The sequence below is a fragment of the Chrysochloris asiatica genome, unplaced genomic scaffold (assembly GCF_000296735.1).
Source record: "Chrysochloris asiatica unplaced genomic scaffold, ChrAsi1.0 scaffold00149, whole genome shotgun sequence".
NCBI classification, from domain to species: domain Eukaryota; kingdom Metazoa; phylum Chordata; class Mammalia; order Afrosoricida; family Chrysochloridae; genus Chrysochloris; species Chrysochloris asiatica.
The window spans coordinates 4,367,791-4,434,368 of record NW_006408667.1 but is presented as its reverse complement, the minus strand read 5'-3'; the positions used below and the strand labels follow the sequence as shown (position 1 = coordinate 4,434,368).

At 37.0% G+C, this 66,578-nt stretch overlaps 1 pseudogene; it reads left to right on the top strand.

Moving 5' to 3' along the window:
* Window positions 1-5,865: 5,865 nt before the first annotated feature.
* LOC102824635 lies at window positions 5,866-35,899 on the top strand (annotated as a pseudogene).
* Window positions 35,900-66,578: the final 30,679 nt, after the last annotated feature.

Genomic DNA, 66,578 nt, shown 5'->3' with positions numbered 1-66,578 from the left:
GATCAAGAGCCAATGATACTGAAGGAGGAAGTCCAAGGTGCATTGAAGGAATTGGCAAAGAGCAAGGCACCAGGAATTGATGGAATAAAATTGAAAAGAACTAGGCACGTGGATAAAACAAAGGAAGAGTATCAGAAGGAATTTAAATTCAAATTAGGGTATTTGAATTACCTCAGTTCCACAAATGAATTGCACATTGGAAGTTTCAAAAAAAAAAAAAAAATTAATGACTGGCCTATTGGAGGAATGATTTTTAAAAAGATGGTAGAATGGGCTTGGTTTTCTGGAAAATCATGAGACTAAAGCTATCACAAAGAGGCTGACACCTAGCTGAAGCTTGCCATCAAGTCCATCCATGTGCCCATTAGAGGATTAAACCTAAAGCTCAGAGAAACATAAAGAAGCTGAAACAATGAGCATCAATGAGTATCTAGTAAACAAGATAATCCAACCTACTGCCATTGTGACTCATAACAACCCTACAGAACGGAGTAGAACTGCTCCATTGGGTTCTCAACACTAAATCTTTATGAAAGTAGGCTGCCTTCTCTTTCTCCTGCCGAGTGGCTGTTGAGTTCTAACTGCATCCTATTGATCAGTAGCAGGCACTCAATCCATTACACCACTTAAGCTCCTTTGCAAATAAGATAATTAAGTAAACAAAATAAATAAAAGAGGTCAAAATTCCAATTTATAAATATGGATGCTTTTCAGGTTAGTGCAAGAATTCTTGGAGTCTTGGTGCGGTGCTGCGGAATAAGCACTGGACTGCTAACCACAAGTTCAACAGTTCAAACCCACCAGCTGCTCCTCAGAAACCCTATACAGGATTTGTATGTATAAGCTGACTTGATGGCATTTAACAATAACAAAGAAAACACAAGAATTCTTAAGGTACAAGAAAGGGATCTTTGATGGTCATTCTCTTTCACATTGTAGAATTTAAGGACCCAGTAGAGCCAACAATAATAATGGTGATGAGTAATGAGCTCAGGATTTTTTTTTTTTTTTTTTCTAGGTAAGAGAAAAAGACCTAGAGGATACACAGAGGAGACCAGGAAGCCTCTCTAAAAAGAACTAGATTTTCCTTTGAATCAGTAGAAATCTACTGAGCATGGAATCTGAGTTGATTCGTCTAGACTCTGGTTTTGGTAGGCTTCATTTTCAGACGGCAACAAAGCAAATGAGTAGAATGGGGATTCTTAGACAGACTTGACTCCATTTGCATCTTAATGCAGACCATAAAACCTATTATTAATATTACTTTCAAGAGTTTGTCTAGCTTTTTAATTCTCTCTCTTATTTTATATTTTGGCAGTATCTTGTATTTCCTTGTATATTTGTAGTTAAATCTTAACAACCCCAAATGAGACTCTTTGTTGCAAAAATTACAGCCATAGTAGTGTTGAAAAGCTAGGCTGAGTTGTAAATTGTTGTTGTCAAGTGCCGTCAAGTCGATTCCGACCCATAGCGACCCTGTATAGGGTTCCCAAGGAGCAGCTGGTGAGCTTGAACCACTGACCTTGCAGTTCAAACAGCTTTGCAGTCTCGCGCATTAACCCACAGCACCACACCAGGACTAAGTAGCGAAACCAGAAATGAGAATAAGCAATCAAGATGTAGTAAATAATCTGTAGTCCTATGGATGCATACAGAAGCTAAAAGGGCTGTTATAGGATATAGGTAGAGCCTTTATAGATCTTAAAATGATTAATTTAATCTGGTTTGCAAAAATAATTGCCTCTGGGCTTTCTGTTTCTTCATATAAAATAATTCACATCTATTTATTGCATGGTCAGATTATGTAGGTAGCAAGAGCAAGTCACACATTGTTTTAATCTCAACGCAAAATTTCAGCGGCTACCACAGACTTTCTAAGTGTATTTTCTATTCCAGTATTGAAGCCACTGATTGAACTGCTAACTAACCCAAGAAGAAACCCCTGTGGAATGCCATTTGTTGTGTCTCCCCAGGCTGACACTGAACCATTGATAATATTTGTCAGAATGTGACACTTCAAGCAGCTGTCTCTTTTCATAGTATATGCATGCACAGTTGTTGGTGAGGAATTAAGACTGTGACAGCAGGTACATTAAGGATTAGGCTCCACAGTTCAACAAGAAGAATGTGAAGTTAGCTTTGTTCATGTCAGTAGCTGCTCGTAGGAAACCCTATAAAGGGTCGCTATGGGTCGGAACCAAGTCGACAGCACTTCACAACAACAGCATGTCAGTATACCTTTCCGTTTTAGAAAGAGGATGATTTCAGTTAATAAAATTAATTTGTAAAGGACTGAGGGTATTTGGAATGATAACACAGGAAAGCGTTCAGGAAAACTGCACATTGATTTTCAATAAAAATGCACATGACTGAAATAAAATTTTAAATGATCATCATAGAATTAGATGACAGAAAATAATACTTGGAAAAATAAAAAGTCAGATTTTTGTCAGAACTTAAAAGAATATCTGACAGACAAAATAGTTTCCAATTATAGTTGTATTCCTAGAAAAGAAATAGTAAGGAAGAAAAAAACAGATACCTTTGTTCATAAATTCTGTGAAATTATGCTTAAAATAACTGTTGGGATTTTTACAACAGAATGTTTGCTTTTCCAGTTTCCTAGAAATATGTGTTTGTGATTAGAACAGATGTGCTTTTTGGCTCTTTTACTTTGACTTTTTCATAAATCTGATCAGGTAATGAACAAGTATTAAAATAAATCTGCCCTTGAATTTTTAGAGGAAGAAGAGATCTCAGACTGTTAACTTCTGGTTCTATTTTTGGCACCATGGTTTAAATCAAAAGTTATATACTCAGTAATGCAGAGAATATGATAAACACATCTCAATAATGTTAAGGTCAGTCAATCAATCTCCTTTCCTTCTATAAAGTTTAGGAGACCAAGAAGATGGAGCTGTGTTTAGAAGGTGAAAAAAGTAATTCAATCTTTAGCTTTTTGATAGTGATCTGTACAACCTTGACAAATCCTGGGTGAAGAAAGACACAGTCCCTGGTTTGGGAAGCAAAGACTCTTCTATGGAGCTAAATAAACAACTGTTGGATCCCACTGAGCCTGCTGAGAGGCCCTGTAGCTGTGCTTTGAAACGGAGCCTAGCCCAGGCTTGCAAGCATGTCAGGGCACTTCCACCTTGGAAAACATTCAAATGTAAAGAAGACGAAAAGTGCATGTCAGGACAACCACTGACCTGCTCTGTTAAACATTCTCCTTAGAAGTTGATGTGTCTCTAGACCAGAAATATATCTAACTCATAAAGTATCCTTGATAACCCCCCCCCAGATGCAGAGAGAGATAATGGCATTTATATACATATTTCATCCCGCTATTTTAACTGAGGAGTCCTGGTGTGTTGCTGTAGGATAATGCACTGGACCTCAAGGTTGGTTTGAAACACAAGGTCAGTGGTTCAAACTCATCAGCCACTCCTGGGAAATACTATACAGGGTTGCTATGAGTCAGAACTGACTCAATGGCACTTAACAACACCAACTTTAACTGATTTTATGTGTGTGCTTCATAATAGTCATAATACATAAGAACAATACATTATATAAAATAATATATGTGCATGTATACCATGGAAGAAAGATGAGGCTTTCTGTTCCTGTGAAGATTTATAGTCTCTGAAACCCTATAAAGGGCTGCTATGTATTGGAACCTACCCAATGGCACTTGACAACAACAATGTATATATGCACATGTTGTTGTTGTTGTCAGGTGCCATCGAGTCGGAACCGACTCATAGCGACCCCATGCACAGCAGAACGAAACAATGTCCGATCCTGGGCCAACCTCACTACCGCTGCCACACTTGAGTCCACCAATGATGCCACCTGGCTGATCCATCTCTTTGGGGGTCTTCCTCTTTTTCTCTGACCCTCCACCTTACCCAGCATGACATCCTTCTCCAACGATTGTTTCCTCCGGACAATATGTCCAAAGTAGGAGAGACGAAGCTTAGCCATCCTGGCCTCCAAGGAACACTCTGGCTGCACTTCTTCCAAAACAGATCTATTGGTTCTTTTGGCAGTCCATGGCACTTTCCTTCTATAAAGTTTAGGAGACCAAGAAGAGCAGAGATGTCAGCTTGAGGATAGGGAGTGCCTGACCCAGGCCATTGTGTTTTCAATAGCCTCATATGGATGCGAAAGTTGGACAGTGAATAAGGAGGATCGTAGAAGAATTGATGCCTTTGAGTTGTGGTGTTGGAGGAGAATACTGAAAGTGCCATGGACTGCCAAAAGAACCAATAGATCTGTTTTGGAAGAAGTGCAGCCAGAGTGCTCCTTGGAGGCCAGGATGGCTAAGCTTCGTCTCTCCGACTTTGGACATATTGTCTGGAGGAAACAATCGTTGGAGAAGGATGTCATGCTGGGTAGGGTGGAGGGTCAGAGAAAAAGAGGAAGACCCTCAACGAGATGGATCAGACAGGTGGCATCATTGATGGACTCAAGTGTGGCAGCGGTAGTGAGGTTGGCCCAGGATCGGACATTGTTTCGTTCTGCTGTGCATGGGGTCGCTATGAGTCGGTTCCGACTCGATGGCACCTGACAACAACAACAACAACATGGCACTTTCAGTATTCTCCTCCAACACCACAACTCAAAGGCATCAATTCTTCTATGATCTTCTTTATTCACTGTCCAGCTTTCGCATCCATATGAGGTTATTGAAAACACAATGGCCTGGGTCAGGCGCACCTTAGTCCTCAAGCTGACATCTCTGCTCTTCAATACTTTAAAAAGTTCCTGTGCAGCAGATTTGCCCAATGCAATACGTCATCTGATCTCTTGACTGCTGCTTCCACGAGTGTTGATAGTGGATCCAAGAAGAATGAAGTCCTTGACAACTTCAATCTTTTCTCCATTGATAAGAATGTTGTTTATTGGTCCAGTGGTGAGGATTTTTGCACATACACACACACATATTATATATACATATTGTTCTTGTTGTAGTTAAGTATCATCTAGTCGATTCTGACCCATAGCGACCCTGTATAGGGTTTCTAAGGAGCAGCTGGTGAGCTTGAATCACTGACCTTGCAGTTCAAATGACTTTGCGGTCTGGCACATTAGCCCACAGCATATATATATGATGAGTCCCAGTGTGGGACTTCAGGATCATGCACTAGACCACAGGGTCAGTTTGAACCACAAAGTCAGCAGTTCAAACTCACTAGTCACTCCTCCAAACCCCATACAATGGAACTCAACAGCTATATATATATATGTAAAGTGCCACTGAGTTGTTCCAACTCATAGCAACCCTGTATAGGGTTTCAGAGGAGTGACTGGTGAGTTTTGAACTGTTGACCTTGTGGTTCAAACTGAACTTGTGGTAGAGTGCTTTATCATATATATATACACATACAGAGAAAGAGAGAGGGAGAATTTTTATTTTGTTAATTGATATAGGCAAATACAATAAAAGATGTTTGAGGTCACTGTTCTAGATGATCTCCATCCCCTAATCAAATAATCCTAAGAACAAGGCAGAATGGAAAGGCATGACTCTCATAGTGAATCTGCAGTAGTCACTGAGAACAAACCTTTGACTTAGATAAGATCAGACTAGTTAAATAGACAAAGTATCTACAGGGAAGAGGGAAGAAAGAAAAAAAAGGAAGAAATGGAGATGAGAGAGGACATCTTTCTTCAATAATAAACTTTTACGCAAAAGACCAAAATGGCCTGTTTTCTTCATCCTTCACTCTGTGGCGTATAGTTGGGCTACTGTCTTGCTCATAATCTGTAAGATCCACAGCAAAGGACATCATGTCGGGAAGGGTGTGTATAGTTGTGGAGAACACAGATTTGACAATTTTCCCTAGATAATGTCAGACTATGAGCAGTCTTACCTCACAATCCAAAACCAAGAGAACAAATTCTAGATCTTTCGCTGTAAACAGGTAATTATCTAAGCTAAGTCACACCTGAAAATAAATTTTATTTGGCCATAGATGTCCATAAAATTTTGAATTTGTAGTAAATATTTAAAACTTCAGAGATTCCACATCCAAAATATTCACGTTTATGACTTCTCTTAGAAAACAAAAGCCCTGACATCTCCAGCCTATAGACAACTGTAGAAGAGTGCGTCCTTCCTTATGAAGAGAGGACTGAGCCTCTCCCTCTCATTTCACCCCCATAATGGCTGCTTCTTGCATGTATGCTCTTTTCCACTATTCTAAATTCCTAGCTAGAGCAGCAACACTGACAAATCACAAAAGCAAAAAAGAAACCCTGAATGATGAGTTCCTTGTCTAGCTCCTCCCTCATTCTCCATTGTCTACTGAGAACATATTTTGTGTCAGGTGATAGAAAAAAATCTAAAGCAAACAGAAAAAATAAAGAACATACTCCTATTGAATTTATACTCTAGTTGAGAAAAATAGACAATAAATCAATGAATAATAGTTAGCTGTGACAATAATAATATCTAGGATATTTGGAATGTTTTTAAACTATTTCACACATATTAGTCCCCATAGCAACTCCACAAAAATAACTGTACCTCATTTTCAAATAGTAAATTGAGTCATGGAGATAAGAAACTTGTGCAGTTATACAGATAATATGTGGTGAAGTGATAATGGACCCAGACAGGCTGATAGGCTTCAGAGGCAAGACTTAACCTCGGTGACATCCCCATTAAGTACTAAACAAAGTGTTGTAATAGGCTGATGGAATAGAGAGGAACTGGGCAGTTACTTTAGCATTAGAAGTCAAGATAAGTTTCTCTCAGGAAGTGATATTTAAGCTCAGATCTGAAGGATACAACCATACAGAAGCTGGAAGAAGAACATAGTAGGCAAAAATCAGCTGCCATTAAAATAATTCATACTCATAGTGACCCCATGTTGAACTGTGCTTCATGGGATTTTCAAGGCTTTGACAAGTCAAAAGAATACTGCTAGGCCTTTCTTCCAAGCTGCCTCTGAGTGCGTTTGGACCACCAAATTTTAGATTACTATGTCAACACTTAACCATTTATACCATAATAGACAAAGGGAATAGTTAATACATAGGTCTGTGGTTGGAAAGAACATGGCTTGAAAATGAAATGAGGTAACATATGTGGCTTTAGTTTGATGAGAGAATGAAAGCAAGGATAACAGAGAGATAAAAAGAGGTAAAAATCCACAGAATTGTGATGGCAAAGGAATGACGTTCTGTCTAGACTTTATAAATCAAGCTGTGAGATTTTGCCCTTATTTCCTTCGAGAGTTATTGGAGGATTTTAGATTGAAGGGTGTTGTGAATTGAATTGCATCCAACCATAATGTGTGTCAGTTTATCTAGGCCCTGATTCTCAGGGTTGTGCCGTTATGTCATGATACAACTTGGTGATTATATAATGATGCAAACATTCCTCATGTTGTACGTATCCTCCATTTGTGATGTGTTGTAAACGCTGATCTCTATGTGTTAGTCAGGAGCACTGATGGCACTTTATGATAAATACTGGACTGCTAACCACACGGTCAGCAGTTCAAACCTATCACTTTCTCTCAGGAGAAAGATGAGGCAAATCTCATAAAGATTTGCAGCTTCAACAAACCTATACACAATCACTATGAGTCTGAATGGACTAGAAAATATTTAACAACAACAACATGTGTTAATAAGGCAAGATTAGTCTGTTAATAAAGATTAGGTTGCATTTATTATGTTAATGAGGTAAGATTAGGCTAGGATACAAAATAAAATGGAAGAAATACACCAAGTCACTGTACCCAAAAGAAATGGTCAATGGTCAACCATTTCAAGAGATAGCATATGATCAAGAGCCAATGATACTGAAGGAGGATTTCCAAGGTACATTTAAAATATTGGCAAAGAACAAGCTCCAGGAACTGATGGAATACAAATTGAAATATTTCAACAATCTAATGAAGCACTAGATGAGATATTCACTCATCTATAACTGGAAAAGATCTACTTACATGTGTGCCCATTCCAAAGAAAAGTGACCCAGTGGAATACAGAAGTCATCAGATAATATCATTAATATCTCATATAAGTAAAATTTTGCTGAAGATAATACAAAAATGGCTGCAAACATACATCATCAGATAACTGCCAGATGTTCAAGACTGACTCAGATAGGGATGTGGACAGAGGATATCACTGCTGATGTCAGATAGATCTTAGCTGAGCAGAGAATAACAAAAAGATGGTTACCTGTGCTTTACTGACTATGCAAATTGTGTGGATCATGACAAGTGATAGAGAACATCGCAAAGAATGAGTATTCCAGAACACTTAATTGTGCTCATACGGAACCTGTACATAGACTAAGAGGCAGTTGTTTGAACAGAAAAAGAGAACACTGTATGGTTTTAAATAAGTGAAGCTATGTGTATGGTTGAAACCCACCAGCCTCTCTGAGGGAGAATAATCTAGGCTTTCTGCTTCTGCAATGGTTGATGGCCATAGAGACCCTATACAGGGTTGTTATGAGTTAATACCTACTTGTTGACACTTAACAGCAACAGCGATAACAGGAAGACTTTACATATTGACCTTCATTTATGTTTCTAATTTCATCTCTAACCATTTCTCATTTATATATTCTGTGTTTTAGCTCCAATATTAGAGTTAGTACCTAGTGTTTCACTGATAGACCATCTATTGGACAGAAAATGAGGAGGGAAATCCTAATGTAGTATGTCTGATTTTTTGCCAATAAGTTCCAGTGAATGGAGGTCACAGACAGGTTGGCTGGATTACTAACCAAAAGGTTGTTGGTTCAAACTCACCCAGTAGTGATATGGAAGAAAAATTTGCTTCTATAAACTTTAGAGCCAAGAAAACACTATGCAGGTCAGTTCTACACATGGGACCACCATGATTCAAAATTAATTTTACAAAAATTGTTTTGTTTTTTGGAGGTAGTTTAAATATTTCCACCATAGCTAATAATAAGCTATTATCACTTAACAATCATGCTGCAAACTTTCTGAATATTTACCAATTTTCTTTTATGAGCCAGTTTCACCCCACATACTTGACTTTCTGAAACACACCAGGTCCTTAAATAACATATCTTTCTACATGCATTCATTTGTCTGTAAAAATTACTGTAGACCTATGGTTAAGAGCAGAAATGGTTGCTTCAGATAGACTTGCATTCAAATCCCAGCTTTGTAAATCACTAGTTTTGTGATTATAGGAACAAATCTTAATTTCTCCAAATTTTGATAATCTCCTATGTAACCTGCAAGTGATAATGGTTCTTACCTTCATGTGTTGTGTAAAGGATCAAATAAGATAATATAACAAAAACATTTAGCAGAGTACCTGGAATATTTTATTATGTAATTTTGTTATATGTAATTTTATTACACATTTTCTTGTTTACCTAGTAGTGCTATAACAGAAATACCACAAGAATTTGCATTTTAAAAACATGGATTTATTTTCTCACACTTTTGTAGTCTAAGAGCCCAAGTCAGTGTCTTAGTTGTATAGATCATTTCTCTGGGCCCTCTTCTACTTTCTGCTAACTGCCAAAAATCTATGGTGTTTCTTTGCCTGGAGGTGGATCCTCATCTGACACTTGTCTTCTTCCTCAGTATAGGTCTGTGCCTACTCTGCTCTTATAAGTCAGAAATGATTAGACTTAGGACCCATCCTGCTCTAGTATTTTGTTGATGTTGTTGTCAAGTGTCGTTGAATTGTATCTGACTCAAAGCAATTTTGTATAGTGTTTCCAAGGAGTGGCTGGTGAGTTGGAACCACTGACCTTGTAGTTAATAGTCCAGTGAGTATCCAACAGCATCACTCCTCCTATACTATAAACTCACCAACAAAGTGAAAATAAAAGCCTTATTTATTATTAGGATAAAATTCACACATAAAGGCCCAGGGCTTCAGTATATATTTTGGAGGGACAAAATTCATAACATTCGTATATTCACATAGATAGTCTCTAGCTAGGAGCTGGGAAGAGCTATAAGGTTTCTAAATTTTGCTTTTAGTAACTCATTTTTTGAGTTAGAATTATTGTCTGTCCTCTGCATCTTTAAGCTGCCTTCTAGAATCCATACTAGCATCTCTTTCTCGTATGAGGTAAAGGAATTGCTCCATGATGTAAGGCAAGTAAATCCCCCACCCCTCTGTGGCAGCCTGTGTGTTGCTATGACAGTAAATGCTATGCCACTGGTATTTCAGGATCAACCATGTTGGAAACATTTCACTGTAGCTTCCAGACTAAGACAAAATATGACAAAAGGTCTGGTGATCTAATTCTGAAAATTATCCAATGGAAACCTTATGATCACAACAGAACACTGTCCAATAGAGTGTAAGAAGATGAATCTCTTAGGTTGGAAGGCATTCAGAATACGCAATGGCCACAACAATGAACTCAAGCATATCAACAATAATGAAGATGGCTCAGCATTGAGCAATAATAGCTTCTGTTGTTACCAAAGGCACTCCTCAGTTGGAGCTGATTTGACAGCAACTAACAACAATATAAGGACAAATAGTGGCTTAAAATATTAGCATGCATTTTATAGTGGAATTTCTTAATGAAAGCAAGAATTTAAAAAATGTACTACTGGATATTTTTGCCATCCTACTTTATCTTGATATTGGAGATTTTCTACATTTTTCTTTAAAGGCAATGATAGGATATCTCCAACTAAACCTTAGCCTTCTCCAGTCAATTTTTATTGAGTAGAGTCCTATGCTCAACTAATACTAATACTTAGTTGTATCAACACAGGAAAAAGCTTTATCTGTCAACTGTTAAAAACATGGGTTCTAGTCACAAGTCTGTTTTATCTGTATGATCATGTGTACATCTCAGACTTTCTAAGATCAAAGCTTACCATATCATAATGAATTCAAAGTCTATGCCTGTTCTAAAATTCAATGATTCTACATTTAAAAATACACATTTCTAAAGCACCTTCAAAAACAATGGCAGTAGTGGGGGGAGGAAGACATTTGGCAAAATTCTTGTGAGATTAACAAATAAATTTAGGCCTCTATAGAAAATATTTTGGACATATTATCAGGAGGGACCAGTCACTGGAGAATGATATCATGTTTGGTAAAGTCGAGGGTCAGAGAAAAAGAGGAAGACCCCAACAAGATGGAACGGCACAAATGTGATGGCAATGGGCTCAGTCTTAGCAATAATTGTGAGGTTGGCCCAGGACCAGGCAGTGTTTCTTTCTGTTGTGCATAAAGGTCATGATGAGTCAATACTGACTCAATGGTACCTAACAATAACAACAACAATAGCAAATTAAAGCAGAGTACTGAAGTAATTATTTGAATAATTCAGAAAGAAAATAAAACAAAACAAGAACTTGTGGTTCTAAAGTTATCAGCAGTCATTAGAACTGCCATGTGCTTTTGTATTTGCATTTAAGAAATCATCAAAATTGTAATTTTCTTTATATTCAATCTTTACTGAATCTAAAGAGTTTTATAACAAAATCTTACTTAAAGTATTTATCTAACTGTATCATATCAAATGTGTATATAAGTAATCCAGGTGTGATTGCTAGTTTCCTAGCAAAATCTAGAAAGATATTTAAGAATCACTAGAAATAAAGAAGCCCTCCATCAGAGTAGAAACTCCATTCTACCATTTCTTTGAGCGTATTTTGTACTAATCAGTGTCTATGGGTCTAAACCTTAAAACACTGGCCCTAAAGCATGCATCCAATTTATCCTCTTTTTTTTTTTTTAACTCAAATATTGACATTGCCATGTTCTAAATCTTTTTGATGTACTGCCAACACATTTAAGGGAACTATTAGTTTAGTTTCTGAAAGCTAATGTGGAGACTATAAAGTACACTGAGCCATTTAGCCAAGGAGACTGGAGTGGCTATGTGTTCCTCTTCAACAATGCAGAAATGGAGCCTCATAAGCTTTTTATATAACCTGGTTAAAAATTCACCATGACCAGGATCAAAGGAATTTTATTCCAAGTACATATTTCAGGTGGCAACAAATAATAAGTTACCAACCTCACTTATCTCCAGTTCAAAAAAAAAAAAAAAATTAGTATATTATACGGATCTGACGGTAGTAAATTTACATTTTAGAACAAGTGCAATTTAAATTATCAATCACGTTATATTGACTGGGTCTTGTAAATTATTTATCAGTTCAGAAATAAATGCTAGACAAATTGAGAAAGGAGTCCTGGTGTGGTGCCATAGGATAAGTGCTGGACTGCTAACTACAAGGTCAGTGGTTCAAACCCACCAGCTGCTCTTAGGAAACCCTGTACAGGATTGCTATGAGTCAGAAGTGACTCAATGGCACTTACAACTGACAAGTGAACACAACCACAACAAACTGAAAGAGAATGCATAATAAGTCAAGAAAGTAAAACCTGTATGCTGAAAAATATGTGCTTAAGTTTTAATAAATACTTCTTTTATTTCCTTTATCATATAAACTCCTATAAAGCAAAGGTCATCTTTTAGATCCTCTGAAATTTTAGAAATTTCAAATATTTCCCAGGAAAACATCTTTTCAGAGCCAACTGACTGATGAGATGTTTTTTTAAAAAGATCACTTCTTAAAATTAGGTACTTGTTACCTTTTAAGTATACAATGATTTGAATGACATTGACTACTTTGTAGAATGCATCTGCAACATACTTCCACATGGATTTCTGAAAAGTTATGTCTTCCTTAAAAAAAAAAAAAATATTGTGCTGCCTTGATAAATCAAGAAAGTTAAATGATTCATGTTGCTGGAAAAACCCTGCTAAATATAGCTAGTGACTTTTCAACCCAGAAAAGTCTATAAAAGCTGTTCTTATATAGCCAGGTTCTCTGCCACAGAGAGTGAGAAACCCTCAAATCCCTGTAGAGATGCTTAACTTGGCCCTGGGGTGGCACTGAACCCCAGACAGATTTAGCACTGAAGCCATAGCATCTACCACAAGCCTTTGAAACAGACCCAGTTGTGCCTGTTGCCATGGGTGAACCGGAAAGCCCACATTACTGAGGGCTTCCCGTGGTTTGACATTCTCTCCTCAGGCATTACAGGAGAGGTGGCCACAGTGTGACTCAGCTGTGAACCATGGCTGGGCCTTCCTCAGTCCTAGGGGAAGAATTGAGAGGAGAGGACTGAGTGCTTGCTAATGCAACTGCCATCTGCCACCGTTAAGTCTTATGGTGACAGAGTGCATGTTAATGCCAGAGAGACTGAGAACACTCACCATCTGTTCATTGCCCTGAAACAAAATTAACTAGGTCATCTGAATTTGGAATCCTATCTGGAATTGTTGACATCTATTTCCAACCTTGAGGACGGAAATTTTCTTCCATCTTTCATCATAGAAATTACCCAGAGAAATATTTTCAACTGTAATCTTCCTAGTGGAGAAAGTATAGTTAATAGATAATATATTAATAACAATTTATATGTTTAAAATAAAGGATTTTCTAGCCCCCTACATTACTATATTTGTAAGCAATAAATTTATAAATTACTACCTAACTGAAACCTTGTAGAGGAAAAAATGTATAATAAATTTAATTTCTAGAAGAATGAAATTGACTCTTGTCTTTGTTGACCAGCTAATCAGATGCAAATCTTTTGATTTCTAGGCACACAGACTAGAAAGGAGCAAGAACAAACTGTAAGATACTTTACTCATGCTAAACTACTTTAAAAATGTGAGCACTGTAGCATGAATCCAGGATATGACTAGAGATGTGGTGACATACATTTTTCTAAGAGATAGGTATGAATGAGATTTCATTTGATTTCCGCACAGGAAAAGATGTTCTTGATCTCCCTACTCAGTGTTTCTCACCTTCTAATCACCTCCTCTTAACATTTTGTTCTTATCTTTCTCAGTGTTATATTAGTCTCAGTTAGAATTGGTGTAGAGTGAATTTAAACTGGACAGAAGACACCAGAGAGCAGGGAAAAGAAACAATATAAATTATTATTTCCAGTTCTTTTTATCAGTCCTTTCTTGAAATATTCTTTTCTTAAAGAATGTACTTTAAAGGATTCTATTTCCAAGAATTAGTGTAAATTAGCTGAGTGTACAAACTCTTGCTAGTAACAGTTTATAGCCATCAGTAAAAGGAAATAACACAGTTCTTTTAGACAATGTGTAAGATGCTTATTTGAGGTAAATCCCTACATCTTGAGAGACTCAAGTTTAAACTGACTTTCCAAGAGTTGAGTTATTGATCAAGATCTTTTATTAGTAGGATCTCAGGCAAGAATTTCCTTAGTCTTTTATTTACACCTTAAAATTTTAAGAATTTGAACAAAATAAAATTTCAATACTAAGTATATGAGTGTCCTCTTAGTGTTCAATAATAATGTCAGAGCTTTGAAATAAAGCAAGGAGATGTGCAATTAAATTTCTTATGATTATATTTAGTTAGGTAAGTAAATAAGATATAAAACTATGCATAAATATTTGAAAAATAAATCAAAGTTTATGGAAGTTACAAAAACAAAGTATCCTTCGACTTAAAGTAAAAACCTGTTGACATTAAATTTATTCTAACTCTTAGGGGCCCTATAGGTTAGAGTGAAGTTGCACTGCGGAGTTTCTAAGGTTGTAAATCTTTAAGGAACAAAATTGTGTATCTTTCTCCCCAGCTGATGGGTTCAAACCACTGACATTTGGTTACAGTGGAGTGCTTAATTACTGTGTTACCAGGGCTCCAATCTAAAATTGATGTTAAGTGCTGGCTAGTGGTTCTGATGCATAGCGACCCTGAATAGGGATTTGTGGTGGTGGTGATGGTTATGAGTCATGGAGTCGGTTCCAACTCATAGCGACCCTATACAGGGTTTCCAAGGCTGTAAATTTTTATGTAAAAACATAAAGCTTCATGTTTTGCCCTCAGCTGGTGTGCTCTAGCCTTGTGTTTAGAAGTCCAGTGTTTTTCCTAGAGAGCCACTGCATTCCCTCCAACCTAAATGGATCCCATTAGTCTAAAAATAATATCTTATTCTTTGTAGATTTAATCACTGCACAGTATTTACTTCTAGGTTAGATTAATATCTGCATATTCACTTGACCCTACCTTAGATCTTTGAGCTCTATGAAGACAGTAACTGCATGTGGTTGTATTCATTGCTTTATCCATAGTGCCCAAGACAGTGTCTAACACAGAGTAAGTGCTCATGAATACTGGTTAACTGTTTTTTCCATTTTTCAATTAACTTTTTAACAAAAGTTTTTATTTTGAATTCAATGATAGTTTACATGGGAGAATATCGGTTTATACCATCGTTTCATTGCAATGATTATAATCGCCTCATTGCATCACCATCAAAAGTATTTGTGTCCGTTCCCTCTGTTTTTTGTTTTTTGGGGGGCTGTATGCGAAAACACTCAGAAATATATAATAATTTAAACAGAAATACTGGTTAATTTTTGAAAAACATAGTTCCTTAAGATATTCATTGTCTAGAAGGAGATAATGAAAAATAAACAATAGTTTTATACTTTTCTCTACTGATTAATTTACTCAAAATTGTTTCCTGACCACCGGGTTAATGCGCTTGACTACAAGTTCGGTTTGAACCACAAGGTTGGGGGTTCCAGCTCACCAGCCGCTCCTTGGAAACCCTATACAGGGTCCTAATAAATCGAAAGTGGCTCTGTAGGTTAATGTGCCAGACTGTAAAGCCGTTTGAACTGCAAAGTCGGCGGTTCAATCTAACCAGCTGCTCCTCAGAAACGCTATACAGGGTCGCTATGGGTGGGAACAGACTCCACAACGGCACTTCACTGCAGCATACTCACAGTCCTCACAGCTACAAACGTTGTTGTTGTTAGGTGCCATCGAGTCAGTACCGACCCATAGCGACCTTATGCACAGCATAACGAAACAGTGCTCTATCCAAGGCCAACCTCACTACTGCTGCCACGCTTGAGTCCAGCGATGCTGCCACTTGGCCAATCCATCTCATTGGGGGTCTTCCTCTTTTACTCTGACCCATCACCTTACCAAACATGATATCCTTCTCCAGCGACTGGTCCCTCCTGACAATATGTCCAAAGTATGAGAGACGTAGTTTGGCCATCTTGGCCTCCAAGGAGCACTCTGGCTGTACTTCTTTCAAAACGGATCTATTGGTTCTTTTGGCAACCCATGGCACTTTGAATATTCTCCTCCAATGCTGTAACTCAAAAGCATCAAGCTACGAACATAGTAGTGGATAAAATACACATGATTACTGATTTTATGTGGCTCACTTTCCAATGGTGAAGACTAACATTAATCAAATTAAGTTAAATATATTATTGTAAAATGCAATATCATTAAGAAGGGACATGACTTACTCTCAAGGTCAGGAGATGAAGAAAGAATGGATGAATGTACGTAATCAAGGGAATTATTATTTTTAAATAAAGAACATCACTGAGGCCAACTATGATGAAGCAAAAATGTTTCATGGAAAAATGGAGCTAGTGCTGGATATTAATTCCCCTTTATTTTTCAATGTCCAATTATGTGAACAAAAGCATCTAATGATACTTAGAGTTATGATGCAAATGATGTTTGAATGATGTACTTCTCAGGTATGTTGTTTTCAAATAGTTTGGAAATGATTTCATTTTGAAATTTTGCTAGTTTATTACTGCTTTTCAAACTAAGTCTATTTATAATATGTCATCTTTATTTTTTACAAGTATTCAGTGTATCACAAAACATTGTACTTTGGATAAAAAGCATTAAGAGTCAAAATTTCCTTTTCAAAAAATTAATTTGACATTTCTTAAGAATACAAAAAAAAAAAAAAACCCAACAAATGAATAAACAATAAAAATAGGTTGGAAAAGATAAGTACACTTAACTGAATCTAATTGTTTCCAAAATTTTAAACATTTTCAAGAAGAGAATATCACGATTTAAACAAATTATCATGTAGATAGGACTTATGGCTGAAGCAAAATTCCATGAATAATATGTTTTCAGTACAGATTCATTTAAATACATTGGGGAAAAACTTTCAGATATATTTCCACCTATAAGCTACAAATTTATAGGGTTGGTCTTATAACTTAAAAAGGCAGCATGTTGTAAATTACTAATACAGTGAAAGACTGGTATGTTTATTTGGAAGCCATACTCATACCCTATCAAAGTCAATTAAATTGGGCAATGACCATGAACTCAGTTTCAAAGCTGAAACTCTGAGCACTTGGGTTGTGGTAGTTATTATTTCCTGAATAAAGCTCTATGCTAGATCCAGCATTCAATCTCTCTGACCTTCAGCCAAGAAAGGAAGTAGCGTGGGTGACCAAGTTTAACACTTGCTCTGGGGATTTCTCCCTAGCCAAAGCTAAAAGCTGACTCTAACTGGGTAGCCAGTCCTGTCCTTAAAATATTCTGTATTTAGATGGCTTACCCAAGTTTGTTAGACTGCAATATGACTCTGCCCTAAGCCCTTGCAGACTACCGAAAGTAAAACTATTGTGCGTAGGATATTGGTAGTAGAGCCAAGATGAGGGGAATGAGGAGGGAAGGGGGAGAAAAAGGAAAAGGGGTCTGCATCTGTGGGCTAAAGAGTTAAACTGACTAGAGTTAAAATTCTACCACATCCATAAACTAGTCATTCACCTTTAACTATCTTATATCTTCAATCTGAATCTCAGAGTATAAAATTTGTGCATATTAGCAACAACCCAGAGGGTAATTTTTTAGTGACTGTCAGATATAAAACATCTAATCAATGTTAGTCTTTGGTTTTGCTGCTATTACAACTTTTGTTATGCCATGTATGAAAGAATGAAAAGATGTAACATACCATGTTTGAGAGGAGGCTTCAAAGGTTCCCTGTCTCTTTCTTACCTCTTCAGACTACCTCCCTTTACCTCAATTAACCCTCCCTAATTTGGATTCTTCCTGTAAGAAGCAAAGGAACTCTTCTACATAGAAAAGGTTGAGCAGCCTGCCCTAGGACTAATCTTCCCGACAGACATTCCCGAAGAAGAACTATTTCCAGTCAGATAGTTGCCAAGCATACCCAGAATGTTTTTAAGCAATTTGAGTAGGTCACTTGGGGGAGGCAAATTAAAATAAATCTTTTTAACTAAGTCAAACTTTGTTCTCCAATAAGTTTTAATACAATTTTGTAAAGTGTTTAGGAAAGCTACAACTGAGTAATCAAAGTAAAGAAAAGTGCAGTTGAAAAATTAAATAAATAAGAAATGGTAGAGAGAAAAACAAACTTTAACTGTGCAGCTTGAAAACTGACTGTAAAACTATATAAGACATAAAAATTGTCTGCATAGACAAAATTTGACTATTGGACACAGAGTAATATACCAGGGTGAATAAAAAATTACCTGCACTCTGATGGTATTCAAACACCATCCATGTCCATAACTGATGTCAATATTGAGCACACATGTGAATTTTTTTTAATAGACGAGTGACAGTGGATTGTGTGGCAAATCATTTAAAAATCAGTCATTGCTTTGTCTATGAAATAATACACTACAAACTTTAATTTCAAAATGGCTATGTGAGATAGATATCAAAACAACTCACAGAAGAGCATAAAAAGAAGCATTTGGACATCTGCCAACAAAATTTGGATTGATACTCAAAGAAAGGTAAAAGTTGGTTTAAAAAAAAAAATCATTGGTTTTAAAAAAATTATTACTTGTGATGAGACATGGTTTCATCACTATGAGCCGGAGAGTAAATTGCAGAGTATGGAATGGAAACATTCTCAATCACCAACCAAAAAAATTTTCAAAAGTCAACCATCACCTGGAAAATTGATGCTTACAGCTTCCTGGGATTATCAAGGGCAAGTATCAGAACACTATCAGGAAACACCTTTAACAATTAAGAGTGCTCATTACAGTAAGATGCTCACTGAAGAGATGGAGCTTAAATTTTGGATTAAATACAGAGTACTGATATTCTAGGGCATTGTGATCTTGCATAAATATGCTTGCATACGTTCTGTCAGAATGGTACAGGACTTGAAAATGTTTCTTTCTGTTGCACATAGAATTGCTATGAGTTGAAGCTAACTAAATGTCACCTAATAACAACAACAGCGACAATATGGGAGAAATACTGAATGATGCATGAGTCATTGCATGATCCATGAGGCATTAAAAGATGGAAGACAGGGTCACTATACCAAAAATTATCAATCCATTGATCAACCATCAATGTTAAATACTATGATCAAGTGTCGTGTCCGACAATGGCTATACTCCGTGACCCACATGGAGAGATTAAACCCCAGTAGGGCTGACAGGAGATTAGAAAAAAAGGAAGACACAAGACACAAAATGAAAAAAGTAAAGTTGGAACCATGTGGGACACAGCACTCTGATGGAAATACTGTGACACAGACCTAGTGCTGCGAGTTTATTCTATACAGATAACAAAAGAAAAGTGCTGGGGGCAGGGAAAAAAATGTAAAAACATCTGGTGTAATTGATGCATTAAAACACCAAATTAAAGTTGTTGTTATGTGCTGTGGAGTCAGTTCCAACTCATAGCGACCCTGTACAGGGTTTCCGAGGCTGTAAATCTTTACGGGAGTTGAAAGCCTCATCTTTCTTCCGTGGAACAGCTGGTAGTTTCGAACTGCTGACCGGGAGATTCGCAGCCCAATTCGCAACCACTACGCTAAAGGAGCTCTGGTAGCATAGTGATTGCGAATCCGGCTGCGAACCACAAGGTAAGCAATTCGAAACTGCCAGCTGTTCCACGGGAGAAAGATGTGGCATTCTGCTCCTGTAAAGATTTACAGCCTCGGATACCCTGTACAGGGTCGCTATGAGTCGGAATCGACTCCACAGCACATAACAACAACAACAATGCTAAATTAAAGTAAGCGGGACTTTAGCAGAAGAATGTAGTTGCTAGGGAAACAGAGATGCTTTTGCAGACTAAACTGAAGCCCATGGCTGCATACAAGGAAAGACTCCACAAATTCCTTCTTCCCTGAGGCAGGCTTTCCATGTTCCTGAAGGGGCAGCCTGCCCTGGGAGCAACCCAATTTTCTGGACCACATCTGTTTAGTTGCGATCTTTTGGTTAAACTGCCCCCAAGTCTGAGACCTTCAGTTTAGTTTTTCCCAACAATCAAGAATCAATGGTACTGAAGGAAGAAGTTTAAGCACAAGTGAAAACATTAGCTAAAAACAAGACTTCATGAACTGAGAGAATAGCAACTGAGATATTTCAGCAAATTAATGTAGTAGTGGAAATACTTTTCTCTGTCAAGAAATTTGGAAGACAGCTTTACCTGACCACCATTCTGGAAGATTTGTGCCATTCCAAAGATAGGTGATCAAATAAAATGAGGAAATTGTTGAACAATACCATCAATGTCACATTTACGTAAAGTTTTGCTAAAGATAATTCAAAAATGGTTGTAGCAGCACTTTAACAATACTTTTCTAGAAATTCAGTCCAAATGCAGAAGATGATATGGAGTGAGGAATATTACTGATTATGTCAAATGGATCATGGCTAAAAGCAGAGTATCATAAAAATGTTTACCTGTGTTTTATGGATTATGATAAGAAATAAGAAGTTATGGATAATGTTGCAAAGAATATCAGAAAACTTAATTGTGTATATATGGAAGCTGTAATAGACCAAGAGGCAGTCGTCAAACAGAAGAAGGGAATAGTGCCTGGCTTGAAATGACAAAAGGTAAGTTTCAGGGTGATATCCTTTCACCATATTTATTCAATCTGTATGTTGAACAAAAAAAGGGGGCACCAGTAGACTCATTAACAACCTACAATACTCAGGTAATACAACCTTGCTTGTTGAAAGTGAAGAGAATTTGAAGTACTTACTGATCAAAGACAAAAATCCTCACAAGTGGACAAAAGTCACCATCCTGATAAATGGAGAATATTAAAATTATGTAAGGGATCACTATGAATTGAAGTGGACATGGTGGCACCTACAAACCCAAGTAGCAAAATCATCTATCAGGCTAGTGTGCCTGTATGTCCAGTAGGCAGGTCAATAAATGATTAAAGAGCTTTAGAAGGACCAGAGTTACTGGGATAAATTTGGACATTATTTGTTTATAGATGGCAGCAAAGGCCATGAGATGGCTTAAGCACATCCAATATAGAATGCAGAGAAAGAATAAGGGAGAGCCCAGAACTGAACTTGGGTGCATTAAGAGAAGGGGTTATGATATCAGAAAATGTGAAGGTTAATTTTGTGTCAAGTTGGCTAATTTTTGGTGCCCAGTTGTTTGATCATATATATTTGATATTTGTGATAAATATTTACAAACAGTTGATTCTACATAAATTATCCTCTCCATAATGTGGGTGGGCTTATTCAATTAGAAGACCTAAAAGCAAAAACTGAATTTTCATAGAAAGAAGGAATTCTCCCTTAAGACTAAAATAGATATGCTGCCAGAGACTCAATACTGCTGTCTGACCTATAAAATTTGGACTTCCTAGCCTCCCAATTATATGAGACAATTTCTTCAAATTAATCCCTCTCGATTCATCTATCTACCTATTTCCTACTCATTCTGTTTCTCTAGTGAGTGCTAACTAATACAGAAGATAACCAAGAATGTGGTGTCCCAAAAATCAGTTCAACAAAGTATATCAGAATATTAACTTTGACAAATATTAATTACTATGAGTCCTGGTGTGGTGCTATAGAATAAGCACTGGACTATTAACTGAAAGGTAGGCTATTCAAACCCTCAGCTACTCCTCAGTAACACTTTACAGGGTTCCTATGAGTCAGAACCATTTCAACAGCCCTTAACAACAAAAACGAGGTGTACTAATATGAGGGCACACATTTCACCATTGGGTAGCCTTGGTTTTCACAAGAGGAAAGTTGCTAGAGATCTTAAGAAAAATGTTTTCAGTGCAGTGGTGCATACATTATAATTAGATTACTTCATTCGTATAAATTAGATTATAAATGCACAACATGTAGAGCTTAGATTTTATTCACCTCTGTTTAGCATTGTGCCTGATACATCATAGATATTCAATAAATACTTGTTCAATGTTGAACATTTATTTTGTTGTTCTTGTTAGATGCCATCAAGTCAGTTCCAATACATGGCAATTGGATGTAACAGCAGAACAAAACACTGCCAGATTCTTTGCTATTTTCACAGTTGTTGCTACGTTTGATCCCATTATTGCAGGCACTGTGTCAATCCATCTTGTTGAGGATCTTCCTCTTTTTCGCTGAACCTCTGCTTTGCCTTGCATGGTATCTTTTTCTAGGGACATGTCCAAATTACATGAGATAATTCTAGTTATCTGCACTTCTAAGAAACATCCTGGATGTACTTTCAACACAAATTTATTTGTCCTTCTGGCAGCCCATGGTATATTAAGTATCATTTTCAAACACCACAATGCAAAAATATTACATTGGCTTTGGTCTTCCTTATTCATTGTCCAGCTTCTGCATGCATATGAGGTGATTGAAAATACTATGGTGCTTGGGTCACATGCACCTTAGTCTTCAAAGAGACATCTTTGCTGTTGAACACTTTCAAGAGATCTTTTGCAGCACATTTATTCAATGAAATACATCATTTTATTTCTTGACTCATGCATTGACTGTGGATCCAAGTAAAATGAAATCTTTAACAACTTCAATCCTTTTGCCACTTACTATGTTACTTATTAGTTCAGTTGTGAAGATTTCTTTTTTTCTTTTATGTTGAGGTACAATCCGTATTGAAGGCTCTAGTCTTTGATCTTTATTAGTAAATGCTTCAAATCCTCTTTACTTTTAGCAAGCAAGGTTGTATCATATGCATGTCTCATATGGTTAAAGAGTCTTTCTCCAAATGATGCCATGCTCTTCATATAGTTAACAATCTTCTTGGATTGTTGCCCATCATACAGACTGAATAAGTATGGTGAAATGATACAACCCTAGAAAATACCTTTCCTGATTTTAAACTATGATGTATTTCCTTCTTCTTTTCAAATGATTGCCTCTTGGTTTATGTGTAGGGTTTGCATGAGCACAATTAGGTTTTCTGGAATTCCTATTCTTTGCAATTTTATACATGATTTGTTATCCACTTAGTCACATGCCTTTGTGTAGTCAATACAACACAGGTACATATCTTTCTAATATTCTGTTTTCAGCCAATATCCAGCTGATATCAACAATGCTATTTTGTGTTCTTTCTCTTCTGAATATTGCTTGAACTTCTGACAGTTCCATGACAATATACTACTGTAGGCATTCTTGAATTCTCTTCAACAAAACTTTGTATATGATATTAATAAACTATTTGATAATTTCCATGTTATGTTAGATCACTTTTCCTTGGAACACCACAAATCTTCCACTCTATTGGATAAGGAAATGTCTTCCAAATTACTTGGCACAAATGAGTGAGTTTTCTACCATTGCATCCATTTTTTGTTGAATTATTTCTGGTTGTCAATTCCTGGAAACTTGTTTTTCAGCACAGATTGAACTTCTTCCTTCAATACCATTGGTTCTTGATCATATGCTACCTCCTGAAATGGTTAAACATCAGCCAATTCTTTCTGATATAATGACCCTATATATTCCTTTCATCTTCTTTGATATTCCTTGTGTCATTCAGTGTCTTGCTCACAGAATCCTTCAATACTGCAACCCGGGTCTTGAATTTTTCCTTCACTTCTTTCAGCTTCAGAATTGTTGAGTGTGATCCTTCCTTTTGATTTTCAACTGCCAGGTTATTAATGCAAGTTTCATTATATGCTATTTTGTCCTCTTGTGACTCCCTTTGAAATTTTCTGCTCACTTCTTTTAAATCATTATTATTTTCACTTGTTTCAACTAGTTTATGTTGAAGAGTAAGTTTCAGAGCTTCTTCTGATATCCATTTTGGTCTTTTCCTTCTTTCCTGTTTGTTATTTTTATCTTTTTTATTGTGAATTGAGTGAAGGTTTACAGACAAGATCATCAGTTATACATTGAACAAATCATACATTTACTTCATCTCAATGACTACAATCCCCTCCATGGAACAACAGTTACCCTGCTTCCTCCCTTTGGCTTCTATTTTCATTTCCCATCTCACCTTTTTCCTTATGTACATGTTGCTTCTTTCATTTTCAATGATTGATTATTCTATCATCCATGTGAGCATACCATACTAGTGTTGTTACTCCCCCTATATACCTATCTACTGTTTGGCTGAAAGTTGGACCATGAAGGTGAGTTCTTTTCCAAACCTGGAAGGTGGTTAAGAGCCAAAATCGCAGGTTCTTCCAATAAGCCTGGTCATTTTAAAAATATAACTTTGAGTTTTATTCCCACATATTCTGATGTTCTATCTGGGACCTTCTAATGTGTCTTTGTGTCAGGCTCAGCTAGCTATTCATTGTCTTAAGATAATATCTAAGAAGTTTTCATGATTTTGCCTGCTGTATGCTCCATTGCATTTGTAGTTGTGATTGCAAGAAAGAAAAATACTCATGTACCCAAATCTTCTTTCTAATTCTTGTAGATCTGTGGGATATATATATATATATATATATATATATATATATATATATATATATACAGAAAGACAGCGAGTGAGTGAGTCCTATAGGGCACCGCAGAGTAAAGCACTATTCTAGGTCAGCAGTTCAAACTCACTAGCTGCTCCTCAGAAACACCATACAGCATTACTATGAGTCAGAACCTAGTCGACAGCACTTAAAAGTATATATATTCCAATTTTTGTCCCATATCCATTTAGCATGTGTCTCTGTCCAGGCTCTGCTCAGCTCTTTCACATCAATTTCCCACAAAACATTATTGTTATAAGGTTGTCTCTATATATTTAATTATTGTTTTTTAATTATAATAATGAAGACAGGTGAAGACACAAGGAGGCATACAGAAACTAAATCGGACAGAGGTGAATAGTGATATATATATCACTAACCATTCCTTCTTCCTAGTCCATCTTAGTCTGGAAGCTCCACTGAAACCTGTCCACTATGGGTAACTGTGTAGATAATTAAAATATGGATGGCAGACCTTCCAGCATCACAGCAACATACCAGCTACCACAAATTGACAGACAAGTGGCAGGTGCCACAATTATATAATCCAATTACATAAGACATAAAACACATTATAGATATTTTTAAATTAACTAATTCTAGTTTTCCTCCACATCACCCCATTGGGTTTACTAGACAGAGGCATCGGTGTGGTTATCCTGGCTACAACCTGTCACATATTTATCTAACAGTCATCATACTTCTCCTAGACAAGGCTCCAGCCCTTCTGTCAACTGAAAAGTACTTCCACCCTTTTGTAAAGGCAATTTATCACCCTTGTCCTACTGGGCCAAAAAGATTTCTATCCTCCTTACATTATCCTGTGGGCCTTTCCATCTACATAGAAGCCAAATGATTAGCTCATCAGATAACTTAGATGGCACCCCACAATCTAAGTGTTATTTTTCCATGTTTTCTGAATGTCTTCATATGTTAAATACCCTAAAGTAATGTTCTGCTTTGCCTAATTTTTTAATTATTAAATGATTGTTTTTAATTATAATCTTGGTAGTGAGGTCAAGTCTGTTGAATTTTTTCTTAAAGTGGAACAATTTTGTACCATAGTTAAATAAAACATTAATAGCTAATTATTTCTAATATAATGCTTACTTGTCCTTTCAATTTAGTTTTTAAAACCTTTATTGAGGCTTTTTGATACTGTTTTATAATTGTTTCTTCCTCTTCAAAGTTTAAATATCTCTGATTAATTTTTAGTCTTATAGCACTTGCCTTGTTTCTAAATAGTTTCTAAATATGTATATGAAATAGAACACAGTTCTGTTAAACTGTTCCTTCTTTGCCTTCTTCTATAAAATAGATGCAGAAATATAGAAATAAATAGAGTTCCACAAAGAACCAGGCAAATAAACTAATCAGCCATACCTAATGATTTAAAGGAAGGGATAAGAAAATCAGGGATAAAACAGGTTAAAACTTCCTTGCAGGCACATACACATGCTGTGTATTGGCTTTTGGGAAATGTCACCCATTAGGTTAACGAATTATATAAAAGATCCATTTTATGCTTTCCATTGCTATTAAGTCCACTGTTGTTTCTTACTCCTGGGACTTAGCCTCTGAGCACACTGGCCTTTACTAGGAGGTTACAGTAGTTTTGGACAGCGCTCTGGGCATACTTGTTTAGAAACTCAAGGCTGGTCGATTAAATTGCTTGGTGAACTGTGGCAAGAAAAGATAATTGTCTTCCACCATTTCTGTTTTCTGTAAAGAATTCTTTATAATTCCTCTGTCCTGTGTGTTGCCAAAATTCTTAAAATACTGTTCATGGAAGCCAGATGTAGGAACCATGCCAATGCAGCTGGTGCAATTTGGCTCAGTCTCACAGATAAGTCAGTCTTTGAACGGTCTTCATTTTTATGTTGTTTTTATTTTGGAAAATTTGTGGAGTCAATGTTTATGGATGTGGAGGTTGAGGAACTAGCAGCAATATAGGCTAAAAGTTTTCAATCCCTCTTTCATGTAGGGTCTTTATAAAACTCGACAACTAAAGACAAAATCATAGCTCATCTTTCCCCAAACCCTGTGTCTATTTTGCCCCTAAACCAAAGGGAGAGAGGCTTGTCAGGGGCAAGGAAAGAGAAAGAGATTTCTTTTGCTATTTTTTTTCAAGGAACTTCATATCATGAATGTAAATATATTATGCCCAATAGCAAAATCTTAAAAGCAAGAGAATCTTAGGAGTAAAAGGATACTCATGCAGAAAATCCAAAATAAAGCCCAGTGATACTTAGGACAAAAAAAGCAATTTTACACTTCACTTTACTTCTGGTAAAATTCTGGCACTGGATTTACTATTTGTACAGTAATTTCACTTTTTGCTAAATCCATATTGAACTGACATGCCTTGAATGTAATCACATTACTCTCTCTGACCTACATTCCTAGTTTCATTCTCTCATGAAAGATAATAATAATAGTAACTTCTGGTTGAGGAGTTATTGAATTGTGCTGTGTATGTCATATGAATTAACTCATTTAATTTTCTCTCAATAAATATATAAAAATGAAGTTTTAATTATTATGCCATTCAGTCAACAAGATTCTGAAACTAAAAGAGTCTACATTTGTGCCCAAGAAATCTCAACTAGCAGCTGTGGTTTGTGCCTAAAACATCAGATTTGAAGGTGTGAGAATCCAGACAGCCTTGGTTTTCTCCTTTGCTCTATCTATGTGTATCTTTGGGTCTCAGAAGATCACCTCTCACAGAGGTATAGAGTTTGTTGTTCTTGTTGTTACAATATACCATCAAGTCAGCTCTGACTCATAGCTACTCTACACACAACAGAACATAACGCTGTCTGGTCCTGTACCTTCCTCACAATTACTGTTATATGTGAGCCCATTGCTGTTGAAACTGTGCCAATTCGTCTTGTTGGGGGTCTCCCTCTTTTTACGGCCCTCCACTTTACCAAGCATAATGTCCTTCTTCAGAGACGTGTCCCTCCTGATAATCTGTGCACAGTATGAGATGAAGTTTCATCATCTTGGCTTTTAAGAAGTATTCTTATTTCTTTCAATACAGTTTTGTTTGTATTTTCTGGTAGCCCATAGTACTTTCAATATTATTCTCTAGAACCATAAATCAAAATGCTTCAATTCTTCTATGGTCTTCCTTATTCATTATCCAACTTTCACATGCATATGAGACTATTGAAAACACCATAGCTTGGGTTAGGCACACCTTACAGCTTCAAATTGATATCTTTACCTTGAACATTTTCAAGAGGTCTTGTGCAGTAGATTTGCTTAATGCAATACAGTATTTGATTTATTGATTGATGGTTCCATGTGGTTAAAAATGGTACAATTCTGCCTAACCTTTCCTCTTCCTCACAAAGTCAGGGAGGCATGATGCAGTAGGATAATGTTAGTTGGGGTAGAAAGATATAATTAGGCATGTAGGCTGTAGGTAAGAGCCTTGTTGGTACAGTGAGTTGAGTGTTGTGCTGCTAACTAACCAAACGTTCAGTTGTTTGAACCCATCAGTCAGTCATTCAATGGAAAAAGAATGATGCAGCCTGCGTCCATAAGATCTACAGTCTCAGTAACTGTACAGAACATTCTCATGTATCCTAAACTGTCGCTGTGAGTTGAAATTGATGTGATGGCAATAGATTGTTGCTGTTGTTGTTGTTGTTGTTAAGTGCCGTCGAGTCAATTCCGACCCATAGCGACCCTGTATAGCGTTTCCAAGGAGCAGCTGGTGAGCTTGAACCGCAGACCTTGCAGTTCAAACAGCTTTGCAGTCTGGTGCATGAACCCACAGCACCACACATAATATTCCACGTTGTCTGAATATCTTGAGTGTGGTATTCTGTTTTGCCTATTTTCTGTTCTTTAATGTCCTTTAAATGATAAATATATTGATGAAAAGGTCAAGGCTATTGAATTTGTTCTTGAAGTAGAGTGATATGTTGTTGTTCGGTACCATCAAGTCTTTTCCAACTCATAACAAACTTATGCACTAAAGAATGAAATACTGGTTGGTTCTGTGCCAACATCATAATCAATGTTATGACTGAGCCCATTTCTGTTCTCATTGTGCCAGCCCATCTCATTGGGGGCCATCTTTTTCTTCTCTGACTCTCCATTTACCAAGTATGATGTCTTTTCGAGGGACTGGTCTCTCCCGATAAATGTCTGATGTATGAAAGACAAGCCTTGCCAATCTGACCTCTAAGGAATATTCTGGCTGTATTTCCTCCAAAACAGACTTGTTTTTTCTTCTGGCAGTCCATAGTATTTTTAATATTCTGCTCCCACACCATAACTCAAATGCATCAATTCTAAGGTCATCCTTAACCATTGTCCAACTTTCACATGTATTTGAGGCTAAAGAAAATACCATGGCTTGTGTCGTGCTTACCATAGTCCTCAAACTGACATCTTTGCTCTTGAACACTTTAAACAGGTCTGTGCAACAGATTTGCCTAATGCATCTGTCTGATTTCTTGACTGTTGTTTCCAGGAGTGTGGACCCAAGAAAAATGAAGTCTTTGACAACGTCAATCTTTTCTCCATTTATCTCCATGTTATTTATTGTTCCAGAGATGAGGATTTCTGTTTACTTTACATTGAGGTGCAATCCATACCAAAGGGTGTCGTCTTTGATCTTCATCAATAATTATTTTAAGTCCTCTTCACTTTCAGCATGCAAGGTTTATATCATGCACCTATTGCAGGTTGTCAAGGAGTCTTCCTCTAATATTAATGTCATGTTCTTCTGCATATAATCTAGCTTCTTGGATTACTTGCTCAGCATACTGAGTAAGTATGGTGACTTGAATTTTTTTTTAGTTCTTTCAGCTTAAGAAATGCTTAGAGTGGTATGATATAGTACTGTATTGAAATTAAAACAGATAGTAGTAATTATTTTTAAATAAAAATGCTTATTTTGTTTATGAACAATATAAATGTAAATTATTAATAAGCAATGATGCTTATTTTCTTTGTTTCCTCAGCTAGGTGCTTTGGGGGCATGCATAGCATTGAACTTAACTAGGGAAACTATGGAGTCCTGGTGTGGCATTGTGGGTTAATACACCAGACTGCAAGGTTGGTTTGAACCACATGGTCGGCAGTTCAAACTCACCAGCTGCTCCTTGGAAATCCTATATAGGGTCGCTATTAATTGGAATGGACTCAATGGCACTTAACAACAACAACATGAGTTGAAAGCCACTCAACAGCAGTGGATTTTTGTAAGTATTAAATATAAAATAATATATTTCTAGAGCTATTAATGAGAGTGTGGTGACTCAACAGGATAAATATTGCACTACTAACCACAAAGTCAGTGGTTTAAGCTTACCATTTGCTCTGGGAGAGAAAGATGAGGCTTTCTGCTCCTGAAAAGATTTACAGCCTAAGAAACCCTATAAAGGGTCAGCATCAGACTGAAAGGTATTTAACAACAATAGATCTATTTAACAGTCCCTTCTCATGCAAACTCACTTCAAACAGTGTGGTACTTTCACAAATAAAATTTGTTTCTAAAATTCAAAAAGGTATGACCTCCAAATACACACAAAATCCAAAAAGTTGATAGCAGTTTGTGTTGGAGAACAAATAATTCCACATATATTCATACTAGCTATAAAGCCTAGTACCATCCCAAATATTTCAGATCATATGAAGCAAAAAGAAAAGCATACAATTTGATATTTTCATGTTAAGGAAAAACAAGTCTAAACTATCATGAGGATCTTATAGGTACTACATATCTACACAAATAACAAGCATGTCATACAGGGTTTAAAACCAGCACAATTCCCTCACAAATTAGTTTCTTACGTATACTATGTTCATTTTATATACACACATATATATTATTGTTGTGTTTGTCAGGTTTGTTAAGGCCCATAGTGACCCTGTATAGGGTTTCCAAGGAGTGGTTGGTGAGTTTGAACCAAGCACATTAACCCACAGTGCCACACCAGGACTCCAATGTATATACATACACACATATGTATGTGTGTGTTATTTACATGGGCATGTTACATGCAAAAATACATAATTAAAAGTAGCATCAGCAAGTCCACAACTTGTCTGTCAGTTTGTTGTACAGTGGTGGTTTGTATATTGCTGTGATGCTAGAATACCAGCTTAAATACCAATGTCACCCATGGTAGACATGTTTCAGTGAACATCCAGACTAAGACAGGCTAAAAGAAGGGGAGGCAACCCACTTGTGAATGGTTAGACTGAAAACTTTATGAATGGCAACAGAACATTGCCTGATGCAGTATCAGAAGATACCTGAAGGGCTCTTCAGGATGGAAGGCTCAAAATACAAAAGGAGGAAAGACACCTTCTCAAAGTGGAGGTGACCCTAATCACATGGATGGGGTAAAGTTTTCAGGATCTTCATTGGCTGCTGGGGCACAAATAAAAAATGAGAAGAAACAGCTGCAAACATCTGTTAAAAACTGAAATGTGGACTGGACAGACTATGGATCTAAGACAATTGGAAGTTGTTAAAAGAAGTGAAATGGAACATAAAGATTGGCAGCCTTGTTGTTAAGTGCTGTCTAGTCAGTTCTGACTCAGAGTGACCCTGTATAAGGTTTCTGAGGAGTGACTGGTGAATTTCAATGGCTAACCTTACAGTTCAAACTGACAGTTGTGTTTCAGTGCAGTATCCCACAGTGCCACACCAGTTTCCTAGGTTTTAGTGAGCTGAAATGGACTGATTTGGCCATGCTGAATTGGGTTAACATATGGTTTATTATGCTGGGAATGACAAACACGTTAGTCATCAAAAAGTGTATTTCAAGACCTAACTCGAAGTACAATGCTATCTGTGATAGGATAATATCGATTATTGATATGCCTATAAGAAAGACCAGTTAATACCATTATTATTTATATTTAGGTACCAAATACCAAAGACAGTGATGATAAAATTTGAAGTATTGTATTTCTGTTGGTTTCTCATTCTGTGGTGGCTTGTGAGGTGCTTGATTCTGGAAGGTATTCCACTGGCATTTTAAACACTAACAGGGTCACACAAAGTGGACAGGTTTCAGCTGAGCTTCCAGATGAAGACAGACTAGAAAGAAGGAGAGACGAGTACTTCTGAAAATTTAGTCACTGAAAATCTTATGACTAGCAGTGAAACACTGACAGCACCAGAATACTGAATATTGAAACATGATGAAGAACATTAGAATATTGTCAGATATAATTCCAGAAGATGCTCCCTCACAATGGAAGACACTCAATATATGACAGGGGAAGAGCTGGCAACACAAATTAGAGTTGACCTTAATGATGTGAATAGACTAAAGCTTTACAGATCCTTCATTTTCAATGCAAAATGAAGAGAAACAGCTATAAACATTCATTAATAATTATAATAGGGACTGTATAAAGCATGAATCTTGAAAAACTGGTAGTTGTGAAAAATGAAAGGGACACTTTAACATGGATATCTCTTGCATTAGGGAGCTGAAATGGACTTATATTGGCCATTTTGAATCTGACAATCACAAGGTTTACTATGCCAGGAATGATAAATTGAAGAGGAATGTCATTGTGTTCATCACATGAAAGAACATATCAAGATCTATCTTACTACAACACTGTTTGTGGTAGGATAATATTCATACGCCTACAAGGAAGACCAATTAATACAAGTATTGTTCAAATTTACACACTAACCACTTAGGCAAATGATGATGAAATTGAAGAAACCTACTGACTTTTTCAGTCTAAAATTGACCAACCAGGCACTCAAGATGTATCGATCATGACTGGTCCTTGGAATGCAAATGTTGGAAACAAAGAGAAAGGAAGAAGCATCAATCATTGGAAAATGTGGTCTTTGTGGTAGAAATGATGCTGGAGATCACATAATAATTTTGCAAGACCAATGTCATCACAAAAGCTTTTGTTATATAGCATAAAAGATAACTACACACAAGGACTTCAACAGATGGAATACATCAATATCAAATTGACTACAGCTGTGGGAAGAGATGGTAGAAAAGCTAAATATCATCAGCCAAAGGCCAGAGCCAGCTTATGGAATTGCTCATATGCAAATTCAGGCTGAAACTACAGAAAATTAAAACAAGTCCATGGAAGCAAAAGTATAACCTTGAATATACGACAATTGAATTCAGAGATAATCTCAAGGGCAGATTTGATTAATTAGATACTGATGACCAAAGACCAGAAGTGTTGTGAGTTGACCTTGAGATAATCATAGAGGAAGAAAACAAAAGGTTATTAAGAAGACAAGAAAGAAGGAAAAGACCAAAATGGATGTCAGAAGAGATTCTTAAAGTTGCTCTTGAGCACAGAGGTGCTAAAGCAAATGGAAGAAATGCTAAAGTCGAAGAGCTGAGTGAAAATATCAAAGGTTAGCTCGAGAAGATGAAGTCAAATACTATAAAGAAATGTGCAAACACCTTGAGTTAGAAATACAAAAGCAATTCTAACTCACATGTTCAACATTTCTCAAATCGAAAGAACTGAATTAAAATTCAAACCTTGACTCGCTGTATTGAAGGAGTCTATGAAAAAAATACTGAATGATGTAGACAGCATAAAAAGAAAATGGAAGGAAAATACAATCAATGTACCAAAAAGAAATGGCTGATGTTAACCATTAAAAGAGTTAGAATATGAGCAAGAGCCAGTAATACAGAAGAAAGAAATCCAAGGTGAACTGAAGCCATTGGCAAAGAACACAGCTGTGACAATTGATGAAATACAAATTGAAGTATTTCAACAAATGTATGCAGCACTGGCAGCACTCACTTATCCATGCCAAGACATTTAGAAGAAAGCTATCTGGCCAACTGATTGGAAGAGGTCCATATGTGTGCCCATTTGAAAGAAAGGTGACCGAACAAAATGCACAATTCATTGGACAGTATCACATGCAGTAAAGTTTTGCTAAAGAAAATCTAAAAACGTTTGCAACAGTACATTGACAGGGAATAGCAGGAGGTCAACTCAGATTCAAGCAAGGCTGTGGAATGAGAGAGATCATTGCTAACATCAGATTGATCTTGGCTTAAAGGAGAGAATACCATAAAGATATTTAGTTGGTTGGTTAAGTTGGTTACCTGCCTTGGAGTCAGTTCAAACTCATAATGATCCTGCATAAGGTTTCTGAGGCTGTAAAACTTTACAGCAACAGAAAGCCTCATCTTTCTCCCAGGGAACAGCTGGTACTTTAAAAGTGCTGACCAAACTCATAACCACTATGTTACCAGAGTGTAAGCATCTACAGAAATGTATTTGCCTATACTTTATTTATTATGCAAAGATTTTCAATTGTGTAGCTCATGACAAGCTATAGACAATATTGCTGAGAATGAGTATTCCCGAAAAATAAATTGTGCTCATGAGGAACCTGTACCTAGACCAAGAAGCAGTTGTTCAAGCAGAAGAGGGGAACACTGAAATGGTTTAAAACTACTGTAGGTGTGTGGTAGGGTGTAGTATTTCACCATCAATCTGCATGCTGAGCAAATAATTCAACCAACTGGAGTATACGAGTAAGAACATGGCATCAGGATTGTATGAGGACTCCTTTAAAACCTGTGATATGCAGATGATACAACCCTGCTTTCTGAAAGTCAAGAGGACTTACAGTACTTACTGATAAAGATCAAAGACCATAGCCTTCAGTATGGGTTGCAACTCAATGTAAAGAAAACAAAAACCCGCCCTCCCGGACTCCCACCATGTTCTAGGCCGGAAGGCGCTTGCTGCAAAGCAAAGGACAGATATCAGTGTTCGGTGTGGCAGATTGGAAGGCGGCTTCCAGGTGACCACCCCAGAGGGATTTTAACTCCAATGATGGAAGCCACATCTTCCAGGGCAGAATCTGCTTTGCAAAAATCATCCTTTGATGTTCATCCTGAAAGTAACAAGCGACAATCTAAGAGCACTTCAGATGTAGTGATGCTCAGTGATGATATGGAAAGCAGTCAGGATGGAGACAGTGATGAAGATGCCAGGCCAGGCCTGGATGACTTTTCAGGATTGTCATCCTATGAAAGGAAGAGACTAAATATCAGATCAGAAAATGTAAACTTTTTTGCTTTTCTTCAGTTGTCTGAGTCAGCTGCAAGTCTCTGTGAAATGATAAAGAGACAACCTGCTGAATCCAAGAGAAAGAAACCTAAGAAGAGAGAAAATGAGACTGGCTGTAGAAGGTCAATGTGGTTACTAAAAGCAGACCTTTTAGGAGTTCCATTACCAGCAGCCCCAATCCAGCCAGCATTAGTAGTAGATGAAAATCCTTTATTACCTCATGGGCCTTTACAAAATGACTCCTGGAAATCAAGATGATGACAATGAAGATGACAATGAACTGTTTAAAGGATTTATACAGACATGGATAGAAATGAGTAGAACAAATAGTAAGACTACTAAGAAGTAATCATCTAGCCTTGAAAACTACAAAGCCAGTTGAAGGGGCATGATCATTAATGAAGATACAGTTTGTAAAGTTACCAGAAATTCAGCATTCTCTGTGGCTCTCCACCCATCAGAAACTAGGTGGCAGCTGTATGGGGCGTATGTTTTTCAACCCCACAGTCAGTCAGTTAGCTGTCCTTCACTTTTCACTCGCCAATTCTGCCCACATACTGTCATTGAGCTATGATGGCACATTATGGTGTGGAGATTTTTCCAGAACTATTTTTGAAGAGGTGTATAGAAATTAAGGCAGTGTCTTTTCTTCTTTTGACTTGTTGGCAGAAGATGCCTCCACGTTAGTAGTAGGACACTGGGATGGGAGTATGTCAGTAGTAGATAGACGGACACCTGGAACTACTTATGAGACATTTATCAAGTGTTCCATGGAAAAATAACTGTTCATATCCACCCAGTGCATAAAAAGTTTTCCATTACTGCTGAATTGAGGAATATTCATATTTATGATTTTCCCAAGGGAAACCAACCATTGATTTCTTTGACTGAACATACAAAGAGCTTTGCCTCTACCTATTTTTCACCTGGTAACAGAATGGTGATTACTTGTGCTGATTGTAATCTCAGAATCTTTGACAGCAGCTGTATATCCTCTCAGATTCCTCTCCTCACCACGATCAGGCATAACACCAATACTGGGCACTGGCTGACCAAGCTCCAAACCGTGTGGGACCCTAAACGAGAAGACTGTGTTGTAGTTGGCAGTATGGCCCATCCACGGCGTGTACTAATCTTTCACGAGATAGGAAAATTGCTGCATTCTTTTGATGAAGAATACCTTGCCTCTGTGTGTTCCATCAGTGCCATGGCTGGAGGTAATTCCAGTGATAAAATCCATGTTTTCATGAATAAGAAAGCTGCTGAGTTTTTGGTTTAGTGTAGTGATTTGTTGTGTGTCTTCTGGAACCCAAAAAGAGAAAGTTGAACTCATGTGGCTTAGTCTGTTTACTTGGTAATATGTCAAAGTTAGAAAATATAAAATTGCTTTATTATTAAAAACATTCTCTCTTACTTTTAGTAAGAGAGAAACCTTGATGGTTGTTTTGCACTGGTGGGATTGGGGGAGGGGACTGAAGCACTTTTACTCAGAGAGTGATTCTAAGATTGCAGACTACAAAGCTCTGAATGGTCAGTATTAAGTTTTGTAATTGAATACTATTATTTTGAATTTATAGTGAGATTTAGACTTGCGGTTTATTTTACAGCTTTGAGTAAAATTTTATTCTAGAGTCACACAGTTGGAAAATCAAATTCACTATTGTTGAGACAAAGGGATCAAAAGTTCATTTTTTATTTTAAACTGATAATTCCCCTTTTTTAGTTGTTTCTAAATAAAATCTTGTGTGAAAAAAAAACAAAAATCCTCACCACTGGACCAGTAAATAACATCACAAAAATTGGAGAAAAGATTGAAATTGTTATAGACTTCTATTTGCTCAGATCGATCATCAACACTTATGGAGCATCAGTAAAGAAATTAAATGATGTATTAGATTAGACAAATCTGTTGCACAAGATGTCAGTTTGAGAACTAAGGTGTGATTGATCCAAGCTATGATATTTTCAATAGCATCACATGCATGTGAAATTTGAATAATGAATAAGCAAGACCATAGAAGGATTGGTGCTTTGGAGTGGTAATGTTGAGGAGAATATTAAAAGTACCATGTACTTTCAATAGAACAAGCAAATCTGTGTTTGAAGAAGTTCAGCCAGAATGCTCCTTGGAAACCAGGATGACCAGAATTCATCTCTCATACTTCAAACATTTATCAGGAGGGACCAGTCTCTGGAGAAGGAGATCATGCTTCGTAAAGTGGAGGGTCAACAAAATGAGGAAGAACCTCAAGTAAATGGATTAGCACCATGGCAACAGAAATTGCCTCAAGCATAACAACTTTTGTGCTGTTGGTGCAAGACCAGTTAGTGTATCTTGCTGTCATGCATAAGGTTCCTATGATACAGTACTTCCTTGATTCGATGGCACCCAACAAAAACAACAACAACAACAATTAATTTCTGCAGGGAGGTGCAGTGGCTTCATAGAATAAGCACTGGACTGTGAACCACAAGGTAGGTAGTTCAAGTTCACAGAACTTTTTGCAAGAAAGATGAAGCTTTCTGCTCTCACAAAGATATACAGTCCAGAAACGTTATAAAGGGTTGCTATGAGTCATAAGCTACTTGACAGCATTTAACAACAACCACCAAATTCTTCAGTCTGAAATTGATCAAACATGCAATCAAGATGCATTGATAAATACTGGTGATTGGAATATTAAAGTTGGAAACTAGGAGGAAGGCTCAATCATTGAAAAATATGACCTTGGTAATCGAAATGATGCTGGATAGTTCATGATAAAATTTTAAAAGATCAAGGACTTTTTCATTTCAAAGACCTTTTATCAACAACATAGATGAGAATATACACATGGACCTCACCAGATGGATTACACAGGCATCAAATGACAACATCTGTGTGGAAAGATGAAGAAGATCAACAGTATTAGTCAAAACAAGGCCAGGGGCTGTCTGCAAAATAGACCATCAATTTCTCATGTGTGACTTCAGACTTAAGGTGAAGAAAATTAAAACAAGTCTATAAGTCGGAACCGACTCAACGGCACTTAACAACAACAACAAATAAGAGCCAAAAGATGACCTTGAGTATGTTCTAGCAGAATATAGAACCCATCTCAAGAAGAGATTTGATGCATTAGACACTAATACCAGAGGAGCTGTATGATGACATCGAGAACACCGTACATGAAGAAAGCAAAAGGTCATTTAAAAGACAGGAAAGAAACAAAAGACCAAAATGGGTCCCAGAGTAGATTCTGGCAAATGATGAAGTAAAAGAACTGAACGGAAAATTTCAAAGGACAGCTTTAAGTGACAAAATAAAGAATTATAATGAAATGTGCACAGACCTGGAGTTAAAAAAGTAAAAAATGTAAACATAGGTACCACATACGTAACTTTTTCCAGCACGTCTTATTTTGCACTGGCTCTTATCATAAAATCCATTAACATTATAGTTTGCAATGGAATTTAAGTCAGATAATAAACACTCAAATGTATCAACAATTGTAAGGATGACACAGGACTGACACTGTTTTGTTCTTTTTGTGCATAAGGGAACTAATTCAATGTCACCTAATAGCAATAACAATGAAGACTCAGGTGTTAACTTGAAATAATAGTGTCGTGTCATGAAATCATGTTGGGATACTAAAACATTAGAGATCGCTCCATAAAATAGTCGTGATTCCCAAATATTTGTTTCTTTCATTTTGCAAAGGATTTGGCAAAGCTTGGCTCAGGCAGCAGCACTAATTTTCAGTGGAACTTGGGGAATCAATGTGGAGTGTCTTTGGATCATAAATAGAATTCCACTTCATCTTTTAGTTTTAGTCAATACCTTTGTGCTCATTTAATATAAAACATAAGTTGAAAATTTTCAATTATACTCATAAAAATCAAATATCTTGAAATGATTGAAGAACTCAAGCACTGCATATTAATGCAGGCATATTTCAAAAATAATCACTGAACCAATCACATTGCTGAGAGAATTGTTGTACTCTATATAATTAAGTTCTACAGATTTTCAGATTTCATATCCTCAAATTGATCTGAAGTTGAGTGAAATCCAGAGGGCCAACTTCAAAATCAATGAAAAAACCATGGATGCACTTTTCTGAGATATAAAACCCAATGTGTCATAAACACAGGACTCTGGTAAGTATAAAAATAATTAAGTGCTTAAAGAACATTTATTCAGTACATATGTGTTTGTCCTGGTGTGGCACTGTAGAATAAGCACTGAACTTCAAGGTCACTTTGAACCACAAGGTTGGTGGTTCAAATCCACCAGACCTTCACTGGAAACTCTATATGGGGTTTGAATGAGTTGGAACTGACTTGGGGGCACTAAACAAACAATAGCAACACATGCTATCATAGACTAACAAAATCTAATTAATAAATAAATAACTTTTGTTTTTTAAAGTTGCTATATTTGCTCTGATATTCACATAATAGGTATTGCTTATTTAACTGTTTCCTAGTATTTCTAGCAAACATTTGTTCAACAAACATTTGCAAAATAGTCATTTTACAAAAAGTCACAGTGTAGTTCAGGTGAACCCCAAGATCATCTATACATTCAATAACTCACTTGAAGAACTTGCAGAACTCATAACATGCTATGCTTACAGTAAGAATTTGTTATAATGAAGTAATACAGATTAAAATTAACAATAAGAAAATGCATAGAGGGCAAGTTCCAGGAATAACCAGGCATGGAACTTCCATTTATCTTCTCCCGGAAGGATTTTACAAGTAGCATTTATTTTTCCTGGCAACATGTCTGGCAATATGCCTGCAGTATTGGCAAACACTGGGAAGCTCATTTAAGCTTTGATGTCTAGAGTTTTTATTGGTAGTTGGTGATGTAGACATGACTACTACCCATATGGTTAACCTTAATCTCCAGGTTTTCCAGAGGTCATTTGGTTTTATCACTTAAAAATCCCACATTCAGTAAACCTCAGTCAAATGAAGACATTTGGTCACTCCAAGTGCCCAGAACTACCATAAATCATATTTTTAGCATATACTAACGGGCATGACCCAAGACTTTCATATAAACAAAGACACTTCTAGAAGGCAGGACATTCCAAGGATTTAGGGGTTACAATACATAAGCTGAAAGCAAAGAGCCAAAACTTTCTTTGATGGAGGTCAATTCTTTCGTGAACAAGCAGGCACTATGCAAAACACTGGGACTCTGAAAATTTAAAAGATTAAATCTTGTCTGCAAGATGGCCCTAGGCTTTTTGAGAGATCTAAATATAAGCATCTTAATAGACTATAGCCCTTTGTCATCAACTCGAGCTGCCTCATAGTAAACCTATAGGATAGAGGAGAATTGCCTCATATGGTGTCCAAGGCTGTAAATCTTTAAAGGGGAAGATGGCTGTATCTTTTTCCTGTGGAGTGGCTGGTGGTTTTAAACCATTGATCTTTTGTTTAGCAACAGAAAAACTTTAATCACTGCATCACCAGAGCTCCTTAATAGGATGTTGTTGTTGTTGTTCAATGCCATTGAGTCAATTCAACCCATAGTGACCCTGCATAGGGTTTCCAAGGAGCAGCTGGTGAGCTTGAACCACCAATCTTGTGGTCCAAACTGAATTTGCAGTCCAGCACATTAGCCCACAGTGTCACACCAGGACAACCCTTAATAGGATAGTTTCATGGATATTGTTTATAAATGTAGTTTGTTTTAAACCTGATGAATTGCTCATAATATCACTCTTAAAGGTAATGTACATGTATAATCTTGCAACAAGATTCTAATCAGTTAAATTTTAATAACCATCAATACTCATGGAAGCAGCAGTCAATAAATCAAACAATGTATTGCATTAGGCAAATCTGCTGCACAAGGCCTTTTTAAAGTGTTGAAGAGCAAAGATGTCAGCTTGAGGGCTAAGGGGAGCCTGACTCAAACTATGATATTTTCAATAACCTCATATGCAAGCAAAAATTGGACAGTGAATTAGGAAGAGCATAGAAGAATTGATGTATTTGAGTTATGGTGTTGGAGGAGAATATTGAAAGTACCATGGGCTGCCAAAAGAACAATCAGATCTGTGTTGGAACAAGTACAACCAGAGTGCTCCTAAGAAGCCAGGATGGCCAGACCTCATCTCTCATACTTCAGACATATTGTCAGGAGGGACCAGTCACTGGAGAAGGATATCATGTTTGGTAAAGCGGAGAGTTGGAGAAAAAGAGGGAAACCCCCAGGGAGATGGATTGGCAAAGTGGCAGCATCAATGGGCTCAAGTGTAGCAATGATTATGAAGTTGGCTCAGGACCGTGCAGTGTTTCATTCTGTTGTGGATAGGGTCCTTATGAGTCAAAACTGACTCGATGGCACCTGAAAACAAGAACAAGAACCTTTATGTAAGAAAAGGAATTTCTTATTTATCATCTGTTGTTATTGTTGCTACGTGCCATCAAGTCGGTTCCCACTCATATTGACCCTGTATAGGGTTTCCAAGTAATGACTGATGAGTTTGAACAGCCAACTTTACATTTAACAGTCTAGTGCTTATTTTTGAATACCATACCAGTTAATCAATAAATGCTTTCATCTTCATATATATACTTAGCTTTTAGAGGTGACTCTGTAGGATAGGCACTGGATTGTGAACCACAGGGCCAGTGGTTTGAGCCCACCCATTGCTACATGAGAGTAAGATGAAGATTTTTGCTCCTGCAAAAATTTACAGCCTCACACAGTGTCGCTATGACTCTAAACCAACTTGACAGCACTTAACAATAATGTCAGTTGCAGAATAGAAAAATTCAGAACATAGCATGCATGTCTTTTCAATAGATAGAGACGATAAGTAATAGAGGCATTGGAATGATCCATTAGAAGTAGAGAAGAGTGAGACGGGTATATCCAAGGAGGTCATAAATGAATACACATGCATTTCATCTTTTAAGCCATATGTCGCGAATCAAACAGATATTCACAACATCTAGCAATGCATGAAATGTATAATTCACAAATGAACATATATGGTATTCCAGGGTCTCTAATCATATTTCAGTTCACATTGTGATTTTTCTATTGCTACTGTTTGTTGTGTGCAATTGAGATGGTTCTGACTCGTAGAGACACTGTATAGGGTTTCTGACAGCAGCTGGTGGGTTTGACCTGCTAACTTTGCAGTTACCAGGCCAGTGCTTCTCCTACAGCACCACACCAGGGTTCAATTTCTCCATATAGCTACTTAATCAGATACTAAAATTATATTCCTTTTTATCTATGTTTTCTTTTATATTTTTGATTTCTTATTCCAACCATAACATTGCAAAGGTCATTTAACCTCATATTGAAAGTTAACAGTTCAAACACACCCACCATTCCATAGGAGAAAGATGAAAGATGAGGCTGTCTGATCCAGTAAAGAAGTCTCAGAAACCTTATAAAGGGTCTCTGTGAGTCAGAATAGATTCAGAGGTTTGGTTTTAGTTTAGATACTTTGGAGTAAATTTATTCCTTCTATTTTCATCTCTTTTTTGTTGTTGTTGTTCTATACACTTTTTAAAATCTAATTTTGACTTACAATAAAAATCATTATAATTATAACAATGGAAAATAAAGATCAGGAGAGTAAAGAATTCCCACATATTTGTCATATGTATGGCCACACAAAAGAAGTAATACACTACTGTAACTTCATAATAATAAGTTATCATTTATTTACCACTTATTTGATATGCTTCTTCCCAAATTCTATTGGTTCCTTTCTGTGAAATTAACTCAATAAATGTAATTCTGTGTCTTTCACTCTACTCTAAGATGGTAGAGTCACTTTTGAGACTCTAAACTTGGGAGGAATGCTTTATATACCCAGCTCTACACTCTTTCTCTGAGGCATGAGCTATTAGCACAGAACAAATATCTATATTAGTGAGTGTTAACTCACTAATATAGTTAACAAATAACTATATTAGTCTGAGGTTTGTTGGCGAAGTCAGTCTGCAGTTTGGTTACAAAGTTAATCTGGCTTTCACATCTGTCTCTAGCTGGCCTCAGTTATTAACATAGATGCTATTTTGACCTCTACCTTTATTCCTCTTTTTTTCCACAGAATTTTTTCATGCCAAACACTAAATGTGAGGTTGCTGAGTACATAACCTGATGATACCCTTTCCCCTAAACAGTTTTGCAACTGATTGAGACTCTCAAGCCAGACAATGAGCTAAATGTATTATGTATGATCCCATTTACTGCTTACAACAATCTTATAAGGGAGATACAATAATGACCTCCATTTTGGAAAAGAGGAAATTTAAGTTTAGAGAGGTTAAATCATTTGCCCAGGGCTAACATGAAAGAGTTAGACTTTAAACCCAGATCAGACTCTGGAGCAATAGATCTTAATCACAAGGCTACATAACTATATTGAAATTCATATTAGAATAAAATTAGCTGAAAGCTTCAGGCAGAATCCAAGGTCTTGCAAAGGCATTTGACTCTGTGGATCATAACAAATTATGGAAAACAATGAGAAGAATGGAAATTCCAGAATCCTATGTGCTCATGCAGAACCTATACATATACTAATAGGCAGTCATTTGAACAACACAAAATCAGGATAGATGCGTGTCAATGTCGTGATACATTCACCATACTAATTCAATCTGTATGCAGAGAAAATAATCCTAGTTGTTGTAAAATGCCATCAAGTCGGTTCTGACACAGTAGAGGGTTTCTGAGGCTGTAAATCTTTTATAAGAGCAGAAAGCCTCATCTTTTCCACAGAGAGATTGGTAGATGGACCTTCTGACTTTCTGGTCTGTAGCTCAGTGCATGTCGTTTAGAGTCTCTGTGCTTCCAAATAAACTGAGAAGCTGGACTATATAGAGCAGAATGTGGCATCTGGATTGGAGGAAGGCTCATTAATAGCTTGCTATATGCACATGGAATAAACTTGCCCGCTGAAAGCAAAGAGGACTTGAAGCACTTATTGATGCCGATCAAACAGGACAATCTTCAATATGGATTACAATTCAACATAAAATAGAAATCCTTCCAAATGGGCCAACAATCAACAACACAATAACTAAAGAAAAAATTGGAGTTATCCAAGATATCATTTTAGTTAGATCCACAATCAACATCCATAGAAACTGGAGTCAAGAAACCAAACCAAGTATGTTGTTGTTGGGTACCATCAAGTTTATTCCAACTCCTAGTGACCCCATGCACAACACAGTGAAAAACAGCCTGGTCCTGCATATCCTTACAATTATTATGTTGGAGTCCCATTGTTGCTGTCACTATGCCAGTTCACCTTGTTGGCAATCTTCCTCTTTGTCACTCATCAGCTATTTTACCAAACATGATATTCTTCTACAGGGACTGGTTGTACTGGGCATGACCAAAGTAAGAGAGCAATGACTGTTTATTCCTTAAAATTTCTTTTGAATTTTTTTCAAAATGTTAAGGTTTCCTATACTATTCAATATTTTATCAATAGAATACCTCAATATTACAATTCAAGGCTTGAAATCTTTAATTCCTTCAGTTTCAGTAAAATGTTGTGTTCTTTCCTTCTAGTTTTCTAATCTAAGTGTTTGCATATTTTTATTAAAATACTTTGCCTTCTAAATCTTCCCTTTGAATTTTTTTGTTGAGCTCTTTTACCTCATCACTTATTCTAGTTGATTTAGCTTCTCCAAGCTCAAGAGCAAGTTTCAGACGCTCTTCTGACATCCATTTGGGTCTTTTCCTTTTTTCTTTCCTTCCTCTTTAATTATTTTTTGTTTTCTTCATGTATGATGTTCTTGATTCACAACTCCTCTGGTCTTTAGAGATAAGTGGCTAATGCACCAAATCTGCTCTTGAGATGGTCTCTAAATTTGGCTGTGATATGTTCAAGGTATTTTGACTCTCCTGGACTTTAAAATTTTTCTTTATCTTCAGTCTGAACTTGTATATGAGGAATTGATGGTCTATTTAACATTCAGTACCTAACCTTGTAATGGCTGATGATATTTTGCTTCTGCATTGTCTCTTCCCACAGATGTAGTCAGTTTGATTCCTGTGCATTCCATCTGGTGAGGTCCATATGTATAGTCACCCTTTATGATTTTTAACAAAGGTATTTGTAGTGAATAAATAAGTCATTGGTCTTGCAAAATTCTATCATGAGAATTCTAGCACTGTTTCTATCACCAAAACCTTATTTTTCAGCTACATATCTTTTCCCTTTGTTTCCAACTTTCCCATTCCAATCACCAGTAATTATCAATGTATTTAGATTGCATTTTAGATTGAAGAAGTTGGTAGAATTTTTCAATTAAAAAAAATTAAGAACAGTTACAACATTAGGTAAATCTCCTGTAAAAATATCTCTTTAATGTTCTACAAAGCAAAGATGTCACCTTGAGGACTAAGATGTGCCTGATCCAAGCCATGGGATTTTCAGTTACTTCATATGTGTGCAAAGACTGGAAAATGAATAAGGAATGTTGAAGAAGAATTTATTCTCTTAAAATATAGTATTAGTGAAGAATATTAAATATACCATGGACTGCTAAAAGAATGAATAAATCTGTGTTAGAAGAAGTACATCCCTGTTGGAAGAATTCTCCATAGAAGCAAGAATGGTGACAATTTGTCTCACATTCTTTGCATATGTTATCAAAAGGGACCAGTCCTGAATAAGGACAGCTTCTTGGTAAAGTAGAGGGTCAGAAAAAAAGGAGACCCTCAACAGCATGGATTGAATCATTGTCTTCCCTAACGAACTCAAAGCAGTGATTGTGAGCAGGGTGTAGGAGTGGCAGTGTTTCGCTTGGGATTTCTATGAATCGGAACCAACCTGATGGCACCTATTAACAACAATAACACATACAAAGCTAGGAAATAAATATATGTACCCCTGTTCATGCAAAGCCAATCTTCACAAAATAGTAGAAGACATGGTTAAAGAAACCACAATCACATAGAAGCAGGAATTTCAAACATGATGACAGGAGATACTCTGATTACTGTAGTTAATCTGTCTTGCATTCTGGCTCAAAAGTCAGCTATCTGACTGCTTATTCTAGATATGAAATCAGAAAATTTTAAATGTCTTTTTTTGTAAGGTCTGAAGATTTCATCTCATATACTTTGGATATGTTATCAGGAGGAACCAGTTCCTCAAGAAGGACAGCATGGTTAGTAAAGTAGAGAGTCAGCAGAATACCCTTCACAAGATGGACTGACACAGTGGCTCTAACAATGGGCTCAAACATTGCAATGATTTTGAGGATCGCACAGGATTGGACCGTGTTTTGTTCTGTTATACATAGTGTCACTATGGGTCTAAACTGACCCTACTACAACGTACCAAAGCAACAAACCCAAAGTGGGAGGTAGAATTAAATAATCTGCAATGCATTTCAGTCAGGTGAGTGACAACAATTGAAATTACACCTTGTTTCTTGCATTTGTGAGTTATTTTGCCAGTTTCCTTTTTAAAATGCATTTTAAATAAATGAAAAAATCTGACTTTGAGCTAGGATGTACTAATTAATATCTTTCTTCACTGCCCTCTTCTCAGCAAGAATGGCAAAACACTAACGTAGGTGCTTAATTTTGAGCAAGCAAAAACATATTTTACAAACTAATGATGAATTTGAACTCCTTCATTTCTCAAAACAGATTAATGCAATTTTCTGTTTTTCACCTGCTCATTTAACTTTGGTATTCTAGGATGTTCCTTACAAATTAATTCTCTATTACTAGAGAGAAAGAAAGGAAAAAAAATAGACTTCCTACCCCCTTTCCCTCCCTCCGCCATCTTTTCTGGTTAATGTCACAGTAATTTTGTGGTCATCTTAAATAAGAATAGAAAGAGATGTGAAGAAAGTCCCTGTGTTTCTGATGGAGTCCGTTTACTCAAAACCATCTTAGTTCATTATTATTATTTCAGAATTGTTATAACTGATCACACTAATTTTGCATACCTTAGAAGCAAGGGAAAGCTGAACTGAAACAGATGAAAAAGGATCCATTAGTGTACATGTATTTGCTGTAGGAAATTATACATGGTTAAGGAGGATTAAAATAGTCACAAGGAAATTGGCACAGAATTAGATAACACTATTAAAATAACTGCATAGTATTATGTAGCTCTTGTTGTGAGATAAAAATATTTTTTGAAATTATTTTCTTCATTCACTAGCCTTAAAACCCAAACCTTTTATAAGCTTTAGAAATACAGTGGGAGCGCTATTCTTCCATTCCGGCAGTTATTTAAATTGAGTCACGTACATTGTCAATTATTTTGGATTCATCATATCGATTAAAGAATGTTGCTATTTGTTCAAAAGAACATATGAGAATTTTTAAAGGTCTACTCCACTGTGAATAATAATTGTAATGAAATAATTTCTCTTGAGAAAGCACCATATATTATTCTAAACATTTTTTATAAAGTGTCAATAAAATTGGGGGTAAATGAAAGAGAAAGTAGTAAGACATCAATCTCCATAGCAATAATATATATCATTTGTTGAAAAAGATTATAAAATATCAATCTACCAAAATATGAAATCTATTCAACATATTGGACAGATCAATTTTTCAGTGTTTAATCACATCTATAGTTAATTATTGTACTGACATCAGTGCTTTGGAGTGAACTGCTAACTCACAGAGGCTCTATGCACATTGGAAGGAATCCTTGCCTGGTCAATCCATAAGCTTTTCATTGACTGATTTTGGAAGTAAAACTCCAGGTCTTTCTTCCTATTCCATCTTAGTCTGGAGGTTCTGGTGAAACCTACTGAGCATCATTTTTGTTGTTAAGTGCCATGGAGTCAGTTCTGACTGATAGTGACCCTGCATAGGGTTTCTGAGGAACAGCTGGTGGGTTTGAACTGCTGATGTTGTGGTTCACAGTCTAATGCTGATCCAGAGCACCACATCAGAAGTCCATGCAACATTATGTTGTTGTTGTTAAATGCCATCAAGTCGGTTCTGACCCATTGCAACCCTGTATAGGGTTTCTGAGGAGCAACTGGTGAGCTTGAACTGCTTACCTTGCCATTCAAACGACTTTGCAGTCTGGTGCATTAACCCACAGCGCCACACCAGGACTCCATTCACCATCATAGCAACATACAAATCTCCAGTGAGAAATTGCTGAGCATAAGGAACATTAACTACAAATCAAATCCAGGTCTTTATAGAAGGCAAGAATTTTATCCCTTTACAAGCTTTTCATTTTATACTTGTAAACTTGGATTCCTTGGAAACAGAGTTTGAGACTATCACAAACATTTTAATACAAGAGTTTATTTGGGGACAGTTTCTCAAGAATAACATCTGTAAAGGAATGAGCAAACAGAATTGGGTAGAGAGGTGGAGACCAATGACGCTGTTGCCACTTAAGCATACATAGGCCAGTCTCCTAGGGAATGTTCAAGTGGGAATGACTTTTCAGAGGTATTCCAAAAGGAAATAAGAGGTGTGTTTGTTTTGGGGGAAGGGTGGTTGTGGTCACTGCAGCAAATATTCACTGGATACAGACTATTCAAGAGGTAGACATAACTGAATGTTAAGCACTTCCTTTTTCACTGGTAACAGTTCCTAGAGACGATCTTTTAGCAGCCAAAATTCAAGGTAGCTGTGAAAATGAAGGCATCGCCACTAAAGAGGATTCTGGCAGATCACTATAGCATCCATTACAGTGAGATTGTTGTTGTTGTGAAGTGCCGCCGAGTAGGCTCTGACCCATAGTGACCCTGTATAGGGTTTCCGAGGAGCAGCTGGTGAGCTTGAACCACCAACCTTGCAGTTCAAATGACTTTGCAGTCTGATGCATTAATCCACAGCGTCACACCAGAGGGATAGGGTGATAGATAAAGGAGGTGAGATACTCTTCTGTATTCAAATGCAACACTGACAACCAAATCTGGATTCTTATGAAGAAGGCAATATAATATGATGTTCAAGTGGGTGCTCATTACATACTTTGAAAAGTAAAATAATAGGCTGATAGTGACAATAACAGATGAGGACTTCCCAGAAAGAACAGGCCTGGTAGAGGGAGACTTCAAGGAGATTTCACCAGAGAGTATCACTAAAACTGAGTTTTGAAGAAATGTTAGTCTACATTTACTTTACAATATAGATTTACAATGATAATCATCCACTGTGAGATAAAGTAACAATGGTAAAAATTAGTTAATATTTATGCCTTTAATTATAAAGAGGAGTACCTATCTAATACATCCGCATTATTAGTAATATGAAATCTTTATTAGAATAAAAACTTAAAAATTAGGATTAGAATAAGAACAAAAGATATAGCTTTTATACAAAATTAGTAGATGTAATCAGTTATAATGTTGCTGATAATGACTTAATAAATAACAAATAAAATTGATTAGTAAATGTTTAGTAATTACATAGTGTGTTGTTTTTTAATGTAAGACAGTATAATACAAAAATTCTGATTTTAAATCTGAAATAAAATGGAAAGTTCTTTACTGTTATTGGAATGTAGATCACATGTAGCAAGGCTGTCAAAAGTTAAGCGTCACCATCTCTTTATAGGCCAAACTAGAAAAATCCTAATCCTTACCCTACAGTTTCCAAAATGTTCAATTCTCTCTCCCTTTCTAGACTTCCCTTACTAATTCTGCTCTAATTATTACACAAATTGTTGTTGTTGTTAAGTGCCATCGAGTCGGTTCCGATCCATAGCGACCCTGTACAGGGTTTCCGAGGGTGTAAATCTTTACGGGAGTAGAAAGCCTCATCTTTCTCCCTCAGAGCAGCTGGTAGTTTTGTACCGCTGACCTTAAGGTTCGCAGCCCAATTCGTAACCACTACGCTACCAGAGCTCCTACCTATTAAATATTTTTTAAATCTGCCAAACATAATATAGTCCACAAAGTTAGTGTTCGGCTTCCTACTTTGTTGAGTAGTGACTGGGATCTTAAAAATTCATGAGCAGCCATCTAATTGGTCTCTCTTTGTGAGGAAGAAAAAAAAAAAAGATTGAAATTGAAGCTGCTTAGAATCAACTAGTTCAGTGGAGGAACGGAGGCTGTGAATACATGGCTCTGAGACCAGAACTAGATAGTGCCTAACTACCACTACCAACTTCTCTGAAAGGGGTCACATTAGAATATTCCAGATAGAATGGGAGAAAATGTAGAATAAAATTAAAATTATATATATGTGTGAGTGTGTGAGTGTGTGTGTGTATACATAAGTTCTTGCCATTGCTAAGTACCGTGGAGTCGGTTCTGACTCATAGCGACCCTGTACAGGGTTTCCGAGGCTGTAAATCTTTACGGGAGCAGGAAGCCTCATCTTTCTCCTGCGGAACCACTGGTAGTTTCAAACTGCCGACCCTGAGGTTAGCAGCCCGATTCGTAACCACTATGCTATCAGAGCTATAGGGAGCTCTGTATATGCTGAAAACAGTGTAATTGTGAGTCACTGATAACAAAAAAATAACTAATGCAAATACCATACACAAATCCTTCCAAAGTACAGTCAGTTTTCATAAGAAAGCTGTCTCAAAACAAGGGTCATTTGACTGAAAAGTTGAACATCAGTTTTAATTCATTGAGGAATCATAAATTTTTAACTCATTAAAAGACTATGAGAACGGTACAAATAAAACAGGTTCTGAGATGAATCACTGAAGGAGAACAGTCATTCAGAGGTTACTCAAATGCTTTTATTATTATTATTTTTTAACTATATTGTGACTAAGACCATACAAATGCAGTAATAAGTAGAGGAATAGACAGACGGTGGGAAATAGTGGCAGAGAAATGATACTGGGAACCATCAGGAAGCCTGTCAGTGAAGAATTAAGAGACTACCCTGTTAGGGATGTTAAACGTTCCTTGCTTTTTATTCAGCACCAAGTTGGGGAAAAGATTTGAGACCTGAGTCCTCCTGTGCATGTTCCAATCTAGATTTATGAGCATTGCTTGATTTAACACTTAAGGTTCAATCATCACTTATTGCATTTCAGCAATCCAGACTGATATCAGCAATGACCTGCAGTTATTGGAAACAGCCTGGTATTCCAGGAATTTCCTGGCCTAGTATACAAAGGTCTTCTATCTCATTTTACGTGTTATTCTTTATTTGGCTATAATGAACATTTCTTTTAAAGTGGCCTTTCTTATCAGTGTCTTCTTCCTTCCCATAAGTAAATAAGAATTATAACGGTAATAAAAATAAATGAACAGTTCAGGGTACAGCTATGAATTTTAAGAAAAATAGAATGCTTTACTCACAAAGAAATCTTTGCTCTCTTTGACTACCCTAGAAAGAACTAACAAAACCTGTCTATTTATGTGTATATCCTTCACTGTTGTAATAAACATTAAGGGAACAGTACTTGGCTTGCCAGTTCATTATTGTCTTTTCCTAGTTTGAGAACACAGATAGATAGCACATACCTATTTGCTGATTTACTAGATGAGCACTTAGATGCTGCAATGATCACACCCACTGCTAGAATGCTGGAGCTTTGCAGAAAATAAAAATAATTCCTTGGAAGATAGAACACTGATTGATATTCACAATAAAATACTACCCTGATAAATATTTTTATTAAAGAGATAAAAATTTTAAGATCATGCCAAATGTATACTCTTCATGAAAAGCTAAATTGTTATATTAAGTGTCACTGATTTTGTTCATTTGATATCAAAATACTCAGATAAATGTTGGGTACACAGATATTAATAGAGGTCTTATAATACACAAGTAATGTGTGTATAATTCAGGTTCAAACAGAGAAACAGAACTGTTAGGATTTATATAGTAAAAGATTTTAAGTGGCCTACACGATTTTAAGTGGCTTACACGATTTTGAGGGCTGGGTTGGTACAAAAACAGTGTGGGGGCCAGGCCATGTTTGATCTTCTCTTACCACACAAGGAAGGAGACTCAAACTCAACATTAGCCCATGGCTAATTCCTTTGAGGCAATGGTCAGACATGGCTCCACCCTCCTACCGTCTTTATCCTATTCTGACACCCATCATCCTTCTCATGGTACTTTGTTTCTCTGCTGGATTCCATCAACTATTCAACAGCTACCAAGGGCTCATAAAGAAGTCAAATGATTTGGGGGTTTCATAAGGATGTGAATAGGGTAACATTCACGATTGGAAACAACTCAAGATAAAGTATGTCTCTGACCTGGAGCCCCTCTTCTCAGCCACACCACAGGTGCACCTCTCTTTCTCATCCTCACTCTCTCAGCCCTGTGGCTGTTGACCTCTGCCCTTCTTAGACAAGTGTTACAAGCTCTTTTAGCATTGTGAACAAATGCCAAAAGGGACTTCTGCAAGACAGCCTCCTGCCCCATAGCACTCAGCTTGATGTAGTTTGTGGACCAGGAAGCCCGCTGCTCTAGGTCTTCATGCTTCTGCCAACTCTGCTCTCACTGTTTGTCTAGACAGGAATCTCACATTCCACTTACAGGGTTTTTGTGATTAGCCTGGGATCATTGGTTCCTGCTTTAGAAATAGCTTCTTTTAAATCTAGCAGGATGGCAAAGCTAACCTATCTTCATATTAAAGTCTTATACATCCTATTTGCATGCTCCTGCTGAATCATTTGTGAGCATAGTGACTCTGTAGGATAAGCACTTGGCTGAGAGACACAAGTCACTGGTTCAAGCCCAAGCAAAAGCTCTGTGGCAGAAAAATTAAGCTTTCTGCTCCCATACAGCTTTACCATCTCAGAAACTCTGTACAGGGTGACTATGAGTCAAAACTAACTCAACGGCACTTAACAACAACTGAATCATTTGATGGGAGTTACAAAGACTATGATAAAAGAGTCATAATCCACTGTATCACTCTAGGTAAGTCTAAAATCTGTGTGCCAATCTGTCAACAGAAGCAGACTAAAAGTCTTTCAGCATAAACTGAGGTTGCTATGAAAAGGTACAGTCTCTTCTTCAAAGAAGTGTTAGTCCTGTTCTTAAGGCATTTCAATTTATTGAATCAGATCCACCTGAATTCCTCAGGATCCTCTCCCTTAGTTAGAGTGTGGTGTAGAATAAACACTGAGCTGCTAACCACAAAGTCAGTGGTTCAAACACACCCACCAACTGCTCCTCAGAAACCCTAGACAGGGTCACTCTGAGTTTGAACTGACTAGACAGCACTTAACAACAACAATTAAACATTTTTAATTATATCTACAAAATACTTTCAGAAAAACCACTCAGATGAATATATGATTAAATGTTGATGATAACCTAGCCAATTTGAAACAAAAAAACTATGCTCACATTTTCACAGTATGGTAAGTTGTACAACAGGGGAAGACAGCAATGTTAGAATACACTTCTTTTTATAAGGAAGCACATCTAAAAATAATAATAATACAGGGTCCCTGAAACACAGGCAAATTGCAATTACTTCCAACAGTAATTTTTAACTAAAGTACTACACAGAAACTTAGGAAGCAAAGATGGCTTCCAACTCAAAGTATCAAAGAAAAAGGCAGAGATCAGTTGAACAGAATGAAGAACCCAGAAGTAAACCCATCCGCAGTCAACTGATCTTTGACACATTAAATGGAGAAGAGATAATCTCTTCAACAAATGGTGCTAGCAAAATGGGAACTTCATTTCCAGAAAAAATGAAACAAGATCCATATCTCACACCATATGCAAAAACAAACTCAACATGGATTAAAGACCTAACTGTAAAACATAGAACTATAAAGATCATCAATGAAAAAATCGGGACAAACTTAGGGGCTCTGGTATATTACTAAATATTACTAAAACACACAGAAACAGCAAAAGACAAAATAGATAACTGGTACCTCCTAAAAATTAGAAACTTATGTTCATCAAAATGTTTCACCAAACGAGTAAAAAGGGAGCCAACAGACTGAGAAAAATTTTGTTGAAACAACATGTAAAACAAGGGCCTGGTCTCTAAAAGGTATTAAACACTACACCTCTACAAAACAGAGCTTGAACCGTTAACCTTGTGGTTCAAACCAACTTTTCAATCCAGAGCACTAACCCACAGTGTCACCCCAGGACTTTATCATTAGCCATCAGAGACATGCAAATCAAAACAATGATGAGATACAATCTTATACCAGCATCAATAGAAAAGTCCAAAAAAAAAAAACCCAGACAACAATAAAGGCTGGTGAAGGTGTAGAGAAACACAATTTGAGCCCCTTGAGCATGCCAAAACAGCTGATCTGAAACAGGATAAACTAAAAAAGGTGGAATTCTTTGGGTAAAGGTTCGAAAGATGGAAACACGGTCTTCAGAAGTGCATTGGCCTAGATGGTGGATCTATCAAGAGACAATAGTTTCATATATTGATATTATTTACCAAGGGTTCCTATGATCTGTAGCAATACTTTGTCACTTAACCTCATATATACTTTAGAAATGAGTTGAGACACGAATAGATAGATGCATATCCATGTTTATTGTAGAAGTCCTGATGCTTTGCTGTATAATAAGCTCAAGACTTTTAAGGTTGGTAGTTCAAATCCACTAGTTGCTCCTCAGAAACCCTATACTGGGTTGCTATGAGTTAGGAACAACTCGAAGACACTTAACAATAACAGCATGTTCATTACAACATTATCCTCAATAGCAAAAAGATGGAAACAACCTAAATGTCCATCAGTGGACGAATGGATATACTATGATATATACATACCATGGAATGCTATGAAAAGTAAAAGAATTATGACGAATTTGTCAGGAAACTCAAAATGTGCATGAACCTAGGGGACATTATGCTGAGGGAAATCAGTTAATCAAAAAGAAAAAAAGTTGTGTGAGACCACTACTAATAAGAGTCAAGAAAATTTTTACAGATACAGAAAGCAATCTTTGTTTAGTAGTGATGAGCGAGAGGCGAAGTCACTAATTAAATGTTGTTGCTAAGTGCTATCAAGTTGATTCTGACCCTATTACAACCCTGTACAGGGTTTCCGAGGAATGGCTGCTGGGTATGAACCACCACCTTGAAGTTAGCAGTCCAGTGCTTATCCCACAGCACTACACCAGGACTTCCATTTACTGTTGTTGTTGGTGGTGGTAAGTACCGTCGAGTCAGTTTCGACCCACAGCAAGCCTGCACAGGGTTTCCGAGGCTGTAAATCTTTATGGGCGCAGAAAGCCTCATCTTTCTCCCGCAGAACTGCTGGTAGTTTTGAACTGCTGACCTTGAGATTAGCAGCCTGATTTGTAACCACTATGCTACCAGAGCCAGCCACTTACTAAATATGTGTTACTTAGCTCTGTTGAGTTAATTCTGTCTCATAGGGAGCTTTATAGGGTTTCTGAGGCTTTGAATCTTTGTGGGAGCAGAAAGCCACATCTTTTTCCAATGAAGTAGCCGGCAGGCTAGAACCATGAACGTTGTGGTTCACAGTCCAGATAGTAGACTCATATTAATTTGGGTGAAGAGAAAAACAATGTATAATATGGAGGAGGTCAGGACAATATCACTAAAGTAAAGAAATTGCAAGAATTACACAAGAATTACAGACCAAAACAAAAGGTAAATTAACCATTTGTTGTTGCTCAATGACATCAAGTCACTGCAGTCCAGTGCATTATCCTGCAGCACCACATTAGGACTCCAAAGTAGATCATCAAAAGTGAGGATCAAGTTTACTAGTGAAATGTAATGGACTGAGGATACGTAAGAACTAAGTGTGGATGCATGACATCAAGTCTTATATAATTAAGATAAGAAATGAAATAATTATGCTGGTACCCTTGCAGTACTGAACTATCCATGAGCCAGATGACAAGATACAAATCTAAAACCACAACAAGATTCATTTGGTTGTCTTGAATTATGCAGATAAGAACATTATATAATTGAAATAAGGTGTTCTCATTATTAAAGAAAAGGACAAGAGAAGATCCTCAGGAACAATTTGCTACTTAATTGCTTTGGTTGGTTATTTATCTCTGAGCAAGTGGCTCAAGACCTCTATATTTTGCAACATTATCATATGCAATAAATATGTTATTAATTTACATTGTTCCTACATTTGCAATTCAATTGTTAATCTTTCACAAATTTGCAAGACTGCAAACTTCAGTATGCTAGCAAATTATTTTCAGTTGCATAAAACCAGATAGCCCAGTGATGTAGACATTGTCTACTGTTCTGTTCCATTGAGTGACAGCTCTTCTGTGTGTAGAATCCTAATGTGGCCTTCTGTCCAGTCAAATGTTCCCTAGACTCCCCACTAAAATTTGAACAAATAAGCACACTTCATGCATTAGATACCTCATTTCCACTTTTTTTTTTTTTTTTTTTTTTTAAGGTTTTTATTGTGGATTGAGTGAAAGTTTACAGGGCACATCATCAGTTTCACATTCAGCCATTCATATGACTTGTTTCATTACATTGATTACAATCCCCTCCATACATCATCAGTCAACAGTGTTTCTCTCTATCCTCTTTGGCTTTTCTCCTTTTTTGGGGAGGCGGTGGGGAACTTTGCCTTTTTGGAATTTACAGTCTCGTCTTTTAGGGAAGGTTTTTACATTTGTCTGTGGATATCCAGGGCTCATGTATGTGATTACTAACAAGCATAACTGAATAATCAGATGAGGGACAGTTTGCTATGTCTGCTAGGTGGCTAAAGTCTGATCCTCAGAGCCTATGGTTTGGACGGTCTGCAATGCTTGGGCTCACAGGGCCTTGAACTCCTGGCCAGGTCTGCATGGTCTACCTCTGTTTCCCCCTTATTTATTATTTGTTTAGGGGACGCTGCCTGTCTTAGGCGGTCAGTGCGAATTCCTCCATCTTACCTGTCATTGAAACTCATTGCAGCATGGCAATGGCTCTGTCTTAGGTTGCCGAGGTGCCATGTGATCCTTACCCAACTCTGGCCACACATCCAGCATAAAAAGCCGCCATCTGAAGAAGGCCAGGAGGGAGGAGACCGGCTGGCTCATTTCCACTTTTAAGGAACAAGACAGAGCATGATAGAGAGATAGATGGAAGGATAGATGGATGGATGGATGGATGGATGGATGGATGGATGGATGGATGGATGGATGGATGGATGGATAGATGAAGGGATAGATAGAAAGACAGATATTGAAAGATAAGACAAAAACATTTTTAGATGAAACTTTTCAAGTGATAAATTCATAAAATTATAAACAATTTCATTACTTTATTCACTGAAGCATTCAAAAATGTATTGTTTGCTAATTATAAAGATTGTTGCTCTTGTTGCCAGGTGCCATCAAGTAGATTCTGACTCAAAGCGACACAGTGCATAAAAGAAATAAAACAAAACAAAACTGCCACGTCATCCTCAGAATTGGTGTTATGTGAGAGCCCATTATTGGTGTCGTTACATAAATCCATTTTATTGGGGTCTTCCTCTTTTTTGCCAGCTGTCCACTTTACCAAAGATAATGTCCTTCTCTAGGGACCAGTCACTCATAATAATATGTCCAAAGTAGGAGAGATGAAATCTCACAATCCTGACATTTAAGGATCTTTCTGAATATATTTCTTCCAACACAGATTTGTTTGTTCTTATGGCTGTCCACGCTACTTTCACTATTCTTCTCCAACACCATAATTTAAATGCATCAATTCTTTCTATCATCTTCCTTATTCATTGTCTAGCTTGCACATGTATATGAGGCAAGAGAAAATAGCATGGCTTGAATCAGGTGCACCTGAGCCCTCTAACATTAAGGACCTGTGCAGCAAACTTGCCTAATGCAATACTTCATTGATTTCTTAATTGCTGCTTTAATAAGCATTGCTTGCAGATTCAAACAAAATGAAAATTTGAAAACTTCAATCTTTTCTCCATTTCTCTTGATGCTATTTATTGGTCCAGTGGTGAAGATTTTCATTTCTTTTTTTTTTTTTTTACACTGCGATGCAACGCATACTGAAGGCTGTGGTCTTTGGTTGCCATCAGTAGGTATGTAAAGTCTTCTTACTTAAAGCAGGTGAAGTTGTGTCATCTGCATATTGCTGATTGTTAGTGAGTCTTCCTCCAATCCTGAAGCCATGTTTTTTTCATATAATTCATCTTCTTGGGTTATTTGCTCAGCATGTAGATTAAATAGCAAGGTGAAAGGCAACCCTGAGGCACACCTTTCCTGAATTTAAACCATTCAGTATTCCCTTGTTCTTTATAAATGACTGGCTCTTGGTCTATGCACAGATTCTTCATGAGCACAGTTGAGTATTCTAGAATAACCATTATTAACAATATTATCCATATTATTGATACAATATACTCTATGATTATATACATGTTATGGTTACAATCTATTTGATTCTTTCCTTTCCTTCTTGTCTTTTTATTGACATATTGGTTTGTTCATGTATGATATTCTTGATGTCATCCTACAACTCCTCTGGTCTTTGGTCATTAATGTCCACTGCATCAAGTCTGTTCTTGAGATAGTCTCTATATTCAGGTGGGATATATACACGGTCGTATTTTAACTTTCATGAATTCTTTTTAATGTTCTTCAGCTTGAGCCTGAATTTGCAATGAGGAACTGATGGTTCATTCCACAGTCTGTCCCTGGCCTTGTTTTGACTTTTGATATTGAACTTTTAGGTCGTCTCTTCCCACAGATATAGTCAATTTGATTCCTTTGTAGGTCATCTGGTAAGGTCTATATTTATGTTGTTGTTGCTGATGTTGTTGTTGTTGTTATGTGCCGTGGAGTTGGTTCCAACTCATAGCGACCCTGTACAGGGTTTCCAAGGCTGTAAATCTTTACAGGAACAGAAAGCCTCATCTTTCTCCCACGGAACAGCTGGTAGTTTCGAACTGCCGACCTTGCAGTTTGCAGCCTGATTCGTAACCACTATGTTCCTTAGGTGCCATCAAGTTGGTACCAACTCACAGAGACCCTATGCACAACAGAATGAAACACTGCCTGATCCTGGGCCAACCTCACTACTGTTGCCACACTTGAGCCCATTGATGTTGTCACTATGCCAATCCATCTCACTGGGAGTCTTTCTCTTTTTCTCTAACCCTCCACCCTACCAAACATGATATACTTCTCCAGCAACTGGTCCCTCCTGACAATATGTCCAAAGTATAAACATTTATTTTGTTGAAAAGGTACTTCAATGAATAAGTCATTGGTCTTGCAATATTCATTCATGCAATCTCCAGCATCATTTCTATCACCATGTTCACTTTTTCCAAATACTGATACTTTCTCTTTGTTTCCAACTTTTGTCTTCCAATCACTAATAATTATCAGTGCACCTTATTTACATGTTTCATCGCTGGCTTTACTGATCGGTGGGTAAATTTGAATAATAGTGGCATTAACCTTCCTTGTAGGCATATGGATATTACCCTATCACAGATAGTATTGCACTTCAAAACAGATCCTGAAATGCTCTTTTTGATAACGAATATGATGTCCTTCCTTCTCAGTTTATTAATCCTCACTTAGTTAATCATATTATTGTCTAATTCAAAATGGCCAAAATCTGTCCATTTCAGCTCACTTGTTATTGCTGTTTTTAAGTGCCGTCAAGTTGGTTCCAATCCATAGTGACCATGAACATGGTTTCCGAGGCTGTAAATCTTTATGTGAGCAGAAAGCCTCATCTTTTTCCCACGGAGGAGCTGGTAGTTTCAAACTGCTGATCTTACGGTTTACAGCCCAATTCGTAACCAGTATGCTACCAGAGCTCTTTGTTGTTGCTGTTAGGTGCCGCCAAATAGGTTCTGACTCACAGGGACCCTTTGCACAACAGAACAAAAGAGCCCAGTCCTGTGTCATCCTCACAATTGTTGCTATGCTTTAGCCCATTGCCTTATCAACGCCAAAGATGTCAACCTTTATGTATTACATTTCATTTTCTGTAACTTCCAATTTTCCTAGATTCATACTCCTGATTATTAATGAATGTTTGTAGCTGTTTCTCTTCATCTTCAGTTGTGCACTATCAAATTAAGGATCCCGAAGTTTTGCTATATCTGTGTCATTATGGTAGACTCTACTTTGAGGAGGCAGCTTTTCTTCTGTCATATTTTGAGTACCTTCCAACATAAGTGGCTCATCTTCAGATGCTATATCTGAAAATGTTCTGCTATTATTCATAAAGTTTTCCATGGCTAACCATTCACAAGTGATCTGCCTCTCCTTCGTCCTACTATTAGTCTGAAAGCTCTGTTGAAACCCTTCTACCAAGGATGCTGCTGCAGGTATTTAAAATAACTGACGCCATAGCTTCAAACATCACAACAACACCCAAGCCACGAAATTTACAAATTGATAGACAAGTGGTGGTTCTAAAGGTTGAATCTGGAAAAATATAAATCAAGTTGTATTCCTTTGGAGATTTCAGTAGGAATGAGAGGCTTATAAATAATTAGAATTTAGTGTGTCCCGTAGTGCAATGGATGTGTGTCTTAGGTATAAAGGTAAAAGAAACAAAATAAAACAGAATAATACATGAGAGAGTGGAAGAGAAGTAAAAGCGTCAGGGAAGATTTCACAGAGTACATTGTGCTTCTAGCTTCCAGAACTTTAAAGAAACAAATGTCCTTTAAAGTTTCACCTTGTGAGATTTTGTTCTTATTGTTATGACAGCACTAAAAAGCTAAGTGTTGGTGACTCACATATTTTTGATCCTTTTGACACCCACCTATTTCTCAGTTACCAAGTTACATCAACCTGAACGTATCTATTTTGTCCATTCTTATCATCATTGCTCCCATTCGTACTATTATTTTCTCCCTCTCAGCACAGCTCTTCCACCTCTAATTCATCCAACACAGTGCTGTTGAATTAATTTTACTAAAACTTGAAATTAAAGACAGTTGAAGTTGCAAATGCTAACTAATGTATACAATGCATCTGCTATGTGTAAGGCATGTGTTTGCCTTTGATATCTGTTGTTATGTGATCAATCTTCACAGAGAGTCACTTTTTGGTTACATGACTTTGGTGAAATTATTTAACATCACTCTAAGAATGAGTTTGTTCGCTGGGGATAATATTATTTGCTTTATGTGTTTCTTGCAAAGAAAGAATTACTGAATATCAATCACTTCAATTAATGCTGTCATGTATTAAGCATGTACTTGTTAGTTTTCATTAGCATGAACTTCTAATAATACTCCAAACTTGCCAATCTTCCCAACTTTCTTGCCTCCTAATATCTCTACATCTTCAAGCTTTTTCATCTCACTTCTTTCGCCCATGCTCTTCTCTCTGACCAAAGCACCTTGCCTGCTATGGATCCCAAGGTGGCACACACTTTTTGCACTTCTGACTGCTAAACTAAAGGTTGGAGTTTCAAACACACACAGCAGTACCATGGAAGAAAAGGGCTGGAGATATGCTTCCAATAAGATCACAGCCAAGAAAACTCTAAGGAGCAGGTCTACTATGTAACACATGATCCATGAGTCAGAATCAACTCAACTACAACCAACAACAACAAAAAGTTATCTCAATTTCTATACCTGTAAATTTTACTTCCTCTTGTATGTCTCAATTACATGAAAATAATCCCACCTCCTTTGTTTTTGCATTCAAGAGTAATCTCTTGCTTTCCTCAATTGCCAAATCACTTTTCATTATCTTCAGTTATGTTTTTTTGGAATTTATTTTTTATATATTGTATGCATGGGATTTATATACTTACAGTGGTATATTTCCTCATTTCTAGGTTCTAAGAGTCTAAAAGTTGGGACCGTGATGAATTTTTAATCATTATGGATTATAAAATGATGCTTTTTAATGTCATATATGCAACAAAACAGTTGATGTTTATGCAACTTATCTTCCATTTATCCTTCCAAATGCACACCCCAAACTTCTTTCTGCTCTGATAAACTGATCTATATAAACCTTTGGATTAGCAAAGAAATCAGACAAAGGAAGGAGACTGAAATCAAGTTTTGTCCTTATTCCCACTACCATTTTTGGCTAGCTACCGCCCTTGACTGAAGATTACCGCTCCACTCAAAGTGACGAACTTTACAAAACCCTGTCTTTTTAAAACCCAGAAACCACTCTATCAGAAACCCTGGTGTTGAAATAGTTAATCACTATCCTGCTAATAAAAAGGTCAGCAATTCAAATCTACCAGAACAGCTCCACAGGAGACAAGACCAGGTGACTTTTTTTCCCTTAAATGTTACACCTTGTTGATGTCCAATGGATCTTGGCTGAAAGTAGAGAATATCAGAAAGATGTTTACCTGTGCTTTATTGTCTATGCAAAGGCTTTCAATTGTGTGTTTCATGACAAGCTATGGATAACATTGCAAAGTATGAGTATTCTGGAACACTTAATTGTGCTCATGAGGAATCTGTATCTAGACCAAGAGGCAGTTTTTCAAACAGAACATGGGAACACTGAATGATTTAAAATTAAGAAAGGTGTGCAACAAGGTTGTATTCTTTCACCATACTTACTCAACCTGTATGATGAGCAAATAATCCAAGAAGCTGGGTTCTATGAAGAAAAATGTGGCATCAGGATTGAGAAAGAATCATTAACAACCTGTGATATGCAGATGATACAACATTGCTTACTGAAAGTGAAGAGGACTTAAAACATTTACTGATGAAGATCAAAGAGCACAGTCTTCAGTATGGATTACATCTCAGTGTGAAGAAAACAAAAATCTTCACCACTGGACCAATAAACAACTTTCTGATCAATGGAGAAAAGATTGAAGTTATCAAGGACTTCATTCTTTTTGGATCAACTATCAACACTCACTGAAGCAGCTATCAAGAGATCAGACGACGTATTGCATTAGGCAAATCTGTTGCACAGGAACTTTTTAAAATGTTGAAGAGCAAAGTCAGCTTGAGGACTAAGATGCGCCTGACCCAACCCATGGCATTTTCAATACCTCATATGCATGCGAAAGCTGGGCAGTGAATAAGGAAGACCATAGAAGAATTGATGTTTTTGAGTTATGGTGTTGGAGAATATTGAAAGTGCCATGGGTTTCCAAAGAACCCATAGATCTGTGTTGGAAGAAGGGCAGCCAGAGTGTTTTTTGGAGGACAAGATAGCCAAACTTTGTCTCTAATACTTCAGATATATTGTCAGTAGGGAGCAGTTGCTGGAGAAGGATATCATATTTGGTGAAGTGGAGGGTCAGAGAAAAAGAGGAAGACCCCCCAACGAGATGGATTGGTCAAGTGGCAGCATTGATGGACTCAAGCATGGCAACAGTAGTGAGATTGGCCCAGGATCGGGCAGTATTTTTGTTCTGCTGTGCATAAGGTCGCTATGAGTCGGTACCGACTCGATAGCACCTAACAACAAGGGATCTCTATAGGCAGTTCTACAGTCTTATAAAGTCATAAAGAGTCAGAATTGGTTAGACAGTATATACCAACAATAAACTACTCTTCCATTTGGGCCTAGAGGTTACTATCCTTAGGGACAAATAGTCCCTTTAATGAATTTAAACAATCTTAATTTGAGTAGGCTGTGGCACTGTAGGATAAGCACTGGACTACAAACTAAGGTTGGCAGTTCAAACCCACAAGGTGCTACTTGGAAACCCTATACAGGGTTACTATTAGCTGGAACTGACTCTATGTCACTTAACAACAATAAATCCTTCTGACTGGAGCCATATAATAAAAGTGTGTAGAATTTTTTATTCATTTATTTATTTATTTTAGTTAAAGAGCATTTGGGAAAACAACTCCTTAAGTTTTGTTAAAATGCAAAACATATTAAATCAATAATAGGAAATGGTTAAGGTTTATTCATTATTCATTTATTCATGTTGTTGGTAAGTGCCATCAAGTCAGTTGGTAACTTGTTGATGGTAAGTGCCATCGAATCAGTTCTGACCCATAGTGACCCTTTATAGTGTTTCTAAGGAGTGGTTAGTGAGTTTGAACAGCCGACCTTGCAGTTCAAACCGACCTTGAGATTTAGTACTTATTCTACAGTGGCATACCATGTAAAAAATATTCTGTAGATGAAGAACTTCCAAAATTCTTATGATCCATATTATTGACCTGACCTTGGAAACAGGGCCAGAACAATGTTTATATTATAACAATTAACCCTAAACACACACACAGAAAAACCTACATCTTGGAATCCTGGTATGGTGCTGTAGGATAATCACTGGACTGCTAATCACAAGGTTGGTGGTTCAAACACACTAGTCGCTACTCAGCAACCCTATACCAGGTTGCTATGAGTTGGAACCAACTGACAACACTTAATAACAACCCTAAAACAACGTTTCCATTTCTTGAAACTGATTGCACATTGACAACTCTTCATTTTGCCTAGGACAAAGGGACTTAAACTATTTGTAAGCTACTTACTAGGCTATTATTTTACTTAAAAATGACTTTGTTGTTGTTGTTGTTAAGTGCTAGGTTTCCGAGGAGCAGCTGAGCAGCTGATGGGCTTGAACCACTAACCTTGTGGTTGATAGTCCAGTGGTTAACCTACAGTGCCACACAAGGACTTCAAAGATGACTTTGTTGTTGTTGTTAAGTGCCATCAAGTCTGTTACAACCCATAGTGACTGTGTTTGGGTTTCTGAGGAGCAGCTGGTGAGCAAGAACCGCCAACCTTATGATTCAAACCGACTTTGCAGTCCAGCTCATTAATCCACAGCGCCACATCAGGACGCCAAAAATGACTTTAGAGAACCAGTTTTCTAAAGACTTGAAGTTCAAAAGAATATCTCAGGACAATGGCCTGAATGGGTCACACCAGCTCCATGTACCCCTAAAATCTGGATTCCAGGAGAATTAACACTGTTTTTCAAGTTATATGATTAAAGAAGTGAGATGAAAGGATTTCTCTTAGATTAAAGACAACAACAGTGTGCTTGTGGGTTGGAGGAAATTGAAAATGTTTTAGAATAACTGTTGAACAAAATGTTTTAGGAAGTTAACAATGGATGATAGGATGGCAGCTTAGCAAGGAGGGCTTAATTGCACAGAACTCAGTGGTCAAGCTTGCTTGACTTTCTCCAGTAATGCTTAGCAGAAAAATATCAAGAGAGTTGTTCAAACAAAACTAACAAAACAAAAACAAACTGAAAATGAAACCAAATTGAAAATGATAAAACTTTAAGGAGTCCTTAGAGCCAAAGTTTCTAAGGAGGGTGACAAGCAAAACACCTTAGACATACAGAGAGGAATGTGAAGCCAGAAGGGGTAATCTTTTAGTTGATTTAGGGAAACATTGATCAAACTAATTATGTAGTACCCATCACTGATTGTAAAAGATATAGTGATTGCATTTTAAAAATTTACAACCTGAAAGGGCTCTGTTTACTTCCATTAGTCTTTAAATGCTAGTACTTAAGTTTCTTTTAAGTTCAACTATGGTTTTAGGTAACGATTTAAATCATTGCCTTGTTATTATTCAGAGATTTCTCTTTGGACTCTTTGAAATTTTGATTTCAAAATTTCAGACACACATTGCCCTTTCTAGAATATAAATCTTTAAAAGTCCCTTTTCATTTCATCTCAGTTCTTCTTACTTTGCTTCCAAGAATTTGCATTTCTGACAAATTAAGAACAACAGACAGATTTTAGAACTTCATGTAAAATAAGCATAAGGGAAAGGAAAAAAAGAAAAGAAATGCAGAATATTCGCATTAACAAAACAATCAAGTTCTTGATTGCCATATGAAAAGCAGAGGCACTGCTGTGTTAACTCATACTACTTTAAACAAAGGTTACCAGGGGAACCATACTTGCACATTTTTTGTCTCAAAAATACTCCAATATGTTTGTGTCTGTCTCTTTTCTTTTTCCTTTTAGAAATAGCAATCAAAACTCTCCTGTAAGCTTGTGCGTTCTTTGTTCTTCATCTAGTAAATTTGTTCTATACTGCTCACTTCACAGAACCCATTAAGCAGGCAATATATAAAATGACACTGATTTTTGTTCTCTCCAAAGTTATAAGTGCAGCATGCAATGAAAATGGTGTGCTCTCCCTGGAGCCTCTAAAAATAGGAAAGTGTAAATTGGTTTTACCTGTATCTTTCATTTTTGCTTATTCTCTTCCTAGCTTTAGATTATAAGTTCCTTCAGGGCAGGCAAGAGACCTGCAATTTTTCATATAATTCCCCACAGAAATTAGGATGGGACTAAATCTACCATGAAATATAAATAGCTCTTTTGGCTGTTATTGCACATGTTGTGAGAGAATTGTTTTGGAACTTGTACTGTATTGGGTTTTCTTGTCAATTTGTTAAAATCAGCTCAGGGTTTAGATTTTTGTATGGGTAAAGAATCGTGTCCAGGTAAAAAGCTGCAGTGGAGAAAGCCTTTTTATTAAGCAATAAGCAGTATATGATGTTTCCCATACACACTGAAAACTTTGGGAGGCAGACTGAAAAGAAATGTTCATTTCCTTTTCTCCAGTCTCTACTTTTGTCGTTGTTCTGTGGGACCCTAAGAAGAAAACTCCATTTTCTACTTGGGCTAAAGCAGGTCTCCCTGTTTCAGGAATGTGCCTGGTCAGTTAGTACCAGACGGAGATGACCCCCTTTCCCTACGAGCCATAAAAGTAGAGATAAACTCTCCTGTCAAACCCAAGGCTAGATAATGTATGTCTTCCTTACCCTAATTAAACTGTCCTAGCATAACAAACGCCTTCCTTACCCTAATGAAGCTATCCTAGCTATAGGTAATGGCCAATCAAGTTATGTAATCTCGTACCTTACTAAGTGTAAACCAATCCTAGAGAAGTTAGGTAGAAGACCCCCGAATCTGTTTATAAAAATCTATAAAAACCCCCGCTATCAGAGAGCTCGGGGCTCTATCCCTATTCCGCTGCATCGGTTAAGGGTAGAGACATGGCTCGAGCTTGAATAAAGCAACCCTTGTGCACTTGCATCGGCTTCTGCATCGACTCCTCGGGTAGTTTTTGGGGACCCTGAACACTGGGCATAACAGTTCCTGATGCTGGTGCTATATTTCTTTTGGGG